This window comes from Gadus morhua, chromosome 7, assembly GCF_902167405.1.
Source record: "Gadus morhua chromosome 7, gadMor3.0, whole genome shotgun sequence".
In the NCBI taxonomy this organism is placed as follows: Eukaryota; Metazoa; Chordata; class Actinopteri; order Gadiformes; family Gadidae; genus Gadus; species Gadus morhua.
Genome location: NC_044054.1, coordinates 1,253,388 through 1,325,476, shown reverse-complemented (window position 1 = coordinate 1,325,476; position 72,089 = coordinate 1,253,388). Strand labels below are relative to the sequence as shown.

The window sequence follows — 72,089 nt, the reverse complement described above, 5'->3', positions numbered from 1 at the left end:
CTAATTTAGTTGATTTTACATCTCTCTTTTATCTTTTCCTTCTTTTCTCTATGTTGGTTCTTTTTTAAAAACTCCAACTCCCAAACCCCCTCCTCTTTTTGTAAGGCCTTTTTTATTTTCATTCCATTTTATCTTCTAACGAAATGGCTAATGATTTTAGAAATAGGTTTAGCCTATTGGGTAGGCCCACTCACCTTACAGACCCACAGCAACACGTAAAATTGACTCCGGTCGGGACGAGTCCTTCAACCGATCTAGACCCGAAATTAATCAAACATTATTTTCAAATATTACAATCAATTCATCATACAGAAATTCTAGAAGAATCCATTAGAACAGGCATCCCACCATTAGGGATGGCTAGGAAAGTAGCTCAACTTACAGCATTCATTAAACCGGCGGCACCTGACGATCTGGTCTTGAACAAAATTAAAGAGAACACAATGGGGGACATGATTATAAATGTAAAGACCTTAATACAACATTATACACATACTATAGCAAAGATCCGTACTAACCTGGGGCCATTTAACAATGAGGCCCTCGACAGAGCCCTCCGGTGGGCCCACCAGCGCTATGGCAGACCCCTTACTCCGTCTTCCATCTCCGCACTACGGCTGCTGCTGTCGGCCCCGGATCCGCCACCGCCTGCCACTCCGCTGCTCCTCTCGGACCTTGGGGCCTTTCCACCGCTTCCCAGACGACCACAGTCCACTATGGCGCCTTTCAAGCATCGAAACACAGTCGCTTTGGTTCATTTCTCAGATCAGAATTGAAATTCTCAAAACTACCTGTTCAATCTTCACATCAGTGTGTCACTTGTGCACATGAAAAAAACAGTTTCTCATTTATTTGAACACGTTGCGAATGCTTTGGTACATCCATGCACATGATTATGTACAATTCTCTGCTCTTTCCTACATTATCAATTGCTTATATCATGTTGATCAAAATGTATTGCAATGGTCTCTATGGAATAGTCTCACCCCCACAACATTTAGGTATTAGTTCATCAAGTCTTTACATGCAAAATGGTTGAACAAGTTGTCATATGTCAAGCCTATTTCTATACATTTCTATACACTGGCATTAGACTCTTTTTTTTGTTCTTTTTTCTATATCTGTCCTGAATTGGTCAATTGCTACCAGGTGAATCTTGACTTTCCCTAAAGAAGGGAAATCTGTGAAGTGTTAGATCAACCAACGATCAACCAGTACTGGAATAGCTCAAAGGTGCATCTCCTGAACCATGAACTGGCAAGCATATAGCTGGAGCACAACACAATGTTACATTGTCTGAGAATTTGTGGCCCAACAGACAGGAACGTCAGGAGTTGTAGGATGACTGCACTGTAATTCCTACAGCAATGCATGCACAGTTTACCCTAAGGAGATTTTCCTATGTTCACATTTCTAGCAATGACATGGTCTGTCAACAAATTACAGCACAGTCAAAGCGTAAATGTGAATCTTGTCCAATCTCTTGCAATCAATCTCCCACATACACTAAGGTGTAACTTACAATTTACAATAATTGTCTTCAAAACTTTAGACATAGTTTACATCAGAACATCCCTCCCGAGTACACTGTTATATTGACAACATGACTAAGCAATTTGACTGTCTTATCTGTAGACAATGACACAAGGACTTGTCATTCTGATGGCACTGACATGTTCATTTACTTTTGCGAGATGAACTAAGGATTTTGAGCAAGAGGCTGGCTTTTGCAGTTAATCCATGGTGTTTTGCCATTTGAACACATTTTTTTGAGAAATGCACTTACTGCTTTGCAAATTTCAATTCTGATCTGAGAAATGTACCAAAGCAACTGAGAAAAACTGTAATGCTACCGTCCAGGCCACTAACTATTCCTTCACTTCTTACCCTTCCAACTCTATGCCCTAACTTAACCCGACGTTTTCCTACATCTGCCCCGCAACCACCGCGACCTAGCCGCGTCCCGCTACCACAAGGCCCACAGCGCTTACCAGTGACCAGGCCACGTCCTCCTCCGGTCGTCCCACCGGTGCGGACCACCTCGGCAGTCATTGACCCTCCTGGCGTCCTGGAGACGAGCCTTGGATCTCCCACGCCGGACCCGGAGCCCCCAGTCACCATTACCGCTTCCTCAGCCCCTAGACCCAACAGTCTCTCCCTCGCAGGTGCCACGACCCGGAAGCGACTCTGTCCGTCGTCCTCCTCGCCGGCGCTGACCACTCCACCACCTGGTCAGGCGGTGTTACCTTCCATGACAAGGAACAAGATAATCATCACTAAGAATGGCTCAATTCAGAACTCTGACTCACTCACAGGTTGCGTGGAGATTCACCCTTGCCCTCTCACGCCTCCTCTGACCACTCCTGCTGTTGTTGCCCTTGTCCCAGTGGGGAAAGGTCAGAGTCGCCAAACCCCGACTTCTCCTTCCCTTTTCTCTTCCCCTATGCTCAGTGCTTCCTACCACCAGCCCTGCATACACCCCCCTACAAACCGCAAAGCCACTATGTGGTCCCTGTCTATTAGAAAACACATGATTATCACGGGCGATTCCAACTTGGCCCGCATCCCAAAAAGAAAAATGGACGACATCCAGATAGATAGCTGTCCAGGAGCCACATTAAGACATCTAACAGCCATCTTGCAGAAACACACATCTCCCAGATCGGACACTAAGCTCATCTTATTGTCTATTGGCATAAACAACTGCCTTAGACAACAGACAGCTATCACAATAATTAAGGACACCCGACGTTTAATTAGGACGGCCATAACGGTATCTATCAGGCTATCCGTGTCGTAGATTAATCGAGATTTAAAACACTTAGACTAATTTAAGAGAGAGAGTAAAAGAAATCGAGGGGTCCGGAGCAAGAATTGAAAAAGACTTTATCGTGAAGAAAAACAACAACGACAACAGCCTGAGTGGGTTTGCAGAGTCACTGGCCCAACATTGGGCTGCCGCCTCACTTTATACACGTATAGGAATTTCTTTGTTACAATGGAGGTTCCCTTTGATCCAATGGGGTTTCCGCCCAGTCAATCTTCGTCTCAGCATGTTATCAACCGCGCCCTGGTCTGAGGTCAGCATGGATTGACCTCGTTAGCCAAGATGACCCAGGGCTGACAGGCTGAGGTCAACATGACTTGACCCCGCAGTTCCCAGGACATTTCTGTTTACCATCTGCTCTGAACAGACTCTGCAAGCATCTTGTGGTTTCCACAATTAAAAATATAAAACCTATTAATAATCATGGTTTACCATAGAATATACTCACTAATTTCTACCACATCCGCCACCCAACTCCGTTGTGTCAAGTCTTTTAATGACTTTGTGAGGGAGAATATCGAGGACGTTGACTCACGTGCTGGTTATCTCAACACACTGTCGACGCTTAAGGTACGAACACACCAAACGCGTAACCCGCGTAAGATTTACGTGCGTAACGCAGCTAAAATGTTGCTTGACCATTTTGTGTCAAAAATGGTCCTACGTACGCAGCTACGCGCCTGTGGCTGCGCTTGATTTAGGAGGAAGGAAACCCAAACACCGCCGTGTTTGGGTGCATGATAGAGCTTGGATCGGGTTAGATTAAATAATCTCAGATATAAATAACAATAATCGGGTTAAATAACTTCACATGGTGTGTCTGGTGTGTTTCCAGCATTCGTAGTGTTGATCAGCAGAGATATAGTCCGCCAAGACGTTGAGGTTGCATAGCAACCAGAGACGCTGTCCATGCAAGTGGATGGAGCGTTCCCTCTTCGTCATAACTATCAAACCAAACATCCTTCACATTCACCGAGTGAACATTATGAAAGTAAAATGCACATTTCTCGCTAAAAATGTTTACATAAACGCATTTAATGGCGTAACTATGTTACTATTTCAGGAGATCCTCGAACGAGGCCTCACCTTCATCACGACACCGTCACTCCCAGACCGTGACCTATTGAGACGAGATCTACATACTTACCACAGACGGTTAAAAATTCTCGATTATTTTAAATATAACACAGATTATTTTTACTTACCTTTTACTACGCCGTCTATCTTGAAACCAGCCTTGAAGTCCGTCTCGAAGCCTATACGCCAGCTCATCGATCAGGACCTCCGCTTCTTCCGTGACCTCCGACCTCGACGTCCTGTAGGTGTTGGGCAAAATAACCTGCTGAGTACATCACATGTACATTATAAATATAGCTAACTCCTACCCTAGCCTAATGAGCACATCACATGGCAGTCATCTTACAATATAGTCAACTTTTAACACATAACACATACATGAGAATATAGTCAGGTCAGGGCCGGAGCCAGGGCCCCATTTCTCCTCCCGGCAGATGGTAGACACTCAGACAATGCACCAGTCATCCTCAAGAACGGGAGGGCCACAACAGGAGATGCTCTGAAGCTCTCCCCCGTGAGGAGGAACACAAGAAGATATACATGCATATACTAGTGCCTGGGAGCCAAGGTCAAGTAAAAACACACAGAACCACACACATCTCAAACGCACACACCTCATCACGAGGAGATACAGCATAAGACTGTATCACACTGAGACTCTTCACCTTCTTCTGAAGCAGACCTTCCACGGAGGCGAAGCTCCGGACGAACCATCAGCGCTGATTAGGGACTTAGACATATTCGATTTCTCACGCTTATGACTTTGTATAACCGTTGCCACTTTACTTAATAAATCCAAGGTCCTCGTGCCGACAGACTTTATTACCTCTCCGTCTCATTTCATCTGGTCCAGTAACTAGACAGACCGTTTTTCCCTTCATAGGGGAGGCCAATATTACTGTCCATCAACAACAGGCCCTCAACAAACTAAAATCTCACCATGAGATTATTATTAAACCGGCGGATAAGGGAGGGCAAATTGTAATACAGGACCGTACTCATTACATTCTGGGGGCGACACGTCAACTTAATGACCCGGTCTACTATCGCCCTCTCACGGATCCTATGTACCTTGAGACTCAGACAATGGTTAGGCTTTTAATTGACCAGATGAGGAAAAAGCATCTCATCAGCGCAAAACAGGCACACTACCTATACGGCCCGGATCTCCCTCGGGCGAGATTATTTTACCTTTTCCCCAAAATACATAAACCCCCAGAGAATTGGACTGTTCCATTCGTGGTTCCTCCAGGACGCCCCATAGTTAGCGACTGTGGCTCCGAATCATACCACCTGGCGGAGTTCATAGACTTTTACATTAACCCCCTATCTCACACTCACCCGAGCTACCTTAAGGACACATACACCTTTGTCAACAAGTTGAAGGATCTCACCGTCCCTGATAACACGTTTATCTTTTCAATCAACGTTGACTCCTTGTACACGAGCATCGACACTGTCCTGGGCCTCGAGGCTGTGAAGAAGGAAGCATTCTTCGTCACCGGATTCATCTCGTCCCGACACATTTATTTTAAAGTTTTTAGAAATGACCCTTACCCGCAACAAGCGATAAATCCTTCTTTCTACAAATATGCGGCTGCGCAATGGGAAGGAAATATTCACCGGCCTACGCGGACATCTATCTGGCAGACTGGGAGGAATCTGCATTCCTTAAATGCCCGTCACGCCCCCTAGTCTATTTCCGTTACTTAGATGATATCTTTGGCCTCTGGGACGAATCAGAAACGGAATTTAACCATTTTATACATATCCTTAACTCACACCACCCCCGTATCAAACTCAAACACACTCTCCATCTCCAGCAGGTCCCCTTCCTAGACACAGTAGTTTTCTTCACAGACACGAAGGATGGACACAAAACATTAGCAACCAAGGTTTATTTTAAAGACACTGACAGGCATTCCTTATTATTTAACACCAGCTACCATCCCCGGCATACTTTCAGCTCCATCATCAAGTCCCAACTAATCCGTTGCCACCGCATCTGCTCTCTACCTCATCACGTAGAGGAGGCCACCAGGACCCTTTTCAAGGCCCTTAGACCCCGCGGCTATTCCAAACGTTTTCTTCTGACTATTAAAGGGGAAGTGACCGCCCTCTTCCAGCCAGACCGGCCCGTTCTCCCTGAAAAAAGAACACAGAACAAAAGTTAATTCCATTAATTACTACATTTCCGCGACAACTAGGCCCCCTCAAGCAAGCTATAAAGCAACATTTTAATTCTGCCATACCTCAAACCGCCCCACTCACTTCTTTTAAAATACTAATGTCCTACCACCGTAATAAAAACCTACAGGACATTTTAGTCCATACGACTCCCCACTCTCCCTTACCCCACTCTTCTCACCCTCTCTAACTCTAAACCCTCCAACGTCCTATCACCCCTCTGCCCTCTGGGTTTGAGATGTGAATAGGATATCAGAGATGCCCAGAAAGGCAGGGGAGAATGTAGGGACAGACATCCCACACCTCCTTACCTCTGACTCCCCACCCTTTCCCCCCACCACTCTTCTCACTCTCTCTAAACCTAAACCCTTCAACATTTAAAATTTAAAAAGTTTGTTTTTAATCCTAAACCTAACCTTTAGCTTTATTCCCTAAACCCACCCCTAAAACCATTTTGTATTTATTTAGAATGATATTGTTACGGATTTTAAGCACATAAACTGCCCCCACATAGCCACTAGGAAGCAGGATCTAACACACAAATTGCATAACCCTCACATAGCCACTAGGAAGCGGGATCAAACACCATTAAACAGGCGAGGAGGGAGGAACCATTACGTCACGTTGGCCACGCCCACTTGACCCTATAAAATTCGACAGAGAGAATCGGGCCTGCATCTCGAGAGAGAGAGAGCCTTCATCTCGAAGTAGCTCTACTATATTTCTCTCACACACGTTAGATACTATTCCCTCCCTTCGACTTCATAGTTATCATGCCAAAATGACCAACGAAGGTGAAGGATAAATCTGGGGCAAGTTTTTCTTGCTTTATTTAAAACTAAACAATATTAAATTACCTGATGCTATGCTATGTATGAGGTGCAGTTTATTTTGTAATTGTTTTAACATTTCCTGGGATTATGCAGTGTATGGAACTATTTTCTTTAGACTTTATCCCTACCACTCTAAATCTAAATCCTAACCTTAACCCTTAGCCTTATTCCCTAACCTTAACCCGAGTGGCTATCCCTACCACTTATCTAAATCCTTACCTTAACCTTTAGCCTTATTCCCTAACCTTAACCCGAGTGGCTATCCCCACCACTTATCTAAATCCTAACCTTAACCTTTAGCCTTATTCCCTAACCTTAACCCGAGTGGCTATCCCTACCACTTATCTAAATCCTAACCTTAACCTTTAGCCTTATTCCCTAACCTTAACCCGAGTGGCTATCCCTACCACTTATCTAAATCCTAACCTTAACCTTTAGCCTTATTCCCTAACCTTAACCCGAGTGGCTATCCCGACCCCTAACCTTAATCTTTAGCCTTATGAGGCACCAAATGAGGAGCACTAACGAGAAAATCTTTCCCATCTTAACACCAAACGAACAACGAGAAATCTATCCTATCTTAAAACTAACCGAGGAGCACGAACGAAAAATCTATGCCCAAAGCTTCTTTGAGTCTTATGCTCCCCAACCTAACCCTAACACGAATAATAAATATATAGAACTGAACTGAACTACTGAACGGTTATGCCGCTTTTCCACTGCATGGTACCAGCTCGACACGACTCGACTCAGCTCGCATTTTTTGCGTTTCCACCGTGAAAACATGGTATCTGGTACCTGAAGTGGCTGCTTTTTTTAGTACCGCCTCGCTCTAGGTTCCAAGCGAGCTGAGCCGATGCTAAAAGGTGACGTCGCCTGGAAACTACCTGTACAATCAATATCCTATATTGCAGAATGGGCCCGCACCTTTCGCCCACTCTCACTCAGCACAGGGGCCCCACAGGGTTGTGTACTGAGCCCTTTACTCTACTCCTTGTACACACATGACTGTGCCCCATCTCACACTACCAACACCATAGTGAAATTCGCAGATGACACAACTGTGGTGGGTCTGATCACCAAAGGTGATGAGGCCAATTACAGAGAGGAGGTTCAAAGGCTGACAGAGCGGTGCTCAGAGAACAACCTGAGCCTCAACATCAAAAAAACAAAAGAACTGATCATTGATTACAGGAAGAAGCAGGACACACACACACACCACTACACATCAACGGGGAGACGGTGGAGAGGGTGTCCAGCTTCAAATTCTTGGGCATACACATCCCAGAGAACTTATCATGGGCAATAAACACAACAGCAATAGTTAAGAAAGCACAGCAGCGGCTATACTTTCTCTGCACACTCAGGAAAGTCAATCTCTCACAACAGCACCTAAGGTCCTTCTATCGCTGCTCCATCGAGAGTGTGCTCACCTATGGAATCCTGCTCCGGTACGGTAGCAGTTCTGCTGCAGACAGGAAGTCACTGCAGAGGATTATTAAAACCGCCCAAAACATCATCAACCAACAGCTACCTACCATGGACACCATCTTCAACTCCCGATGCTTGCAGAAGACACACAACATTATGAAAGACTCATACCACCCTGCCAACTATCTGTTTGAACTGCTGCCCTCAGGGAAACGTTACAGGTCCATCAGAACACGCACCACAAGATTCATAAACAGTTTCTATCCCAAAGCAGTCACCATACTTAACTCTGACTTGAAAATAAATCCACTAGTTCCGACAGTATTAATCCGTGACGTCCACATGTAATGCAATGCTCAGCACTTTACATATTTGTACCACTATTTTAAGGCATACTATATATTTTTACTATTTTTTAGGCATACAATGGCACTAAGTTAACGGTATAGTGTGTGACGACATGAATGTAGTGAGTGAACGAAATGTTGAACGTATTTTCTTTATTTATTTATTATTTATTATGTTACCTTTTTAAATGAGACCAGTACGTGAGTGCACTGAATTTCGTTGTACTTCTGTCCAATGACAAATAAATGTATCCTATCCTATCCTATACTGAGTAAATCTTTCAAGTTGGAGAGTCTGTACTGTCATGCAGTTTTCTTCGGTTTGAACAAATCATAAGTGTTATTTGTAGTTGACCTTGATATAACTACTGTAGCTGTAATACTTAGGCTGAATCACTAACAAAGTGTAAATCATTTAAAACATTTCAGCAGACACTTGTTAACTCTCTGGCCACTTCTACTCATGTAAACTTCAACCTCCAAAACAATCTTTGTTCCTTTTTTTTATTTGGATATTTCTGTTTAAGGGTATGGCACCTGCTTGTTAAAATAATGAAGTTCAGAGTTGTTTTATTTTTTCAGGCCAGAGAGTTAACAAGTGCTAAGAAAGTTGCTCCAAAGTTTCTGGAGGTCGGTGAAGACGCACAGCAGCAGTCCCCGTGCTACCCCAAAGAAAGCCAAGAAAGCCGCTCTTTTGAATCAGGGTTATTCGTTCCATTCCTCAGAGTAGACAACAGGATTCAGCCTCGTTTTGTTTTTACTTTTAATTCATTCCTCGGGAGGACTTTCCAGTCAGACTGCGTACTGTGTTCCCGCTAGACATAGGTTACAATTGTTCTCAAGCCCTGTTACCCAGAGAAGTTGTGTCAGGCAGAGATGAGGAAATGTGCTGTTCATCGCCTAAAGTATGAGTAAGAGATTTGAGAAAGACAAACAGTACCACAGCAAGGATGCAAAGTTCATTCCTTAAGTCTTTCATTATGTTGACCAACTGTACAAAAGAAAATTTATAAAAATCTATTTGACAACTCAAAAAGTATAACTCAATGTGTTATGGTTTGCAAGTGTCAAGAACATTTAAAGTACTATGAAGATTTCTGTGAAGCCATTGCAGTCAGCGGCGAAGGCCGATTTCTGTGAAGCCAGCGGCGAAGGCTGCTGCCCCTAAAGCCAAGAAGGCTGCTGTCAAGAAGCCTGCCGCCACCGTCAAGAAGGCTACCCCAAAGAAAGCCAAGAAGAAGAACAATAAGAAGACCTCCGTGAAGAAAATTACTTAGAAGAAAATTAAGCTCATAGAGCAACGCAAAGATCCACCAATAGTTCAAGAATATGATGTTCCAGTGTTTTTGATATTGCTGTTGTATGTGAAAGATGGATACAGGAAGTCCACTAATACTGTGTGTACTCTGATCGATATCCATGTGATAAATAGCTTTATTCTCATGTTCCATGCTTTGTTAAGGAAGCCTTTTCCTGTTGGATTAAAACAATTATTTCAGCAAGAAATCGACCCCAAAGAAAGCGATCTGATCGTCAAAGCCGTGTCTGCTTCCAAAGAGCGAAGCGGAGTTTCTCTGGTTACGATGTTATAAACATTATGTAGTATGTTGTCTGTCTATTAAAATGGTCAATATCTTTCTGAAGTCAATTCATTCCTGCCATTCAAATATGGCAGGAATGAATACCTGCATGAATACCACTGTTGGTAACGGGGGACGATGGTAACAAATTTGATTCAGGGGTCTAGGGTGACTTTACTCAATGTTTAATTGAATTGTCTGTTAAGAATGAGTACTTTGTCAAATGTAATTATAATTTGTAACCTCAAACTCTTTTTATTAAGTTGATGGAAAATAGTTTTATCAGTGTAATTTAAAGGTACATGTTTTCTGTGCATCCTTGTGTATTTTTATTTTATAGGCTGTTCCTTAATACAGTAGTTATTGTAGCTATATGACGAGGCAGTTTTGTTCTTTCGACAGGTAAATCTCATGTTCCATGCTTTGTTAAGCAAGCCTTTTCCTGTTGGATTATGTTTCCCATCTTCTCTCAGAGCTCTGAGTATCTATATGACTGCAAAACCTGTTATCACTGATGTACAAGAAGGAAGCGGCCAAGAAGGCACCCAAGCCCGTGTTGTGTGCCCTATCTTTGTAGCCAATTCCAAAAGATCATGACTGAAAAAAAAAATCTGGATTTAGCAAAACAAAATGAACACTTTGACTGCAGGCAAACACAACGCAGATTCAGCCGGTCACACTTGGATCTATAAATGCCCGTAAAACAAAGAAAGCCTTGTGTCCGTACCTAACCCTAACCCAGAGAACGAAGATCACGGCCGACCATCGCAATATGGACACCGACAAGGCCACTGTTGATTTGAAACCCAGTGCGCAACCACCAAGCCCTGAAGACTTGATGGAAGCCCATTCGAGTGGATGAAGAAGGGAGCAAGGTGCCTGCTCGGGACAGGCCTGTGGAGGAAACGACGGGGGCCGACATGTGGAATAATAATAATAGATCACGGCCATGGAGTTAATTATTGAACAATATCGGCGCGTCAGCTTCCTAGTTTGTGAGCTTTAATCCATCATTACAAATTCACAAGTTAACCAATTTACGTGATAGTGCCGTCAAATGCCTGTATGTGATCTGATCTTTAATTCATTATAACAAATATATTATTATTATTATAACTTTATTCAAGACACAGGGGGAGCCCGGGGACCGGCTCACGTACACTCGGCGCAAGGGGTCAGCGGCGATGTCGGCTACCCACCCGACCCGTCTTGAAACACGGACCAAGGAGTCTAACGCATGCGCGAGTCAGAGGGTCCTACGAAACCCCGCGGCGTAATGAAAGTGAGGGCCGGCGCGCGCCGTCAAGAAGGCTACCCCAAAGAAAGCCAAGAAGAACAACAAGAAGACCTCCGTGAAGAAAATTACTTAGAAGAAAATTAACGGGGGCCGACCTGAGGAATAATAATTATAGATCACGGCCGAATAATAATAGATCACGGCCGACCATCGCAATATGGGCACAAGAGTTGGCAACTTTTACAAAATCAATGTGAATTGAAAGAATCCAAAGAGCGAAGCGGAGTTTCTCTGGTTACGATGTTATAAACATTATGTAGTATGTTGTCTGTCTATTAAAATGGTCAATATCTTTCTGAAGAAGGCTTTCTCAAGAAGGCTACCCCAAAGAAAGCCAAGAAGAAGAACAACAAGAAGACCTCCGTGAAGAAAATTACTTAGAAGAAAATCAAGCTCATAGAGCAACGCAAAGATCCACCAATAGTTCAAGAATATGATGTTCCAGTGTTTTTGATATTGCTGTTGTATGTGAAAGATGGATACAGGAAGTCCACTAATACTGTGTGTACTAAAGCTGTTACAATGTTGTGGCAATGTTACAAAGACTGAAGTTCAATGGCCACAGTTTAGACCTTTCACATTGCTTTGGGAAATATCAACATTTTTGGGTTAGTTTGAAGGCAACTGTTTGCTTGTTGTTGAAGTGAATGTGTTTAAATAAATCTAGTTTACATTACAAACTGAAGCCCCACTCACCAAGTGTGCCTCAGAAGAAAGTAGGATATTTTTTTTTTTTCAGCTTTACTGATCGATATCCATGTGATCAATAGCTTTATTCTCCATGTTTGCTAAAGGCAAAGACCACTTTATTAAATCCCAATGGGACCTGACCACTCAGCAGATCCTGCTGATTGGTCAGGTCAGGAAAAAGAATAGGAGTACTTTTACCTTGCTCCGTTGAATTGCACATGTTTTTATGTTGTGATTTAGATGTTAGCGACAGTAGGATAGGACGGATGAAGATGTGATGGTTTGATTAGGGAGATGTTTAGTTGCAGTTAAAGGTAAAGTCAACTACTGTTTAACTCGCTGGCAGTTAAATCAACCTATCCGCCTTCTTTCCAAACGAGCCTTAGTATTTTTTTCTTAGTAAACAACTGACTCCGTATTGTCTTGAGGGGAGAATCGACCAACGTGGATACATCATTAATCATTATCATTAATGTCTGATAACTTCTTATCAGATGCTGACCTAATGCTCCTCCTCCATCCTTCTCTTCCTCCTCCTCCTCCTCCTCCTCCTCCTCCTCCTCCTCCGGAGGAGGAGGAAAGACGATTGCCCCTTATCAGTCAAGCAAATCCAGGGACGCTACAAGATCCAAGAGGAACATAGTACCTCCCCAGCGCTTCTCTTCCTACGTCACAGAGCCGAGGAAGATGTACTTTGTTGCTTGCTTCTCTGAGAACATCTTCAATCAGTGTATCTGTGCCACTTTAATTGCCATCTAAGGCTAAATACTGGCACGAGACCGATAGTCGACAAGTACCGTACACACACACACACACACACACACACACACGATAACCGTCTAATGATAATAATAATAACCAGAGATTCAATACATCGCGGAGCACATGGCTGAGGCCTGTGCACATTTACGTAATAATGCAATAATAATAACCGGAGATTCTATCCATAGCAGAAGACATGCATGGGCCTACGGAGAGCACACGTAATAACAGTCTAATCATGAACTGTAAAGATTTCAAGTCATGCATTGTTCACTTACATTTGACTCTTCAAATCAATTCGTAACTTATTTAAGCAGGCAGCAGCCATTTTGCGAATGAGAACTATTTACTCAATCAATATATTTTCCCGGGGAGACGGAGCACTTCCGTTTGTTTTTATAGTAACAATATTTGGCCAAAACATTACTAAGAAACTAAATTATTATTTTGTGGGCACGAATTATTAATGTGTGGCTCGGGCATATGAACATTCAATTGTAACGTAGTTTGAGTAGTAAAAGAAAGACAATGACAATCGTCATGTCGTGTTCAGAGTTCACCTGTAGTGTATTGTGTTGTATTGTATTGTAGCACTTAATAGTATTGTACTGTATTATATCGTAGCACTTAACTGTGTAGCAACTGCAGCAGCTGCTATCATGTCTGTAATACGGGGAATTGATTAGCCTAGCGATTGTGGTACTTGCACTTGGTTCTATGAACATCCTTTCTGTACCGACAGCGATATATTGATGCACTTCTTATGACAAATGTACTTATTGTAAGTCGCTTTGGATAAAAGCGTCTGCTAAATGCCCTAAATGTAAATGTACTGACCTCACGATCATTGTCAACCATAAAACGTTGTTTTCCCCAAGAATCCTGTCTTCTGCCTTTATGTTGGGTAGTCCAAAGGCTGCTGATTTTATGTTTGTTGGACACCGTAACAGTGTGTCACTATCTTATTGCCTGCATGAGAGATCAATGTTGTTATAAGCTGTTACGTCTTTCTTACCGATCGCAGTTAAGAGGCTGACTTAACCCTAACCCTAACACATGTAATATATATATAATAACGAGAGGATTATTTTCTGCAAAGTCCGCGTGGAGATACAGGGCCCGCACCACAGCTGAGGTGCGGTGGTGCGGGCCATGTATCTCCACGCGGACTTTGCAGAAAATAATCCTATTCCAGCTTGTCCGTGCACAAAATGAAGAAATAAACTTCGAAATCTAGGCTTATCACCTTTGGCATAATTTTCCATAACTTTTTCTGTTTAATAACAACGATATAAACGTACCTTTATAACCCAATGTCAAACTTGTCTCTGCATTAGCTTCCAGGTGCTACGTTACTCGTGCCTGAGGTCAGTAGAGAGAGGGGTGTTTTTTCTGTGTGGGCGCGGAAGAGAAGGTTCCGGATAATTATTCATTTGCCAGAACATTCCATTGGATCATTTCATATTCAAATTCAAATTAAAAAAAAACTTAGTGGTGTAGCAGGGGACATCCCATTTTATGTTTTTTGTACGTGTCTGTGTTTATCATTATCTTCCGTGTTTGCAGTCAGAAATTGTTGTAAGCAACATGAAGACATTGACAACGTCTCTCCAAACTATTTGTGAAAAATGTGGACAGTGCAGTGACGCTGCCAGCAGGGAGCATCAGAGAGCTGCCCAGGTTTTGCAACGCTACGTTTCTTCAAAAGATCACGCAAACGATGACGCCCAAGCAGTGTAATGCATTGCGTTCAAACATGTAACTCTGAGTCTGGAATAACGTATTCATTCATTCATTCATTATGGATCTAATCATTGTTTCTGTACAAGTCCCGTCTCATGCCACGGCAGCGCTCTCACTTTATAGGCCTACGTCCTCCTCCTGTATAAAAGCTAATATGGTCCAGACAACTTCTACGCCCCTTCAGTGAGGCAGAGGAATGATATGCTTTTTCAGCGAGTTTTTTTGTCAGATCATCATATTTCGGGGAAGACCCAGGACTAGGTGGAGAGATTATATGTCTCAACACTGGCCTGGGAACGCCTCGGGACCCCCCCCCCCGTCAGAGCTGGTCAATGTGGCCCGGAAACGGGAAGTCTGGGGCCCCCTGCTTGAGCTTCCCCCCCCCCACCGCGAACCAACCCCGGATAAGCGGACGAAAATGAGATGAGATCATATTCAGTCTTGCTGCAAGACTAAATATGTTACAGGCCTACACACGCATCAAATACATTAACTAGTTTACTCAATAATCGCCGTCACAGCACTGGCTGCGTCTCAGCCGCGTATCTCTCTGCGATTTTGATAATAAAAATGATTTAAATTATTGGAATCCTATAACATTTAGACCACAGATCAGTAGAAAAATATCAATAGGCCTGTATAATTTGTTTTAATTATTTGATTTTATCGTAATTCGTTTTTATACCTCAGGTGAGCTATAGGCTACCTGAAGTCAAGTCAGTGTTGCCAGATCTGCGAGTCAAAGGTGACCAAAGCTCAACTCTTTGCGTTGGCGCGGACCTGGCAACCTCGCGGGTTCTTCTGTGGGTATAAAAGGAGCACGTGGATGCTTAAGCTGTCTTTTGCAGTTTGAGCAGGTGGAAGAGATACATTCAGTTGCTTGAGCAGAACATCCCAGTTCCCGAACATTCCATTTCCCGACAATTCCATGTAAGTCTTGCAGCAGCAGGGGGCATCCCATTATATGTTTTTTGTATGCGTCTGTGTTTTTTGGCCAAATGTTTTTGTATGTTTTTCTTGGATTTAGATTGGAATCGGCGGTGGCTTCTTGGCCCCCTGAATAGAGAGTATTCATTTACATACACCGTGTCTGCGCGCATGCGTGGTGCACTCAAAAAAAAAAATCATTGGATCAACGTGATTTTATCATGCCACCTAAATTCCACGTAAACAAATCATGTTATGTCAGCGAATCTTAATCATGTTATTTGAACACATTGTACATGTGTAGGTTGAACATAATGTTAATATTTTCATTCAACTAATTTGCATCTTGTTGAATTTATTTGTTTGTACTTCATTGAACCAACATGATTTTATCATGCCACCTAAACAAATCATATTATGTCAGCGAACCTTAATCATGTTATTTGAACACATTGTACATGTGTAGGTTGAACATAATGTTAATATTTTCATTCAACTAATTTGCATCTTGTTGAATTTATTTGTTTGTACTTCATTGAACCAACATGATTTTATCATGTCACCTAAACAAATCATGTTATTTGAACATAATTTTAATATTTAAATTAAACTAATTTGCAGGTTTTTTTTATCAAATAAATTTAAATGTATTATATTATTGGTCAAACAACTTAGTCCAACATAATTTCACCTTGTTGTAGTAATTCATGTGGGGTTTGTCAGTTTAACTAATGTTGATCTTGCAAGTGTTTCTTTCATTCCTAGTACAAGAATGTATTGTATACGAACAAATGTGCATAATAGATAGCATACAAATTCAAATTTTACAATTTTATTCAACATTTGGTCTGAAAAACCGATGTAATGCAGGTGCACACACACACATACAGACTCGTATTGTTTTTACCCAAATGCATGTACACGCAGGTACACACACGCAGGTACGCACACACGCAGACGCACACAAAAAAAAACCCAGGTACACACACGCAGCTACGCACACGCAGGTACGCACAAGCACGCAGGCACAAAAAAAAACGCAGGTACACACACGCAGGTACGCGCACGCAGACGCAGGCACGCATACGCAGGCATGCAGACGCACACACAAAAAAAAACGCAGGTACACACACGCAGGTACGCACACGCAGGCAGGCACGCATACGCAGGCACGCAGACGCACACACAAAAAAAAAACACAGGTACGCACACGCAGGTACGCACACGCAGGCACGCGCACACACACGCAGATGCAGGCACGCATACGCAGGCACGCATACGCAGGCACACAGACGCACACAAAAAAAACCGCAGGTACGCACACGCAGGTACGCACACACACGCAGGCACGCAGACGCACACACAAAAAAGAATATTTGTACGGTATCACCATAGATTTTTTTACCCAAATGCATTTACACGCAGATATACACGGGCAGGTACACACGCAGGTACACACGCAGGTACGCACACACACGCAGGCAGGCACGCAGACGCAGGCACGCACACAAACACACACCATCATCAAAAAAAGATTCTCTGCTCAACAAACATGCAAGACCCTCTGAACTAGTTTTAAACTTATAAAAATAAAAATAAATCTCCACAGACTGTCCATCTGGAGGGAATTCACTCCATCAGCTTATTTTTTATGAACTGTGCCTTTGAGGACAGCCTCTGCCCATCCAGATTGAGAAGAATTTTCTGTACCACTTCGAATGTACACTTGAGGTCTTCTGGGTAGGTTAAGTTAAGGCAGTAAATCAGTCCAAATAAAAGCACGAAGGCCATCCCGATGTTGCCAAGATCGCTGATCACCTCCTCTCTCTCGATGAGGACGCCAACGTCCTCTAGTTCGTCTCCAGGCTCCGCGCCTTCCCTTTTCATTGCATAGACTCCCAGCACAGTTTGTGCCTTGCAGGCGCTGACCTCGGTGTCTGTGTTCTGTGGGATATAATATGTACATCGTTTACATCGAAGAAATGTATTGATTTTGACTTCACCTTGAAGATAACAGTCTATGATGAGAACATGATTGGGTTGATTGTGGGTGTGAATACTTACAAACATTACTCCCATTATCCGTGCAAGTTAGTGTGTCTCTTCAGAGAAACCAGACGCAGGCATCCCACTGAATAGGCAGCTAACGGGTAGTCATCGAGTAGTTCCCCATGCTCAATCAGAGCCACCCCTCTCACATGTGACGTGTCCAATTCAAAAGCTCGAAAATGCTCTCTATACCAACTAGAGAACTTTTTTACAATAAAATGTATCTTGCCTTGCAAAATACAAATCTGCAGAATTTCAGCTAACTCGGGCAGACCAAATAATTGCCTATGGACAAGAATCATTCCTTTGTTGTAATTCATTCCATTGTATGAAGCAAAGTTTGTAATGTGGACATCAGTCTCATCTGGTAATCTTTGCTTAATAGCAGCTGCAATGTCACCTTGCAAAACATCCACGGGTACTGATGAGACACTTGTTACCGACAAAGGTGTCCTATGGTGAAGACAGTGCAAGTCAGAGGCAATTGCAAGCTGATGTTTTCTTGCAAGAGTGAGAGATATGTTTTTGAAACAGTTGGTATGGCGAGCAATCTGTTTGAAGACACTATGTTTTGCCTCAAATCTCATAGTCCATGCATGGACAAGAGGGCCAAATTGGCGAATCAGAGCAGGATAGTGCTCCAAAAAATGATGTTTAGGGAGAAGACGGTTGTTGGGAAAAAGGTCTTGGTATCTCAGGCGATGTTCATCAATTTTGAACTCGAGGTAAGCTATTGACTCATCAGAGTGGACAGGGGCTACAACAAGCTCCACTATGTCCTTTAGATCCAAAACAACATGCCATACAGGTTCATCCTCCGGAACAAGTGGACCAATGATCAGAGGCAACAATCGAAGCAGAGCCCAATTCTCGTGTGCATTTCCACCAATGCTTTTTTTTACAGAGAAAGTCTGTGGTATTGCAGCAGGACGATTTGTTTTATCTGCCCATTTATATTCAAAAGTTTTGATCAAATTGTTAAGTTTTTCTAAAGTGAAATACTTTTTTGAAATCAAAAGAAACAATGAGCTAGCTCTACAGGTATAATGCCCTCAAAAAGATCATGGGCAAGATCTGGAGGATAACCTGCAGTAAGATGAAAATGTGATAGAGCCTTGCTCAGAACACATTCACGTTTAACACCACAGTATGCACTTGCCTTTTCCAGTGCACACTTTAAGTGTGCATCATGAAGTTCCAGCGTTCTGCGCTCAAAACGACCAGCTGTCAACGACTGAATTTCTGTTTTCTTAGCTGTACAGAATCTACAGATGTATTCACCAGAGAAACTTTCTACAAAACCTGCCAGGCCATGGGCACCTAGGTTATCAGCTATTACGCAACTCACAGTGCCTTTGATACACTTATTCAATTGACTGATGAACAAACCATGCTCCTCCAGAATTACCAGATCTTTCAAAAGTGGATCCAACACTTCTTTGAAACCGAATTTCCTCAAATCGTCACTTTTACAAAGAACAGCTAAATAAATTGATGAGAGAGCAGAATGAGAGCCAGGCGGCAAATTGCCCAAAACCCAATACACCCCACAAAGCTTGTGCTTTTTGCGAGAGGTCCCAAGAGGATTACAAACCTCAAATTCGTCGATGTAAAGTTTTATGGAAATTCTCAACTCATCAACAGCTAGAAAGCTATTTGTTTTGTCATTTTCACCATCTCGAAAAGACCTGTAAACTCGTTGATCACCATGCAAAGCTTCTCTATTTATTTGAGCTGTGTGTTCTTCAATCACTTTATCCAGTATTTTATTGTGACTCAGTACTTCCTGCAATAACTGTAATAATGGGACATATTGAAATGACCTCCTTTGTTCCACAGATAAAATATACTCGGTCGCTTCAACAACTCTAAAATGAACCTTGTAATATTTTTTTCTTTTATAGGATGTGGCAAGAGGGCCAGACCTTTCAAAACTTTTAGAGACAGGGTTAGAGACGCATACAGAATTAGCAAGTTCTTCGACAACTGCCGGACCAATATTGAGGTTATGGCTCTTGAAGATTTCTGTAATTGTATGCTTTGTGACAGGTACACTAGCTGAACTTAGAAAATGCAACTCTTCCAATAACTCATCCACACCTTTTGCAGGAATATGAAATATATGTTCTAATTTTAACAATATTGCTGCTATTTTCCGCTCAATAACTTCTGGCAGATTTTCCACAGCTCCAATTTCCTTTACTGTCACTGTCTCAGCCTCAACTTCATCAAATGACACATCAGCTGGATAGCCAGTCCCAACACCGTCAGAGGCAACCGGTCCTTCAACGGGGTTCACAAACTTAATCACACTGGTTTTAAAATCTTGCAGTGTGTGTGGATGATGCTTTCTCTTTTTGTGAGTGTTAAATGTACTATTAATATTGGTTTGGAAAGAGCATCCAATAAATACACAACCAACCGTCTCACAACTTCGCAGATGTGTCCCAATGTGAACAAAGAAATCCCTCTCAGTAGAGAGGTCACTACGTCCGCATACCTCACATTTAAATGTTACTGAATTCAAAGCAGTCTGTGTAGGTTGGAATGAATGAGCTTTATAGACATGGGTTCGGAGTCCAGTCCACGTCCTGAATGTGCAAGGACAATTTACATATATGCATTGATATTGTTGGCCTCTCCCATAATGATGATGTAGTTTATAATGTTTCAGTAATTTGTACCTGCTAATCTCTCTGGTTACACAATGTCTGCACTGCCACATAGAGGTCAGGTCACTGTAACAAAAAAAATAAAAATAAAGATTAGCAAATAATTCATATACAACATGTCAAGGGAATGTGATCTTGATAAATAAATAAATAAATAAGCAGGATATTTATTATGACGAAAAAGGACAGTACTTTGCATCCCCCCCACACATGCATGCCACACAACACGTTAATGGCGGAGTTTTATTGTTATTTTTTTTGCTAAATAAGTGAGACTCAATATTGTAATTTCAAGCATCATTAAAACATTTAAGATATGATCATAAACAACATGCAAACTACATTTCCTCACATGAAATAGCAAGCTACAGGTCAGCACTTTAACATCTTCTGAGCGAAGAATCTAGGAATTTTGCAAGTGGACTTTTTATTTTAGCTTATATATTGATGCAGGTGATGAGTTTGTATTAACAGCACAATGTAGTATCAAATGTTGAACAGATAAATCTGAAGGAACTCTGTTAACAGCAAGGCCTTATAAAAAAAATTGAGCAAATACTCATAAGGCAACCTCAGGAATGAGTAAATTCAGTTTGCAAAAATTATTTAACAGTGATATCAGCTTAATGTTATGTTTATTTATGTTTGTACAAATGGATAAACAATTTGATACAAATATTAACTTACCATGTGAGGCTAAAGGTATCAGCAGACAAAAATCTGAGCAGGGGGACAGCTACTTTTCTGATGTATTTCTGGTGAAAAAAAAAGAAAGATGAACAGTTTTAAAATGTTATAAACACAAGCAATGTTTATATTGTGAAACGAATGGCGCGGTGATTCGTCTTCAAAACGAGAGCTGGTAAATTGTGAAAAATGAATTAAACTGTAATCAGACAATGTGGTTATATGCTACAGACCCTAGTATCGGACAAATTTCGAATTATAAATAATTATAACTGGTAAATGTTTTTTATTATTATTATTCACGTTATCCCCATATCATTTAGCTATTACTGTGTTGGGAAATAGATAAATACAATGCAATACAATACAAATACAATACAATAGCCCCATTGGTGATGAACTCTCTAACTTTAATATGCATAAAGACTGACGGTCCTCACTGTTCCTCACTGTCCTCCTGTCGAACCCGACAAGCATGATTGGCCGGCCCACGGGAGGCCGCGGCCCCTATCTGCCCGAATGCCAGACCGTCGCTGGCTCTAATATATATATATTATCGCGCTGGAGGCAACGCAACTGAAGATGAGAGATGAGACGCGACTAAAATGTTGGTGGTGTGCTATTTGGACATTCAAAATGCATGATATTTTCCAATCATTACCCTCCCGTAAGGTTCTTATGCAACGGAAACATGAAACAATGTTCACTCCTCCAGTAAATAGGACGGACCTTAGCTACAGAGGCGGGCCATCAGGGCCAGCAAAGCCTTCTCTGCTGGACTAGAACCTTTCAGAACAATACATTATTTTTATTAAATATATAATTGATACCTTTTAACACACACACACATATATATATATATATATATATATATATATATATATATATATATATATATATATATATATATATATATATATATATATTTATTTATTTATTTATTTATTTTTTCATTCTATTTTAATAAGTTTGTTCACATAAGTCTAAATACGTATTTATTTATTTTTCCTTCAGTTGCGTTGCCTCCAGCACGATAATATATATATTAGAGCCAGCGACGGACTGGACGGTCTGGCATTCGGGCAGATGCCATAGGGGCCGCGGCCTCCTGTGGGCCGGCCAATCATGCTTGTCAGGTTCGCACGGCCGCTTCGTCGCAAAATAGATAGAATGAAAAAAAATATATATATTAAAAGGTATCAATTATATGTCTAATAAAAATAATGTATTGTTCTGAAAGGTTCGAGTCCAGCAGAGAAGGCTTTGCTGGCCCTGACGGCCCGCCTCTGTAGCTAAGATCCGTCCTATTTACTGGAGGAGTGAACGTTGTTTCATGTTTCCGTTGCATAAGAACCTTACGGGAGGGTAATGATTGGAAAATATCATGCATTTTGAATGTCCAAATAGCACCACCAACATTTTAGTCGTGTCTCATCTCGTCAACGAAAACTAAACTTACATTTCGTCATAGTTTTTATTATCAAATAACTTTTTTTTAGCTCGTCAACGTGTCATTAACACAACGAAATTAACACTGATGCACACGTGCACTAACACCATGGCTATGACCATGTGCTAGCACTCCCCCACTACCCATGCACACGTGTCTCTCGCATGAGTACTTACAAATCTGGTTGTACACATACATTGCCATTTCTTTCAATACGAAGCACGAAAATCAACTTTGAGAATACTCGGGTGGTCCATGGATGTAAATTATAGAAACCTAGCAAGGCGGAGTTGAGCTACTTACCGCTAACTAGGAAACGAGTGACAGATGTATCATAAGGGCTAATAAGTACAATTTAACACTCACACGGTTAAATAATATACATTCGTGATTATAGATATGAATTACTTACCTCGTAAATTGAAGGATGCTATACGATAAATATGGAGCAAGTGCTAGTCGTCCGTAGGTATCAGTCCGTGTCATCCGGTCGGTCAAGGGCGGGAACGAGCATGCGCAATAGCTCACAGTACAACAGTCATTGTCTTGATTAATCCACTTCACATTGGATTGATATATATGTTTCTAATTGATCTGCATTTTCTTAAAATCAGCTATTATGAACAAGAATGAATCATGTAATGACGAAAAACATGTTTCAATCATTTCATGTTAACATAATTCTAGCTTGCTAATCAATCACATGCCCTAGTTCATTTTTTTGAGTGTGTGTGTGATGGAGGTCAATATAGAACATCCTGTGTGTGTTAGTGGGTGCTACATATTGGTGGTGGTTAGTGAGGTCCCCCCTTCACTTTAGGCGTCTTTGAGTGTTATTAATTATTATTATTCTTCAGTGTTAACCTCTGTTTTCCTCTTATTCCTAGTCTGTTTTACATAGTTTTGAATGATGACTATATGCTCTGTAAGGTGACCTTGGGTGTCTTGAAAGGCGCCTCTAAATTAAATGTATTATTATTATTATTATTATTATCCATGCGCTTATACCGTCTTCTGCGTAGTTTTTTTCGGGTCCTGCATGCGTTGAGACGGATGTAGAACAAAACATCCACGTGCTTGTGACTGCATATATACTTTGAGGAACAAGGAAGGGAAAGATCTTCTGAAAATGACTGATATGTTGTAATAATATGAACGATGGTAATGATGATGATGAGGACGACGTTGACGATGATGATGAAGAATAATGTTGGACCATCACTGTGTTGGACAGTGATGATTCAGTGACTTGTAGTGAGAGTCCCCCAAGCACGTGCAGAGAGACTGAGACTTAAAATTCCTGAGCTACATGATTATAGGATGACGGGACAAAAGAGCATTTAAGTTATAGTTTGTTGAATGTGAGAGCTCTTCATATGCTTACATCTGATTAATGTATTCATTATCTATCCATCTCTCTCCTCTGTTTTGGAAGGGAGCGCCCAGACAGGAGACTCGTCTATTGCCTCCGGTGCAAAAGGGGGTCCGTTGCACTGTCCGTCCACCTGAGGAGGGTCTGCATGAAGGACAACACGGCTGAAGAATGCAATGCAGAATTGCAGCGTGCCAAAGAGTCCCAGAAAGCGTGGGCCAGGGTTGGTAGACGCTGGGAATACCAGGAACTCTCCGCCATGGTTCCGGATGAAGCGTCTCGCCGCTCACTGGTCGACCACCTAGAAAACAAAGGGTTCTTTGTTGTCGGTGAACCGTTGCGCCCCGCGCATTGTGCAGTGCCCAGGTTGGTTGCGCTCAGGATTTGATTAGCATTTGAGGGGACTCTTCTTTTTTTCATGTCTCAAGTGTACATTGCTTTTATGAATCTGTGATGCATGTCAGCTCTCAGGAGACGGGGCACAGGCCTGAGCACCAGCGTCTGCTGGAGATGGCAGAGGGTCGGACGGAGGAAGCTTGCCATGGGCTCCTAACGGGAGAACGGTTGCCGCATCAGCAGATGACGATGTTTCGCTACTTTTGTATGGCCACCCTGACGATCACGCACCGTGTACCGGTAGAGACGGTGGTGGACTTCAAGGTAACTCATTCCAATGTTCCCTCCAGCCGGTTTCTGTTTCCCTCCAACTTTGACTCTGCTCGGTTCGAGTTGTTTGTATCCTCGCCTACAATAATAGTCCCCCTGTAACAGGTGACTGAGTGGAATGACAGGCAGGTGAGCGCCGGTGTCGGGGCGACTATCTACTTCCGAGACGGTGCGGACAGAGCTGTTATCAGCGTGGACGAGGAGAGGGTGTGCAGAGCATGTCTTCCTTTTTGTTTTCATGTTTTTGTTTTGGTGTTCACATTCAAGTGAAGAAAGCGTTTCCGCGGACGGGATTTCACAGCTTGGCCTTTCGTTTCCCACCGACAGTGGTTAGGTGCCTACTTCACGGTCATCAGGCCGCTCTACCTGTCGTGGCAAGGGGAAGCAGCGGACGACAAGGGCTGCTTCTTCCTGGGGACCACAGGACGTCCCGTGGCCAATCCCAGGTCCGATTTGTGCCGTCTCTGGAGGCGGTGAGTGTACTCTTTTATTACTTAAACAGGGGTGTGGCAATCGCCCTCACTAAGCGACCAGAACTAGCGGGTTGCTTGTGTAACTGGTAATTTTTTAGTGCTAGTACTGTTGGTTGGTTTGTGTTCTTCACGCCAGGCGAGGCATATTGCAAACCGCTGAATATATATGCTCTGACTTAAACAGACATTTTTCTCGGTCTCTGTTTTTCTCTTCCCCCTCTCCTCCACGACACAGCTGCCGGAAGATCTGCGAGGCAGCGGGCCCGACTCCGCCGCCCCTTACGGCAGAGGCCGCTGGGACGTTTTCCCGGGACACGAGGTAAAGGCATAAAAGCGCTTTGGATAAAAGCGTCTGCTAAATTCCCTAAACGTAAGCCTCGTGCGTTGCGGCGCCGACTCAAACGCGTCCGACATCACAGCCGCCCGATTGACGCGTGTGCTTTTCTCTTCCTGCAGTTCTGTGTCGGGGAAGGGGTCGCGTGACGACCAATGGGACGCTTTCGTCAGTGAATTCCCCGTGACGATAGGTGCCCTCGCGCCCTCCAAAGAGGACCATGACGGTGCCGGGTTTGGCGATGAACGGACGCACAACTTCAAATGGAGGCGCTTCCAGTTGGAAAAGCGTGTGCTACACGTCGCCGGTAGGCACCGGCTTTGTCTTTGTCAAACAGATACTGTATGCCGTCTGTGAAGAGCTGCCTAGTGTCTCGCTATGACTGCATCTCCTTTCCCCATAGCCAGTGCGTCTCACCGACTCGCATACACAACGCCTCACTCGCTCACTCCCAGTCTCACTAACTCACTGCCTGCCTCACTCACTAACTCACTGCCTCACTAACTCGCTCCCTCTGTTCTTACCAGATTCCGCTGGCAGGCAGCGACCGACGGAGGCCAAGGTGGCAGCCGTTGTAGCCAAGGAGAGATGGAAAACCAATGTCCCCTCCCTCCCGGATGTGCTCGAGGCGTGGGTCTCCGTGGGTCTCCCCTTTAAAAACCTTCAAACCAACCTGAAGCGCCTCAGAAACATCTGTCTACCTATCGTCGCATCAATTGTTTGTGAGTACAGCATAGATTGTTTGTGGCTACAGACTACACAACCTACAAAATGACAACATCACCTGAGGACTCAATCCTCCTGCAAAACGCCCAAAACAAGATAGCTTACCTGACTGATGACATCCGTAGACTTTCTGCTGAGCTGCGAAAGAAAGAAGCGATCCTCTCCAGTTTCAGTGAAACACTCCGGGAGAAGCAACTTTTACTCTCCAGCTTCACTGATATCGCAACAGATCAATCAAAGCAGATCTCCACCCTTAGTGCAGCCCTCCAGGACACGGTCCTCTGGGACCCATCAGGCATCCGAGCACCTGTCTCCTCCACTCCTGGCCCTCAACCCTGGACGGAGGTCATCGTTCGCGACCGAAGAAGAAGGCACACTAGGGCGGTCATACCTGCTCTGCCCCTCGGAAATCGGTATGAGGCCCTCGCCGCAGTCGAAGCTTCAATCGCTCCACCGGCCGGGTCGGACGAACAGCAGGACCTGCCGCGTGCCTCGCCGGCACAGTCATCACCTCCGGCAACTTCCCGCTGGACGCTTGCCAGTGTCCCGGCGATTGGGGCTGCTCCTCCGGTCGTTTCCTCCCTGGGGGCTGAGGTTATATCCAACGGCTGTCCAGGGGTTCCTCCGGTGAAGCATCCGTCCGTCGCCGCATCTACCATCCAGTCCGATCAACCAGGCCAACAGCAAAATCGATATTCCTCATCCCGGCGAAGACTGCTGCAGGAGGCAGTCTCCAGGCGATCGGCACCTGAGGCGGAGCTTCCTGAGGCGGAGCCCGACGGTGCCTCTCCTCTCCAGCCCTCGGTGGAACAGCCGCTGCAGGGAGCCTCTGGAACCACTGCCACCACACACTGTATCCCCGTCCCCAAGATCCCAGTCATTCAGCCACTGTTCCCACCATCCACTCTGATTATCGGCGACTCCATCACTAGACATTTGCGCTTCTTCAACGTTATCACGCGTTGTATGCCAGGCGCCTTGGTTGCTGATGTCCTGGCTGAGCTCCGGGATATGCTACCAACTCTCCCATCCACAATTCGGAGGATTATCGTCCATGTCGGGTCAGATGACTCTGCCCGTTGTCAGTCAGAGCTCACAAAAACTGACTTCAGTGTTCTCATTAGCTACCTTAAGCAGTGTGATAAATCTGTATTTGTCTCGGGTCCAATTCCTACCATTGGACGCGGGAACGAGCGTTTCAGTAGACTTTTGAGCCTTAACACTTGGCTTCGGGACACTTGCGGGGAAACCAACGTGGGCTTTATTGAAAATTTCGATGTTTTCTGGAACAGACAATCACTCTACTTGAGGGATGGATTACACCCAAACACGAAAGGCTCACGCCTACTGGCTGCAAATATCCACTATACCATGACATGCATAGACACATCCAGATGCAGTCACCATGCACAGAAATGACTTCCTGCCTCTGACTTCCGCTCCTCTCCTGTGGAAACTACGATCCCCCTGCAGCTTACAGCATCTAGCGCCCTCTGCTGGCCCATTCCGGCATTGACAACAAATAGAAAAATACCCAAGACTAGGCAAAGTGGAAAATATGGAGGTCATCGCCGCGTATTAAGGAGCTTGCAGAGACTTCTACCCTCAGCTCTGTCTCCTATCACCATGGAGCTGTTTAATGCACAATCCCTCACAAATAAATCCCTCCTCATAAATGACCTTATTATAGAGAAAAGGCTTGACTTCATGTGCCTAACTGAAACCTGGCATAAACCAGCGGACTACTACGTGCTCAATGAAGCATGCCCACCTGGATACAACTACATGGAGAAAGCCCGCAGCTCTGGTCGTGGTGGTGGACTGGCCATCATACACCGGGCGGAACTAAAACTATCTCCTCTGCAAATGCCTGACCTTTCCTCTATGGAATGTCTGGCCTTCAAATGCAAACATCCATACCCCATGACAGTGCTTCTCATTTACCGTCCTCCAAAGCCAAACTCATCGTTAATACCAGAGATAAGTGATCTGCTGACTTCACTCTGCAGTATCTCAACAAACATTGTCATTGTTGGTGATCTTAATATCCATGTCGACAACCCCTCCTGTCTGTTTGCAGCAGATTTCCTGAATGTGCTTGAGTGTCTTGGCCTGCAGCAGCATGTTGAGGTCCCTACTCACACCAAGGGGCACACTCTGGATCTGGTCATTACTGACACTGCCCTAATAAATAACATACAGGTCTACGATCTTGGTGTATCTGACCACAAGGTGGTCTCAATGGCCTTTACTTTTATGCTGCCAACCACTACACTTAGGCGTCAAATGTCTTTTCGCAACTGGAAAAAAAATTTACGCAGCCACTATGAGCATGGATCTCCAGCTCATCACCTGCCCAGCATCTGCCTCAGCGGATGAATTAGTGGAGATCTATAATACCTCACTGAGCAGTGTTTTTGATCTCCATGCCCCGGTCAAATCACGCATTGTTAATTTCTCACGGTCTGCTCCATGGTTCACTCATGAACTGAGGAAAATCAAAACAGCTGGGCGTGTCTTGGAACGGCGATGCAGGCACTCTGGGCTCACAGTCCATAAGCTGGCCTTCTGTGAGCATCAAAAGGCATACTCAAATTCGCTTAAAGATGCTCGCTCACAGTTCTACTCCAGCCTAATAAATGAAAACCCTGGAAACTCTAAACAGCTTTTTTCCACCATAAAGCATCTCCTGAAACCACAACCATCCTCCTCAACTGAAGCTACAGAAGAGCAATGTAACAGCTTCATCGACTTTTTTAGATCAAAGGTCGACAGCATTCGCTCTGAGATGTCCAGCTCTCCATCTCTGCTTCCCTCTGACGCCAACACCCTATCTGCAAGTGTGTTGTCTCCCCTGCATCTTACTGAGGTTCAGGAGAGCCATGTTGAGGAAATCATCAGGAAAATGAAACCCTGTACCTGTACCCTGGACCCCATTCCCACTGCTCTGCTCAAGTCACACATCCCCATTCTCAGTCCTCTCATCACCAAAATTGTCAACCTTTCCCTTCAGTCAGGCTGTGTCTCGCCGGCTCTCAAGGTCGCTGTCATCCGTCCCCTTCTCAAGAAGCCCACCCTGGACCCGGAGGTCCTAGCCAACTACCGGCCTATCTCCAACCTTGCCTTCCTGTCCAAAGTGCTAGAGAAGGTAGTTGCTTCTCAACTTCAGGACCACCTCAAACACAACAACCTGTTTGAAAAATTCCAGTCAGGATTCCGTTTAGCCCACAGCACTGAAACCGCCTTGCTCAGGGTGACGAATGACCTGCTGATGACAGCCGATGCAGGATCACCCTCACTCCTCATCCTCCTGGATCTGACTGCTGCATTCGACACAGTGGATCACACAATCCTCCTAGAGCGCCTCCACACCACCATTGGACTGTCAGGCTCTGCACTCAAGTGGTTCCAGTCATATCTATCTGGCAGAACTGAGTATGTCTCACTGGGAAGATGCAATTCCAGACAGCTCCCTGTCTCCTGTGGTGTTCCACAAGGGTCTGTCCTCGGCCCCATCCTCTTCATTATCTACATGCTCCCCCTCGGCTGTGTTGTCAGCAGACATGGGATGTCCTTTCACTGCTATGCCGATGACACACAGCTGTACATCAAAACTGCCCCAAACCCCTCTGCTGCCATGTCATGTCTCACTGCCTGTCTTGGGGAGATAAAGGCATGGATGAGAAACAACTTTCTCCAGCTAAACAGCAGCAAAACCGAGGCCCTTCTTGTTGGCACTCCACACCAAGTTCAGTCATCCTCCATAACTCATCTCGCTTTCGACAGTCAGGTCATACCCCTCTCCACCACAGTAACAAATCTAGGAGTTAGGTTTGACCCTCACCTCACCTTCAACGATCATATAAAGCATCTGTGCAAAATCTCCTTCTACCATCTCAAAAACATCGCCAAGCTCCGCCCCACTTTAACCCTGCCAGATGCTGAGAAGCTCGTCCACGCCTTCATCTCCTCAAGACTGGACTACTGCAATTCACTGTTCACTGGGATCACTGGCAGGAACATCCAAAAGCTGCAGTACATCCAGAACAGCGCTGCCAGGATCCTGATGAGAGTCAGGAAATACAACCATATAACCCCCATTTTACACTCACTGCACTGGCTCCCTGTCTCATCCCGCGTCAACTACAAAGTCCTCCTACTCACCTACCAATGCATAAACGGTCATGCCCCCCCTTACCTGCAAGAACTCATCACTCCCCAAACATCAACCCGCCCCCTCAGATCCAATAACAGTCTGTCCCTGCAGATCCCAAACACCAGGCTACGCACCATGGGCGACCGGGCCTTCGCCGCTGCAGCCCCTCGACTGTGGAACAGCCTCCCGGACCACTTAAGGGCAACACAAACACTAGCCTGTTTTAAGACTGGCCTAAAAACCTTTTTATTCATAAAGGCATTTCCTACTTTTTAAAAATTGTATACTAGCACTCTGAGATTCTGCTAGAATGAAGAGTGCTCAACAAATAAAATGAATTATTATTATTATTATTATTATTATAAAGGCAGCCATTGAGGACGACGAAGGCGTCCTCAAGTCAGTGGTGGAGCAACGGTGGAAGGGGATAGATTTCAAGGACTTTGGAGAACACAAGGGCAGAGGTGAGGGAAGACGGGGAAAGCACAGTGCAAACTTTACTGTGATGACTTTGCCTTGGCAGCAAAATAACAGCTGTTTACGTGTTTGTGTTTCTCTCTCGCCCTTCTGTGCAGGCGTCATTGCCACCATGCCGTTCTCCAAGGGGGACGTGATATGCGACTATCACGGAAAGCTCATCTCTGAATCCGAGGGGAAGAGGCTGATGGATGCAGTGCAGGAGGGAGAGATGTGCTACCTCTTTTTCGTCAGGGGCAGGCTAGGCACCAAGCTGTGCGTCGACTCCCAGAACTTCCCCTGCGAGTGCCACCCTGGAAAGGACACATTTGGTAGGCGCATGAACCACTCGGGCAAGGCGGCCAATGTGAAGCCTGTGGTGTTCCAGTTGAGCTTTCCAGACGGAGCCAAAGACACTGTCCTGTTCTTGGCCCAGAGAAACATAGCGGTCAACGAAGAGCTCCTTTGGGACTATGGTGTGAGACGGAGGTCTTTCGGAGAGGAGGGCATGGACCTGACATGGCTGGATGACTGAAACGATTCGCGTTGGTTCATACCATCGCGTTCGTCCCCTTACGGCAGAGGCCGCTGGGACGTCTTCCCGGGACACGAGGTAAAGGCATAAAATCGCTTTGGATAAAAGCGTCTGCTAAATTCCCTAAACGTAAGCCTCGTGCGTTGCGGCGCCGACTCAAACGCGTCCGACATCACAGCCGCCCGATTGACACGTGTGCTTTTCTCTTCCTGCAGTTCTGTGTCGGGGAAGGGGTCGCGTGACGACCAATGGGACGCTTTCGTCAGTGAATTCCCCGTGACGATGGGTGCCCTCGCGCCCTCCAAAGAGGACCTCGTCGGTGCCGTGTTTGGCGATGAACGGACGCCCTACTTCAAATGGAGGCGCATCCAGTTGGAAAAGCGTGTGCTACACGTGTCCGGTAGGCAACGGCTTTGTCTTTGTCAGACTCTGAGGAGAAGCAGGGCTTATCTTCTTATCATCTTCCTCGTCACAGAGCCGAGGAAGATGTACTTTGTTGCTTGCTTCTCTGAGAACATCTTCAATCAGTGTATCTGTGCCACTTTAATTGCCATCTAAGGCTAAATACTGGCACGAGACCGATAGTCGACAAGTACCGTAAGGGAAAGTTGAAAAGAACTTTGAAGAGAGAGTTCAACAGGGCGTGAAACCGTTAAGAGGAAGGGTTTGGGGGTGAAGGTGGCCGGTGGCTTCGGCCTCTGGCTTTACAGCACCCTCTGTAAAGCCAGAGAGTACACAAGCGTTTCTCTGGCTACGATGTGGAGAGGACCCGCAATCAAGGTCCTTGTGTCACTCTGAGAGTCCACACACGATACACCTGAAGCTCATAGAGCAACGGAAAGATCCACCAATAGTGAAAGAATATGATGTTCCAGTGTTTGCTAAAGATAAAAAAGACCACTTTGTCAAATCCCAATGGGACCTGACCACTCAGCAGATCCTGCCCTATATTGACGGGTTTCGACACATCCAGAAAATCTCAAACCATATAAATCGTTTTGTAGCTAAAGTCCCAGTGCTGCAGACGATATTACGGGATTGGACCTACGCTTTCTTGGCTGTTTTTTGGCTTTGAGCTAAAAAAATAAATACAATATATGAAGATTGCCTATCCACCTTGGAGCTTTTACATTCACGTGAACTTCTAAAAGGATGTATCACTGCTAATATTTTACAGAAGAATTGGAAAGTTTTCCACCAAAATGGAAGGGACTATTCCATGGATAATCTTTTCATTTGTGTTGTTAATTTGTCATTGTGAAGGTAAGTCCACGCTGTGAATGACTAAAAACGGTTAGTCTTTTCAGGGCAATGACTGCCCTCTTGCTCTTTCTGGGAGAAATCCCCACTCTCTCCTTTACCTCTCTGGCCAACCGTTGGGCCACAGAGGGCCTCTTCTTCAAGGAGCCAGCACAAGGAAATTCCAAATCTATGTTACAACTTCCAAATCTAAATATGTTGAATGGTGAGACTAATTATTTGTTAAACGAATAAACTAAACCAGGGGTCTTCAACGTCTTCCCAGCCAAGGACCCCCAAACTGATGGAGAGATGGAGCAGGGACCCCCTACTTATATATTGTATAAAATTGTGTTTCATATTAAACTATCCTTCTTCTTAATTGAAGGAGCAGGCAGAGAAAAGCTCTCTCCATCGGATCAAAAGTGTCCATGTAAACGCGGCTAATGTGTTGGATTCATGTTAATGTGTGGTTAAAGACATTTCGATTTGTGGAAACAATTGCGGGGGGAATATAAAAAAAATGTCTAAACAACATAACTTTCGCGACCCCCCTGCAGTACCTCCGCAGACCCCCTAGGGGTCGCGGACCCCCTGTTGAAGAGCCCTGCTCTAAAGGTGCGGCCACACCAAACGCGTTAGGGGCGTCCAAACTCTGCATTTTTGCATAGGGAACCATTGGTACATGCGTTGAAGCGTCGCGTTAGGCGCGGCAGACGCACGTAATTACGCAGTAACGCGCCCAACGCCCGGAGTTCAGAAATCTGAACTTTCAACCCTCCAACGCGTGGCGCTTAGCCGCGATAGCCAATCAGCGTGGAGCTTGACCCGACGTCACTGGGAGACAGAACAGAAGCAGAAAGAAGCAATGGAGGACGCACTTATAGTGGCGGTGTGCGGTCAATCTGTCCTGTACGACACCACGCTGGTGTCGTACAGGGACAGAATTAAAAAGGAGCAGGCGTGGGTCGTCGTGGGCCAGGAGACGGGGATTCCTGGTAAGTTGAGTGAATAATTTGTATATTGCTTGGCTTCAGCTATCGGTTGTGTTTACTATGATACAAGTTCGCGCCGGTTAGCGGTAGCACCAGTTAGCACTAATATAAAGTGATACTACTACAACAGACTATCCCGCTTGTCAGGCTACACAACTTAATATGTTTATTACTTTCTTGTCAGTGGACGTATGTCGCAGGAAATGGAAGTCCCTCAGGGACAGGTACATGAGGGAGAAAAGGAGGGAGAAAGAGGAGGGGAAAAGGAGCGGGTCAGCGGCAAGGACAGGGAAGAAATGGAAGTTCTTTGCGGTCCTGTCCTTCCTCGACCCCTTTGTCACACCGAGGGAGACCAGCAGCAACCTTCCTCGGTGTGCAGAGATGGAGGTAGAGATAGAGGATGACGGGGCTGCAGAGACTTCAGGGGTAGGAGAAGCAGACGAGGAGCGTGATGAGGCAGCAGCAGCAGCAGGGCCATCGCACAATACAGGTTTGTTGAAGTGAACGTATACGTATACAGCTTCTGCATTATGGCCACATTCTGTATTGAGGAAAGGTTTATAGTGCTGCACGATTCTGTCTCCATCTTTAATGTGCTGTAATATAGATCACTCGTATATCTTCCAAGCCAAAAAAAACCCAAGACTTCTTACTCAATAACAGATCAGCTGTCAGGAAATGAATCGGACCCTGTCGATGTTCCTGCTGCTGCTGCTACTGCTGCTACTCCTGCCCCTGCCGCTGGCCCTGTCCCTGCCGCTGGCCCTGGCCCTGCCCCTGCCCCAAGTCCACCGAGCGGTATGTACAGGACAAAGATGTATAGCTTTAATTTCAGGTGTCAACTATGTTTATTGCTAACCGTTTAAGCTTTAACTGATATGAATACTGTTAACGGATTACTACTATAATTGACGCTTCCAACCAACCACACATGCAGGTTAAACAGGTGTTTTGATAACTACAAATTATGGTGTTTTACATTTCATACAGGGAGGAAGAGAGCAAGCGGGGTACCATGTGGGAACACCCCGATACAGGAGGCCATCCTCCAGGCCCTGCAGAGGGATGGAGAGTTGTGCGCGGACGCAGAGTTTTTAAACGGCCTACTTCCTTCCCTGAAGAGATTGCCACCAGACGCAAAGGAGTATGTGAAATTCCAAATTCACAAAGTCATATTTGACGCCACCCAATTCACCCTTAATTTGGAACCCGTCTAATCATGCTCCTGCTCATTAGCAAGAGTGGTGGTGACAATCTCTCCAGGGAAAGAACTGGGCTGCTGTGACTAAAAAAGAAGCTGTTTGTGAGAAAGATAGTTAGTTAGGTAAATCCTTTCTCACAAACAGCTTCTTTTTTAGGAAGATGTTAATGTTCTTGTTCTTGTGTTCTGTTTTACATTTATAATATATTGTTCTATGTTGTTTTGTTAGTCGTTTTGTAAATAAAATATTTTTAATAACTCTTCTCTGAGTGATTTTAAGATCTAGCATGCACGGACACAAATACACATACATTTTGCTACTTAATATAACAATTTTAATAACAACTTAATAATAATGAAGGAATTGCTGCTTATGTTTTGTGTGGGTGGCTCTTAAAAGAGCCGTTTTGGGGTTGCTTGTGCACTGCACTAGATGTCGCCCTGCCACGAGACGGTTCCTTCTTCAGAGAAGTAGGAGGTGAAGGTCTCGCGGATCCGAATGGCCTCTCTCCCGGCGTTGTTTGCAGCCACTCTCCCCAGCCTTGGCAGAGGCTCCACCGCACCACCCGGGATGCACTCCCTCACTGCTGCTGTTGGTGCTGTTATGCGGAGGAAATTGTGGAGCACACAGGTGGCCTTGATGCATCTCTCTGCCAGCTCAGGTAGACCTCGATGACTCTCCGGTAGATCCGCCACTGAGAGGAGAGGATGCCAAATGCGTCCTCCACCACCAACCGAGCCCGGGACAGACGGTAGTTAAAGACGTGCCGCTCTGGTGGGAGGACGCGTCCGGGGAATGGCCTCATGAGGTTGGTCCGTAGCGGAAAGGCCTCGTCCGCTACAAACACATGAGGCAGGGGTCCTCTGTGCTCAGCCCCCGGCAGTGCTCTGTCAGCAGGGAGCTTGAGATCGCCAGCGTGGAGGGCCTGACCAAATGCAGAGTTGGCCAGAATTCCTCCATCACTGGTTCTCCCGTAGCCCCCCACATCGATGACCCGGAAGCAGTAGTCTGCGTCGACAACTGCCAAGAGAACGATTGAAAACGTTCCCTTGTAGTTGAAGAACTGCGAACCGCAGGGGCCTTCAGAACTACATGCTTCCCATCTATGGCGCCACAGCAGAGAGGGAAGTTCCACCGCTCCTCGAACCGCTCTGCAACCACTCTCCACTCCTCTGCAGTGGGCACAGCCATGAACTCCTCCACCAGGCAGTCCCAAATAGCCGTGACCACATCCGAGACGATGGAAGCCACGGTGGAGGCCCCGACCCGGAAGCTGTTGGCGATCGTTCGAAACGAATCACCACTAGCCAGGAATCTGCATCACATGAATAATTTATTTTAGCCTTATTGATAATTTCAGTTGTATAGCAAATCTGTAGGCCAATTATCTCACTGCACAGGTAAATGTCTTTGACTAGTGTTTACAGTGGATTTGCATCAGCTTATTTTACTTTCAAAAGCATGACAAGGAGGTCAATGTGGAATTTACTCACATAGTATAATATGAATTAATATTTTGAGCCATGATGCATTTCTTAATTTTGTTTGTATAAAACTCTGGTGACATGCATGTATGAAGATTTGCGTTTAGGTTGAAATACTGGGTGGAGCATTGACAGGAAAAATGAATAGCAGGTAGGCGCAATGGGGAAAGCAACTCATCACCACCATGTCATGTCAGCACGCTTTCGTTTGCCTTGTGTTGAATTTAACTCAATGAATATTGCCTTTCATGTTACAATGGCCTATGCCATGGGTGAGCCTAGTGCACGATGCTTGAATAAATGGGTCACTACTCAAATATAAACAACACATTGGAAATAGATGAATGCACTTTCCGATAGTATATGACTACAGAATGTGCTGATTTTAATAGAGTAATTAGCCTATGAAACCGCAACTTACCGGAGACAGATGGACAGGCGCTCCGCCGCTGATATGGAGCGCCTGTAGTTGGTGTCCTGACGGGAGATCATGGCACCAACCCGGGCTAGCAGGTCATCGAACATGGCGACAGTCAAGCGCAAATACCGCTTGAACCGGCCGTCATCCAGGCGGAGTTCCTGGAGGAGGTGGTGAAACTCACCCAGCTCTGAGCACCTACGCATGATCTCATGCACCCAAACACGACGGCGTTTGGGTTTATTTCTCTCTTCCAACTTCCTCAACTCATACAGCGCAGCGATGGTGGTGACGTTCATATTTGTGGAGTTTTGGAAAGAGAATGAGCGGGAGAAAATGGGCGGGCTCATCTAGCTGCGTTGACGCGTTGGAAGCGTTGAACCACCACACAATGATCAAGCGTCAGGTTAGGCGCGTTACTCGCGTTATCCAACGCGAGTAACGCGTTTGGTGTGGCCGCGGCATAAGTATTTGAAGCTGATTGGTGCTAGCTGAGCTCCCCTCACTCTCCCCTCCCACCGTCTCTGCAGAGAGCCCCCGGCTGTCCGCCCAGTCCCCCGCCGCCCAAGAAGGGCCGGAAGGTGAGCCTCATGTGGGATTCTGATCCGTGTTGAGGACCCTGTTTGGCAATAAGGTTCTGTGTGGAGATGCTTCACCCCAAAGAGTTTTATTGAACGAGGAATAGAATACAGAATATAGAATAGGCTGAATATCAAAGAAGTGTGCCGAGGACTGAGACTTCTTTTTGGAGACTCCTGATGAAAGCTTCTGCTAATCGACCAGACGATGCATGTGACGATTGTGTCTAATTTGTTTTCAGAAGTGGACGCCCTTCATGGACGAGGGTCTGCTGAAAGCTTCTGCTTTTATGTGCTGATGGTATTTTGTTTTCAGAAGTGGACACCCTTCTTGGACGAGGTTCTGACCAAGGCCGTGAGGAAGCACGGCGAGGGCAACTGGAAGCGCATGCTGCTGGACCACGACTACAACGGCCGCACGGGCGTCATGCTGAAGGACCGCTGGAGGATCCTGAAGAGGGACACCGTGGCCTGACCCGGCCCCCCTACCCCCCCCCCCCCCCCACCCCCAAAGCCATGTATATTGATAATTATTTTTTTTAAACAGTGTGTGAGCATATGTTGTAAGAATGCCTTTGTAATACAAAAGGGACCCTTTTTTTTTTTCAATGTTCTCATAATCGTTTGCATAATTTTCTAATTTATGTTTCATTTTCACGTTTTATGTTTGCGCTCCTTGTGTTTTCACTCGATTCCCCCGATGGATGCTGACGTGTTCAAGCGCCAATTGCGCTCAAATGCTACTAGAGGACTAGCGTTCAAGCGCCACTAGAGGGCCCTCTAAACAGCAGTAGAAAGTTCTGTGCTGCATTTGTATTAAAAAATATTTGACATTTTCTTTGTCAAATATTCCACCAGAATAAACGGCTGGCTGCCAATGGTTCCATCGTGGTCTCAATCACACAACGCAACGAGAGAGTACGCAACCGCTACACGTGCAAGGTTCACAGTGGGCAGCCGCAGCCATGAGTTTCACCCTACTCTCGGCCCAAAGATCACCTATCAGGTGCCGGAGGAGTACATCTCTCGCGAGCTGTTCGACACTGTGCAGTGTCCAAGCCAGAACTACAAAACAAACTCATCACTGTCACACCAACTTACTACGTGCAAGGTTCACAGTGGGCAGCCGCAGCCATTAGCAGCACATTCTCATCCTCACATCTTTGATGTGAAATCTCCGGATGGTGCAATCTGTCCCACTGAGTCAGTAGAATGGGTCTCATTTTGTAACGTGTATATTAACACTGTAAAGCTCTGGGTCTGGTGTTATTTTTTCACTCCCTCTGCGGGTGAGGTCTAAGTTATTGTGTTATTTGAAATTACTTGAATATCTTATGGGAGTTTGGTTTGTTCTAGTTTTGAATCAGATTGGTGAATCAAGAGGAAGCATTGGGAGGCATTGGAGGAATAGGCTATTTGAATGGCAGGTATTCATTCCTTGGTGCCTCTTAACTGTTGGTTACGGGGGACGATGGAAACGACGACGATAGTCTTCAGCTCTAGGCTCCTGTATAAGAGGGGTGAATAGGCTATTTGAATGGCAGGTATTCATTCCTGCCATTCAAATATGGCAGGAATGAATACCTGCATGAATACCACTGTTGGTTACGGGGGACGATGGTAACAAATTTGATTCAGGGGTCTAGGGTGACTTTACTCAATGTTTAATTGAATTGTCTGTTAAGAATGAGTACTTTGTCAAATGTAATTATAATTTGTAACCTCAAACTCTTTTTATTAAGTTGATGGAAAATAGTTTTATCAGTGCAATTTAAAGGTACATGTTTTCTGTGCATCCTTGTGTATTTTTATTTTATAGGCTGTTCCTTAATACAGTAGTTATTCTAGCTATATGACGAGGCAGTTTTGTTCTTTCGACAGGTAAATCTCATTTTCCATGCTTTGTTAAGCAAGCCTTTTCCTGTTGGATTATGTTTCCCATCTTCTCTCGGAGCTCTGAATATCTATATGACTGCAAAACCTGTTATTACTGATGTACAAGAAGGAAGCGGCCAAGAAGAGCCCCCAAGAAGGCACCCAAGCCCGTGTTGTGTGCCCTATCTTTGCAGCCAATTCCAAAAGATCATGACTGAAAAAAAAATCTGGATTTAGCAAAACAAAATGAACACTTTGACTGCAGGCAAACACAACGCAGATTCAGCCGGTCACACTTTGATCTATAAATGCCCGTAAAACCAAGAAAGCCTTGTGTCCGTACCTAACCCTAACCCAGAGAACGAAGATCACGGCCGACCATCGCAATATGGACACCAACAAGGCCACTCCTGATTTGAAACCCAGTGCGCAACCACCAAGCCCTGAAGACTTGATGGAAGCCCGTCGAGTGGATGAAGAAGGGAGCAAGGTGCCTGCTCGGGACAGGCCTGTGGAGGAAACGACGGGGGCCGACATGAGGAATAATAAAAATAGATCACGGCCGAATAATAATAATAGGTCACGGCTGACCATCGCAATATGGACACAAGAGTTGGCAACTTTTACAAAATCAATGTGAATTGAAAGAATCTTTACATTAGTGAAAATTAATATGTGTGGTTTTATAAACATTTTATCTCAAGCACTTTATAACCTCTTTTTGTCTAACCAGCTGATGTCCGTGTCCATCCACAGCTATCTATGGAACTAGATGTTTTGTACTTGGATGTGTTTGTTTAAAATAGAAAAAGTGTAACACATTTGTCATTGAGAAAGTTAATATTTTAAACATCTTTGAGCATTTCTACATTGTCGTGTTAGGAAACGACGGGGGCCGACATGAGGAATAATAATAATAGATCACGGCCGACCATCGCAATATGGACACCAACAAGGCCACTCCTGATTTGAAACCCAGTGCGCAACCACCAAGCCCTGAAGACTTGATGGAAGCCCGTCGAGTGGATGAAGAAGGGAGCAAGGTGCCTGCTCGGGACAAACCTGTGGAGGAAACGACGGGGGCCGACATGAGGAATAATAATAGATAGATAGACAGTCTTCTCAATTTCATTCACAGAGAATTCATAGGAAAATGAATGACATAGCTAGACCTACATAGTGGTTATGGCCATAGCCACTTTTGTAACGCGTTACTCCCAACACGATGGATAGATAGATACATAGATAGACAGATAGATAGCCACTTTTGTAACGCGTTACTCCCAACACGATAGATAGATAGATAGATAGATAGATAGCCACTTTTGTAACGCGTAACTCCCAACACGATAGATAGATACGTAGATAGATAGATAGCCACTTTTGTAACGCGTTACTCCCAACACGATAGATAGGTAGATAGATTGTAACGCGTTACTCTCAACACGATAGATAGATAGATAGGTAGATAGATAGATAGCCACTTTTGTAATGCGTTACTCCCAATGTGTCAAAGTAATTTTATAAAATGATAGCCTATATTTTCTATTGTCTAGGTCTATACGTTTTATCACGGTTTTCAAAAACAGACAAATGTAGAACTTTAGTCCTTTATAAATATATAGTGACGATAATAAACAATAAAAACATCCTACTCGTCGTGCTCATGTTCAACACTCCATCTTCGGAATTTAATGGTCGACTATTAAAGCGTCTTAGAGTACCATATTAAGCGCTATATAAATGTCATTTCTATCTATGGGTTAGGGTCAACCCCTGGACTATTTGGTCTGGCCCATGGAAGCCCCACTGCATATTTGCGGTGGTGCTCCAAGGGGCACGCAAGCCCTCACGCCACGTCATGTAATCTTGGAAGGCCTTCTTACAGTCTGGCTCGTTCCAGTCAGCCATTCGGAGCTCCTCTTCGCTCCACGCGCGACGGCTGCTGGCTGGTATGGCCCTCAAAAGTGTCCGTGGTTGGACTGGCTGCTCCTCTTCCTGATCCACCTCCTGGACGTCTTCCAGCACCTCTTCTTCCTTCTCCTCATCCTCCTCCTCCCTCTTCCTCTTTGGTGCAATCTGTGGCCGGTGGACCAGGCCCTGGTGCTTCGTGCTGATGTCTGGGTCCAGACGAAAAATGGTAGCATTCCGGATCTGAGTAACCTGGAACCCAACCTGAAACCTCATCTTCACCATCTTCGACTGGGGGATCGGCAGTTCAGCCAAGAGGGATTTGAGGTGTTCGTAAACGACATACTCCCCCCTCATCAACATCCCCACGCATGACAGGAACGTGAGGACAATGATCCTCTCTTTATCCGCCATACGCGGGGAGAGCCGCTGTAGGAGCTGCCGCATCCATGGGAAGCCATTTTCCCTGAACACCTCGATGTTCTTCGGGAATGAGAGAGACCTGGCCTCGATCTCCCTACAGACCGCCTCCGTCAAGCCTGCTGCCCAGCTCTCGGCCAGGGCTCCAGACTAACTTTTTCCTTGGGTGCACTGGTGCGCCTACATTTTTAATTTGGGTGCACCAGCACGTATTTATGGTGCACCCAAGTTTTGAGTTGTTGACGGGGGGGGGGGGGGGGGGGGGGGCAACCGGGCAGCTGCACCGGTTGCACCGTCGATGTTTACGCCATTGATTAATAATATTTTGACCATTAAATAAATGCCTTAAATAAATGCCGAATCTGTATCTCTCATAAAGAATATCGTCAGACAATGCCAAGGGATCGGTTCTGTCCCGAAAAACCCTCTGTCTCCGGAGAGACGCCTGTACGATAAGTGCGCCGGGGTCCATGGGAACACCCACAAATGGTGACGCCATTATCGGAGGAGGGGCTAGGAAGCTGCGCACGCCGATATAAGTAGCCGATCTCCGGGTAGACTCGCTGGAAAGCTGCTCCCGACCATGTTTGGTTGTATCTGTATCACCACCAATGGTGATACAGTGACGCTTTAAGAGATCGACTTTCATGGTACTGCTAACCCATGCTTTCAGCTCAACATACCTCGCTAACCCTCTAATCGAGCGTCGTAGTACAGGCCCCTGGATTGGGCTTTGCGGGTTTGTTTACCGGCGTTGCTATTGTTACCGGTCTTGCGTGTTCCAACGGTTTATTAGGTATCTAATAAATCGCTGTCTAATCAATACTTCATTCACTGCCGTGGTTATTACAATATTATGAATAGACTGCTCTGTAAAAAAAAAAAATAATAATAATTATACCAGATAAATTTTCAGTCGCACCGGTGCGCCCAAATAAAATATTTGGTCGCACTACCCCGAATTCTAGGCGCATGTGCGCCCAAATTAGGCGCACTCTGGAGCCCTGCTCTCGGCACAGGGCTTTTGCCCGGGCCTCAGCACCTCCACAAACCTGCCGTCTTCCCACGAAAGCACTTTCTTCTTTCTGATGTCCCTGAGGGTGTAATGGGGCAGGAACTTCAGGTCGAGCTGGTCCAGGCCTTGGGTCAGCAGGTCCTTAATGTCATGTCCTTTGGCCTTGGCAATTTCCCTTGCCCGACCAAATGCACTGGGGTGGCGGAAGGAGTCCGTGTGGCAAGGTCCTCTGTCACCTTTTCCACCTCCAACGACTTGGCAACCTTGCCCGGTGGTTGCGGTCCCTGCAGCGCCCCACGGCGGGTTCGAGAACGTCTTCAAGTAGCAGTCCTCGAGGAAGACCATCCACAGTGCACCCCCCAGCACCGGAACGGTCCCCTCGATGGACTCACAAAATCTGAAAAGTCTCTATCCACTCTGCTTGCTCCCTGTCCCCGGTCCAGTTTCTCAGGGGTGGCGGCTCGATCCCAGCTGCTGCAGCAGAAGGGAGGGCCTGGGCAGGGAAGCCTCTGTAGTGGGTGAGGGAGTTGGCGTCAATGCTCGCGGCCCCCAGGCTGACGGAATAGACTGTCTTCCTGGCACAGCGGGTGGCCCCAGAACACCTCCTCCAGAGCCAGCTCAGCCTGGTAGGCGGACCAGGTTGAGAGGAACCCCCCGAGTCCCTTGCTGTTCCTCAACAGGCCGGTTAGGTTCACCACATAGTGGCTGGTGACCGCCCTCAATGCGGTCATCACCCCACTCCCGTCAGCAGTGTCCTTGAAGGGGACCACCAGCAGCCTGGTCCTCAAAAGGCACCGAAGCTCCTTCAGGCCGAAAAGGCTCTGCGGTTCCAAGGACGCAGGCACCCCCTCCACGCCAGCCCTGTATTTACAGACCTGCTCCAGCCTCATGGACATCCGGTTACCTGTTGCATGTGCCCGCACACAGCAATACAAGGCCCTTGAAAGCTTCCTGTGAGGGCCCTTGAAAGCTTCCTGTGAGGGCTGTCAGTGTACAGCTGCAGGAACAGCACGTTCGGGGCCTTCAACACGCTGCTCAGCTCAGCAGACCAATCAGCATCCAGGCTGGAGGCAAAATTGGCAGCCTGAAACATGGACATGCAGCTGAACAGCTGCCCTCGCTGCCCCACCAGTTCCTGCAGCCCCCCCCCCGAGACCACATGAGGTGTGTGCCCTCATCTGCACTAGAAATAGTGAGGCCAGCATGGATAGAAACTGCCTCCACTGCTTCCCCGGCGGCCATTACCTCGCAATACCAGGGCTCCTCCGACTTTTGGCCAAATCTGCTGAGGATTTTCAAGATTTGGAAGTCCAGGTTCTCCGTCTCCCCAGCAATGGCCTCATCGAGGATCCCCAAGAGGAACCTCTGGTCCTGGGGCAGGACATCCCACTTGGAAAAATCATAAATATTGTTTTTCCTCACTGTGGCCCTACCTTTGTCCTTCGGGCCAAGTGCCTTCACTCTGTCCTTTAAGGACAGGAACACTCGTCGCTCCGGAAGTCATCCGTGACCACGTTCAATGGCATGACTGTGAGGTTCATAAAGAACCCCCCGTCTGTAATGGCTATGTAGGTGCCATGTACATGCCTGAGCATTCGCTTCTCCTTTCCGCTGAGCCCCGCAGAGTCAATGTGTTTTTTGATGAAGTGGTAGTGGGGAACCACCACTGGGGGCCACTTCATCGTCAAAAAATTGACCCCGGTATTGAGGGCGCTGAGCTCCCTCACTTCCAACACAATCCCATCAATGTCGAAAGTGAATTCGAGGGATGCCATCTCGCCATCAGAGCATGCCGCTGATAGGGGACAAACAACCTCCTCGTCTCGTAGAAATTCTGAGGCCAACTTGGCCTTCAGAAAAGGTTCCAGCACACTGCTGGTGTTGTCCGCAGCAACCTCAAGAAAAGCCGGGACTTCCGGCTCTGGGTCCTCCCAGAGCATCTTTTACCTGCAACCAAATCTACCCTCGGGTACAAATAAAGTATACTTACCTTACCTTTCTTTTACCTGCAACCAAATCTACCCTCGGGTACAAATAAAGTATACTTACCTTACCTTACCTTATGCCGCGTTTCCACTGCAGGGTGCGGAACGGATCGGATCGCAAAGGGGCGGTAGGGAGGGGGCGGTATAGCCCAGCTCAGTTCCGAGGTCGCGTTTCCACCGCCGACAGTACCCTTTGTGGTAGGCCGGATGTCGATCGCCGTGGCAGCTACGTAAACATCGTAAACAACGTCTTCCTCCGCAAGAATGCAGACGAACATCTCCACCTCCTTGTTCGCCCAAGCAAGCTTTTTTCACGCCCACTTTTGGCGGTGGAAACGTGATCCGACCCGCACCTTTGCGATCCGATCCGTTCCGCACCCTGCAGTGGAAATGCGCCATTACCTTACCTTACCTTAATTATTATAGCACTCAAAAAATTAGAGATATAGTGATGAAGGACGTCAATCTCAGAGCAGAGCAAAAAGCAGCTTGTCTCTAGCCGGTCTGTAGACTGAATGAGCCTGCCTGCCTGCCTGCCCGCCCGCCCACCCACCCGCCTTTATCCTTGTATTTTGGATTTTAAAGCCGTCAAGCAGACGGTCCTTCCCCCTCTCTCCGCACACCGTCACCTCCAGCTTCCCGAGGGCCAGCACCCAGCCACCTGCTCTTGCCCGCCTCCAGCCGCCTTGCCGTTTCCATCTCCCCCGCTCTCTCCTTCTCTCCTTTCTCCTCCCGACTCCCCCGCAATACTCCTTCCTCCTCTCAACCCGCCAGCTTCTCCCTTTTTCTTCCGTCCTCCTCCACCTCACGTCCTGCTCCATTCTCCGTCCCTCCAGCTCGCTGCCTGCCGGCACTCATTTCTCCCGGTGGCTTCACCGAAGCTAGGCCCCGGATCATTCTAGCCTCCACAGTAGCAAAAGAACAAAAATACTGGAAAAATATATATATATTAACTCAGGGCGATCCCCCAACAGTCTACGACTGCGGGGGACGAAAAAAACACAAAATAACTGGGTTGTAAAACCAGATAACAACACTCCAAACAACTCTCTCTACCCCGGAACAAACAATTCACCATGCGGCTATCCAAAAAAAACACTACGTACTCCGACACTGTAGGGGGCGCCAGGGTGGTATGGCCGTAAGCAATTATAAACTTGATTAGCTTTTATACAGGAGGAGGACGTAAGGAGTGAGAGCGCTGCCGTGGCCAGAGACGGGACTTGTACAGAAACAATGATTAGATCCATAATGAATGAATGAATACGTTATTCCAGACTCAGAGTTACATATTTGAACGCAATGCATTACACTGCTTGGGCGTCATCGTTTGCGTGATCTTTTGAAGAAACGTAGCGTTGCAAATCCTGGGATGGACTAAGGTGGACCGCCGTCATTGCAGCTCTCTGCTACGTCACTACACTGTCCACATGTTTCACAAATAGAGTTTGAGGAGACGTCGTCAGAGTCTGTATGTTGCTTAAATTCTCCAAAACAGTGGGCGCTAAAGATCAGCGCACGGTAGGCCATTGCATCCAATGAGCTCGAGTTGACAAAGTATAATGCTTACAGCACCTGGTATTCCCAGGCGGTCACCCATCCAAGTACTAACCAGGCCCTACCCTGCTTAGCTTCCGAGATCAGACGAGATCGGGTGTGCCTAACGTGGTATGGCCGTAAGCAATTATTGTCTGGACCATATTAGCTTTTATACAAGAGGAGGACGTAAGGAGTGAGACGTTATTCCAGACTCAGAGTTACATATTTGAACGCAATGCATTACACTGCTTGGGCGTCATCGTTTGCGTGATCTTTTAAAGAAACGTAGCGTTGCAAAACCTGGGATGGACTAAGGTGGACCGCCGTCATTGCAGCTCTCTGCTACGTCACTACACTGTCCACATGTTTCACAAATAGAGTTTGAGGAGACGTCGTCAGAGTCTGTATGTTGCTTAAATTCTCCAAAACAGTGGGCGCTAAAGATCAGCGCACGGTAGGCCATTGCAGCCAATGAGCTCGAGTTGAAAAAGTATAATGCTTACAGCACCTGGTATTCCCAGGCGTTTTTTTATTAAAAAAAACTACATATCATTTCACACACCGTCCCATGTACACATAATTAACACAAATATATACATATAACATCAAACAGAGACAACAAGAAAAGGGGTACTGTGGCTTAGCTGGTGAAAGCGCCTGTCTTGTAAACAGGAGATCCTGGGTTCAACTCCCAGCAGTACCTACACTTTTTGCAACAGCATCATCTGGTGTAGATGTGATAAAAGTGTTTCTTGCAGTTAAAAAAAACGGAATTGTCCTAACTGGCAATCTTGCTTGTGGTTGTAAACTTGCAATCCATCAATGCAATAGACTTTCCATCAATGACAACGGCGGCAGGCAAGCAAAATTCTCTATAAAATGTATGACACCCCAGTGCCAACTGATGACCTATTTGTCCCTTCTATCGTTAAGCAAAGCTTCAGGAAACGGTTTTACATATGTACAATTGAAGTAACACAGGGGACTTCTCTCAACGGCAAAGCGTATGCTTCTCATGTAGAAGGCCTGAGGTTCAATGCCTGCCGTCTCCAAGATGTGATCAAAGCTAGCTTCAGTCAATTTGAAGACTATTTCAAAATTAGATCAAGCAAGGCTTAACCTACCCTAAGTGTTCCAGACTCTTCCTGTTCCAAAATGCCAGAGAATTGGAACCCTAATAGTGTGTTGTCGGGCAGGGGCGTTGCTAGGTTTCTGAAACATCCGGGGCTTAGCCCAAGAGGGAATAGGACAGGCAAATTTTGTTGTATACTTTATTGCGCATGCACATTTATTTTCATAATGCTTTACCTAAATAAAAAAAATAGGCAGGTAATTGCATTGAATAGCTACCTGACTGCTGCTTATCCCCAGACATCTAAAGTTCCATTCAAGTTATTTAAGAGTAAAATGAATACAAGTGAGACAGACCTTACATTACCTATATCAGGGGTGTCAAACTCATTTTCACAAAGGGCCACTAATCACACTAAGGGCCGACATGGAGTTTACTGACATGCCTTCTTTTTAATCCAAAAAGTAAAAATAACATATTTATGAATATATTGTATACAACCTGCGTAGAGGGTCATAAAGGCTAGCAGGGCTGTCACTTTTTATTCGAAGTTCGAATATTCGTTCGAAGGTGGGGTGAAAAGTTTGAATTCGAAGTGTAATTCTCCATTCGAACTGCGTGTGCTGCCGTCTCATAAGAACTTCAGACCATTTTAAGTAGTCTGCTTTCGATCCAGCAGAGGGCGCGCTAAAATTGTATATCAGTTTGACCTGTTGCCGACCCTCTTGGCCTGGCTATCTGTATCGAATAGGGATGTCCGATATTGGCTTTTTTGCCGATATCCGATATGCGATATTGTCCAACTCTAAATTTTCGATTCCGATATCAGCCGATACCGATGTCGATATTTGGGTTATTTTTCCTCAAACCTAATTTAGGTAACATTACATATCTCCTGTTGTGGAATTAACACAACATGCTTAATGTTATTGTGATGCCCCACTGGATGCATTCTTGAATGCAACAAGGCTTTCCAAATGTTAACATTGTCTGTGCAAAATAAGAAAAATACTTCAACTTAATTTAAGGGAAAAGTGCCATGTTTATTTTTATTTTTTTAATGGTCTCAGACAACAGTTTGGATTACACTCTCCCTGAGATAATCTTGACAATGCCCACAACAAATAGGGCAAACTTGACTTCACAAATGATAAAGCATTGTACCTGAACAACTATATGCAACATAGCAGTATGTTTCTTTAACTAAAACTCAATAACCTTAATTGAATAAATGCACAAATATGAGTCAATTACAATGTGCACTGTACTGCACAATTTTGAAAACATTTATTTGAGCTATAAAAAAATAAAAAAATAAAATAAAATCGGTTTTAAGGCAAAGAAAATCCGATACCGATATTGACAGATATTACATTTTTATGCTAATATCGGGCCGATAATATCGGTGGGCCGATAATATCGGACACCTCTAGTATCGAATGTTGAATCAACATTCGATACAGATAGGCCAAGAGGGCTTTGAAACAAAACGTAACTGAAGAGAACGCGAACCGAGATCGAATGTATTCGAATGTATTCGAATTAATTATGGACATTCGAAATTCGTTCGAATTTCATTTTTGGAAAAAATGACAGCCCTATAGGCTAGGTTTCATTTCAACATTTTAGGGGACAAATTATAGGTGGGGGGTATGGGGGTGCTCCCCTAGAAACTTTTAAGCGTCAAACACTTAATTTCCTGCATTCTGGTGGATTTTTATTCATCTATCTGTGCCTGCAGATAGTCTGCATCATTTTATAGTGGAAATATTTTTTTTTCTGTGAAGGAAAAGACAACATTCAGGTTCCTAAAGAAACAACTATTATGGAGTATAATGCAGTAAGGCTCTCAGGCATCCTGGATTTTTCAAAACTTTCTGCAAATTGAAAACACATCACATGTTTTGGGTATTTCTTTTTTAGGAATCATGACTCAGCACCAGTGTTAACTATTTATGACACTTAACATTGGTGATGAAATGACAGCCACCATTGGAATTGAAAAGGGTGGGCAGCTAGCTAGTTAGCTAAATTGTAACTTAAGGTCAAAGTTGGAAACAAATCATGTTAGCATTCATCCTTCGACATGTGACACAATCAGTCATCAATATTGGCATGCTATTTAGCCTCATAGATTGGCCTATTTACAGCCCACAGAAAACTGACATATTTTCTTCAATGCAAGTTCATCAATTCATGGCTTAAAATCTTGAGCAGTAGAACAGAAATTCCTAGCAGTTAGCTACGCAAGAGTCCTAACAAATGGGAGCATGTGCGACGTGCGGATATGGCACAGGCTCTGCATGCAGCAAAAAAAAAAAAAAAAAAAATTATAATATTTTTTTTCTTTCTTTTTTTAACAAAAAAGATTCGGGGCTAATCAAATTAGATCCGGGGCTTTAGCCCCGAATAAAACAGCCTAGCGACGCCACTGTTGTCGGGGCCGAGTGGTTAAGGCGATGGACTAGAAATCCATTGGGGTCTCCCCGCGCAGGTTGGAATCCTGGCCAAACGGTTCTATTTGAATACGATCTTTCATTCCCGTGTTCAGCCAACACATACACATATTACGGTGAAACTACATGAAATCAGTGCAAATATGTTAATCTAAGCATGTAGAAGGCACCATATTTAAAATCTGGCATTATCTGGAAAGGCACTTAGCAATCGATATTTTCTGACAACATGTTCTCCAAACATAAAATGTCAATATTTAAAGGTCTGATAGATCCGAAGACTAGTGTTGTCAGGTCCAGGTGCAGAATGCCATGGACGAGAAAACCCTTGGTGTGTTCCGAAGCAGGTTTAAAATGTAAATTCTTGAGCAGAAAGGGGATGTAGCTCAGTGGTAGAGCGCATGCTTTGCATGTATGAGGCCCCGGGTTCAATCCCCGGCATCTCCATTTGATTGCCCTAGAATAGTCAGGTGAGTGCTATTTTAATCAAATGAGGTCACGCAATGCTTAACCTACCAAAGATGTTGCCGAATGCTAATGTTCGAAACAAGTGAGAGAATTGAAACTGTGTTGTCGTCAACGACACAGGTTCGTGCGATTTCAAAAGTGCACGCTTTTGTGCGCTCAAAAGCTAGTGTGCGCTCAAAAGCTAGTGCCGGTCAACACAGTGATATGAGTACGGTACGTTTATGCACTAAGTGTTGACAGCCACAGAAGAGAAAAACATTGTTGCGTCACGACGAAGATTCAGGCCTGCCGACAAGCGTTGGCCAGTTCTGCTGTCTGTACGCAGACTACTTCTCTGAGAAATGTATGATACGGTACTGCCAGTCGATAACCGATTTCCCCTCTTGTATCGTTAAGCAAACTTTCATGTATCGGTTGCCACATGTACAATTGAAGTAATCTGTTTTCGGCTCATCTGTAAAGCTTCTCATGTAGGAGTGCTGAGGTCCGATCACTAAGATGTGATCAAAGCAAGCTGTGGTCAAGGGTTTAGGACTATTTCACAATTTGATCACACAGCCTCAAGAGTTGCAGTCTGTTACTGTTCGAACAACTGATAGACTTGAGGTCGATAAGCACCATTGTCCTGGCCAAGCGGTTAAGCTGATGCACTAGAAATCCATTGGATCCCCCGCTCCATGATTGAAATCTGCCACACCAGTTTACCACCTCTGCTTTTAGCAGGCAGGCCAAATATCTTCATCTCTTAGGATGGCCTAGTGCAAGTCAACCTATTGATTGGCTGTATCATTAAGCAAAGCTTCAGGTATTGATAGTAGAGATGTACTGATTATTACAAAAAGGGGGTGTAGCTCAGTGGTAGAGCGCATGCTTCGCATGTGTGAGGTCCCGGGTTCAATCCCCGGCATCTCCAAATTGTAGTGAAGGTGATGCGATGATTATGAATGAATCCCTTATATAAGGTAGAAGTCAAAAATAATCAGATCACGAAACATTGCTGAAAGTTACTGTGTAATGAATCTTTAAACAAATGAGGTCACGCAATGCTTTACCTACCAAATATGTTGCAGAATGCTAATGTTTGAACATGATAGAGTAATGAAATGTCGAAACTGTGTGGTTAAGGTGATGGACTAGAAATCCATTGTGGTCTCCCCGCGCAGGTTCGAATCCTGCCGTCAACTGTACAGGTTAATCAGTGTATGTTTAAGGGACTGTTTAAAGGATCAACACAAATATGTCATGGTACTGCAGACGTCTTTCGTTGTCTTCCCAATCATTTGCTGAAGCATTTCTCCTGAACTGAGAGGGGTGCTGTGGCTGGGACTGTCATAGTGACTGTCTAGTTCACAGAAGAGGCAGTGTTCTAATCACATCAGTAAGTTGTATAATGTAAGTAACCTACTCAATTGGAATTCCTTTAGCCGCCAGTTTTGAGAGCTTAACACATGATCGGGTCACGCTACATGAGACCTTTTTCATTGGTGTCTCAAGTAAAGAATACAATAGGGGTACTGTGGCTTAGCTGGTGAAAGCGCCTGTCTTGTAAACAGGAGACCCTGGGTTCAACTCCCAGCAGTACCAAGCAAAGGCAAGCAAAATTCTCTATAAAATGTATGACACCCTAGTGCCAACTGATGACCTATTTGTCCCTTCTATCGTTAAGCAAAGCTTCAGGAATCGGTTTTACATATGTACAATTGAAGTAACACAGGGGACTTCTCTCAACGGCAAAGCGTATGCTTCTCATGTAGAAGGCCTGAGGTTCAATGCCTGCCGTCTCCAAGATGTGATCAAAGCTAGCTTCAGTCAATTTGAAGACTATTTCAAAATTAGATCAAGCAAGGCTTAACCTACCCTAAGTGTTCCAGACTCTTCCTGTTCCAAAATGCCAGAGAATTGGAACTCTAAAAGTGTGTTGAGTACCTGTCACTGAATGGACTGCCTAACAGTTCCTAACAAAGTCCTAACAAGTCCTAACAGTTCCTAACAAAGTCCTAACAAGTCCTAACAAAGTCCTAACAGTTCCTAACAAAGTCCTAACAGTTCCTAACAAAGTCCTAACAAGTCCTAACAGTTCCTAACAAAGTCCTAACAGTTCCTAACAAAGTCCTAACAAGTCCTAACAAAGTCCTAACAAGTCCTAACACAGGCTCCAAACCAGTGGGGCAAAAGAGCCAATCAGATCCCGAGAAATCTCTGGGTCGACGGACGTGACAGGTCCCATTCAACACCGTCGGATGACTACAGTGTTATCTTTCTCCGAAACCTTTGACGCTAATTTATCAGGTATACTTTTAGCGATTTACAGGAAGCTTGATGAAAAAGACATCATAAGTAAGTATACATGCGATCAGTCCGTACGCGTTACAAATGCTTTAAAAATGTTTCCCAAACAATGCTAATGGAAGCGATCTCTGCTGTTATCTATCCCGTATATATGCTATGATTAAACAGGGAAATCGGGAAATCGCTGCTTTTACTATACTGTAGTACATGCGTTATGTCAGGGGTAGGCCTATGCATATCCTATTTCTGAAATCTTGATCGGACTATAAACCGTGCCTTTTTTCCCCATTTTTCGAATCTGCGGTTTATATAACGGTGCGGCTAATCTATGGATTTTTACAGCTAACGGCCACTCGGAAAACTAGTATTCGAAGTTTAAATCAGTAAGCCTACACATCATTCCATTTAGCTGCTGCGGTTTATACTCCGGTGCGCCTTATAGTGCGGAAAATACGGTATATAGTTTTACTTACAAGGTACACATCTTGCTACTGGAAACATTGGACCCGACGCTTGTATGTGTTTTAATTATGTGTGTATTATAATTGATAATGCCTAATTTGCATTCCGTCTTAAATGTTTTATATTGTTTTATATATGTGTGTGTGTGTGTGTGTGTGTGTGTGTGTGTGTGTGTGTGTGTGTGTGTGTATTTATATGCGTATATATATGTGTATGTATATGTAGTGTGCTGTCTATGTGGACCTTCCTGTGTCTTGAATAAAGTTATAATAATAATAATACTTGAATGATCCGTGATGAAGTAGTCTAAGCCAGGATATTTACAGCTTTTGCCTTATAACAGCTGTTTTTCATGTCCTTATCTTTAGAAATGACGAAGACTGGGAAACCAGACTCACACTGGGCAGGTGTGATGACCCTCTATGCTCAGGGGAAATATACATTTTCCACAGGCCAGAGACCGGGAGGCAGGAGATGGAGGGCGGTAATACAGCGTATTAATGCTTGTCCCTTGACCCCCTTGTTCAATCAAACTCCCCGCAAATATGATATTTTTGGGAAAAAGATCAACTGTGAGTGCGGATATCATGAGGTAGGTGGTATTATACAACAATTGAGTTGTATATATGGAATGTTTCATTTGTTTCAGATTTGACAATAGACATCCCATGAATTGTAATATCCCAGGACATTCCCAGTCTGACTTTTCAATACAATAATCTGGTGTTTTAAGGTTAATTAGTTGACAGTAGAATTGTTGTATAAAAGGAATATATGCTTATGTACTCGGCCTCCGGCCTTGTGGCTACGGCCAAACAACACGCGGTGGTATATCCATTACAAACACCACTCATGCTATATTGCTTAAACATTTTTATCTGTGATACAAATGTACTGGAAAAAGGTTGTATTTGATGTCAGTGTCTAACAGTGTGAGTACATAATTATTTGGATGCAGACTACTGTCTGGCTTAAGGGAAATGTACTGTAAATGTAAACCCAGTTTTGTTCTCCCCAGCCACCAGAGAAGGCTGGCGCAGCATCAGCCAGTTCAGGTCAGCTGAGTGCCCCGGGGGCAAGTGCTGCAGCGGGAAGAGCTCCTGAGGAACCAGCCAGTGCAGCGGCAGAGGGGAGGGCTCCTGGTGAACTGGCCAGCACAAGTGCAGCAGCTGTAGGTCAGGAAAACCCCGCTTTTGTCACGTGCTCGCTGTGTACTAAAGAGGTGATGGGTGAGGACTACACGCAGCACCTGTCAGACTACCACGTCCAGGAGCGATGTGAGCAGTGTGGCACAACGGCCTGGGGACTCGTTGGATTGTCGGAGCACATTGAGAGTGCTCACCATTTGAGCTGTCCAACAGAACCAATAGATGTTCCGGCTCCAACAGAACTATACACAACACCGGCGCCACAGCAACACAGCAACCCACCAGTTGTTCCCGTCCCTGCTCCTGTCCCTCCCATAGCCCAAGAGACGTCACCGGCGGCACCACAACAACAAACACTATCTCTGCGGCCTCCTCAAGTGAACTGGCTGAGTTTTCTGCCGAAGCAGTTCTTAAAAGTCATAAATCAGGCTGACCGGGAGTGGATCGCACAGATCCTATATGACCGAACAGGACAGCTAAAACAAAAGCACACTCAGAACTGGTACCATCCTCCAAGCCCCACTAGATCCACCTCACCTCCAGATCCACTGCACTACTTTAGGCAGCGGATGTTCCTGTGGGCTCCAATGAGGATGTGGAGCATCCCTCTTAAATGCACGTCGTGTAAAAGGAAGATGCACCACTCTGGCATTTACACCAAAGTGAGAGAGGTGATAGATGTGGACTCCAGGTATTATCTGATAGGTGGAGACTACCCAAGGTGCAGCAAATGCATGATCCCTGTCTGCCCTTGGAGTAGTGAGATCTTGCAGCAGCTGGATCCCTCCCACCGTAACAAGTTTCCTGCTGTCCTAACGACACAGCAGGCACTGGACAGGAAGTGTGTCACAATGTTGCGACCACGCACGGTAGGGAACAGCTCCAGCTACTCGCAACAGGTCTTGCAGGAGGTGCACAGCGAGGAGTGGGCGAGGCGTACTATCGACTACCTCACTGATTGTGAGGTCCATAAAAAGTTGCGCGTCCTCACCCAGTCCGAACCTGTATATCAACAGCCACCCACCTTCAGTCGTCTGCCCCTGGCTCAGTGGTTTGAAACCGTCCACACGAATGAGGTTCTTGGCCACCTGGAGGAGTTGAAAGGTGTTATAACATCAACTTATGGCAGAATCCTAAAGCTGGACTCCACCAAGAAGGCAAAAGTTAACTGATGTAAATTTGTTCTCATTCGTGTTTATTAGTATGTCCAATGATTTGCTAATTTCTTCTGTAGATCACTAAAAAGCTGGCAGGTGGCATTGAGAACACGGCCACGTGGATGAGCAACATCGGCAATGAACTTGGCCAAGTTCTCAACTCAGTGCTGACCACTGGTGAGGGGGCTGGCCTTGATGACCTGTGCCAAGGCGTTGTCCGGAGGTACAGGGATGCTGGTGAGCCAGAGCCAGATGCCATATATGTGGACAGGGACTGCTGCAGTGAGTCAGGTGTGTTGCCTTCAATTTGTGCTGGGATGTTTCTTATGAATTTGTTGTTTGATGAATAGTTTTAGCAGTATATTAATGAAATTGGTAATGTGTTGACTGGAAACAATCTGAATTACATGTATTTATGGCGTGTTGTTTATTATAGGGGAGAGCCCAGTTCTCACTTGGTTTCGTCCATGGACCTTCACAGTGAGACTGGATATGTTTCATTTCATGAGGCGTTTTACCAATGGCCTGACCACTGAGCACCATCCACTATATGGCACATTCTGCTCAAAACTTTCCAGCTGCATTTTCAAATGGGACAAAGCAGACATTGAAAAGTTGCAGCAGGCCAAGAGGGCAGAGCTGGTGAAAAAACACCCGGGTCACAATCCTACCCACAGCCAGGTGTTAGCGAGCATCACCACCAGCGAACTCGCTAAGCACTGCCGCAGGAAAACGCGAGGGGTTGAGGAGACTCACGCCCTCATCCAACAACTGTTGGACTCCATGTGGGACCTCACAGACACCACAGGGTTATCGCTCATCAACCAGGAGAGCATGTCTCGTGTGTGGGAGGTGCAGCAGAAGCACTTGCCCTGCATCCAAGATCCAACTGGTGTACAGTTGTACATCAACACCGGATCAAAGATGGAGAAGGGGGATAAAGCACTTGACGTCCTGAGATGTGCCAGAGGGTCATCCTCTCTCGAGAGCTTTCATAAGCATCAATGCTGTTTCATCCCAGGCAAGTTGAAACACTTAACATTTAAAATCCTTTGTTAATGTATTAAGATATGATCAAGCTGTGTCTTAAGTATTAAAATCTGCATTTATTATTACACTAATGTCCATGTTGCAATGTATTTTGAATGTTATATCTCCCTTGTGAGTCGCTTTGGATAAAAGCGTCTGTTGAATGACTAAGGCCCAATCCCATTTCTACCCCTTACCCCTTATCCTTACCCCTCCCCCTTGTTTTGAAGGGGTAAGGGGGAGGGGGAAGGGGAGGGGGTAAGGGGTAGAAATGGGATTGGGCCTTAATGTAAATGCAAGTTGTTTTAACATTCTTTTTTTTCGTTTTCATTAACACCTTTTTCTTGCCAGGGTGGAGATGTAATGCTCTGCACACGCAAATGTACATGCTAGAGGGGTTGTCCAGATGGAACATCAATCGGGCCCAGCAGGCTCTGAATATGAGTGTCACGTCACAAACTCGAATTTATGATGTTCGTCTGATGTCCAGTGTGAACGCCCTCAGCAACAGAGTCCTGGGAAGTGCACTTCTTCAAGAGTTTACACCCCCGGGTAAACCTACCGGTAAGATTCTCATGGCAACAAAAGAACAGATGCTGAACAATATTCTATTAATGCCAAACTGCCAGATCATGATGGTTACACTCACTCTTTCTACTTCAATCTTATTTTTCCTGGTGACTACTTATGGCAGGTGAGCTTATTGCGGTGGAGTATTTGCTGGCCCACTCCAACAGAGGAGATCTGCTGAGTGCGCCTGACGCAATTGGCGCCAACCTGCCAGAGGGGCCGGAGGAAGTTCAGGAGGATGAGTTTCCTGATGAGACAATACCTCAGGCCACTGATATTCTTTTCCCGTCTTCTTCTCCGGTAATGATGTGATAGCCCTTTGATAATCTATCAGAACATCCTCCTCATCGTTACCCGCTTATCCGGGGTCGGGTCGCGACCTATCTATCAGAACATTTTCACTGTAAATCTAATTTCACTGTAAATCTAATTTGATAAGGGTAATTCCTTTGTGTTACATGGGCACAACAAAGTTCACCTCACTGTACTCTCATTCACTTCTTTCAAATAATTCCCTTTAGGAACCTACGGCTGAAAGTGAAGGTGCATCTCGGAGTCCTGTCAGCTCCCCATTTGAGGACAGTGGGCCTATCACTTCAACTCCGGTAAAGTAGCTAATGTCTGACCATTAGAAATGCTTATTCCTTCAGTGTTTCTCTTAATTTAGCTATACAAACTGTTTTTGTTTTCATTTCATATGACAGGATAGTCGGTGTGATCCCAGAGGCATTCCCGGATGGGAGGCAGTCGATGCCTTGGCAGGGTACCTTGTCAGCCTCAACCGGACGATAACTGCTCTTTCGAACCAAGAAATAGCAGATATACTGAGGTTGTACTCCAGCCTGGATGGAATCGACAAGTCCCCAACAAAGTACTCCCTAAAAAATAAGAAGACGACCTTGCCAGGGCCATGGAGAGCTTCTCGGAAACGCAGTGGCTCTGCTCCAGGCCAACAAGCAGCCGAGAGGTACCTGCAAACAATCAGCTTCAAGTATATGTGTGTAGCTGTGTGTTCATGTGTAATTAACTGCATACACATACACTTTAATGGTGTGTGTATGTATACATTTAATATACTTGTAATATATGTGTGTAAAAGTGTGTTTGTACATTTGTATGTAACATACAGGGGTATATATATATTTATATATATACACACACGCACCCACAAAACAAACACACACATTGTGTGTTTACAGTACACACACAATGTTGGTTATATCATCTTGTCTTTTCGCAGATTGTTCATGGTTCATGGCCAGGCTGCCCATAGACCCGATTACACCAGGGTCTCTGAGTGTGTTGCACTGAAGCTTTTCAAGGAGTTCAAGGAAGGCAGAAATAGACCAAAAGACCCTAAGGGGAGGACATTTCCAATTCCTCAGGCTATTGTTATGACGTATGGTCATATTAAACAATTAATTGAGGATTGCCAACAAATCCTGCAAAGCACCAACCTGGTACTGGTGACCATAAATAATACAACAGTCTCTTTTTGGTGAGTTCATTTTTACTGCTTCATATATTCCCTTCAAAAGGACTTATATTAAATTCATAGGCACATGCATTCAAAACGTATAATGACTAAAAAACAATGTGAAAAACTCTGATCCCCCCCACAAATAGGCTGCAGGATCGGCAGAAGAGGGCCGACCGCGATTCTCTGCTTCAAGGGGTGGAGCTTCCTCAGCAGGTCCACGTGGCCGAGGAATCCCTCCTGGAGGCCCTGGACCTACCATCTGAGCCTGGCATGCAGATCTGGAGTTCGAGGAACCTGACAACCGTGAGGGTGAGGCGGTGATTCGGCGACGCCGACGCAAAACTCAGGTTTCCAGCGAAGACGCTGGAGGAGATGATGCTTGGACTGTTCCTTTCCCCTCTTCATCTGACCTAGCCTATTGTGAGCAGCGTCAACACCCAGCTCCTGTGTCTCAATCACAGAGCTGGTACCCATACCAACCACCTTCAGCTCCAGCGTCTCAATCTCGTGGCTGGTCCCCATACCAGCTGCCTCCAACACCGGAGTCTCAGTATCAGGCCTGGGCCTCTTACCAACGGCCTCCAGCCTCTCACTCTCAGGGCTGGTCGGGGCCCTCATACCAGCCGCCGCCACCACCACCAGCAGCCCACTTTCAGAGCTGGTCCTCAAACCTGCCGCCACCACCACCTCCAGCAGCTCACTCTCAGGGCTCTTACCAGCTGCCACCAGTGCCAGATTCTCCACCTTAGGACGGACCTTCTATCCAGCCAGATCCAGCGTCTCACAATCGCTACCGGGAATGGAGGTTACAAAAGGCAGCCTTTGAGGATCAGGAGCGAGCGATGAGGGGTGAGCCCCCGAAGAAGCATCAAAGTAAGGAAAGCTACCACTACCAATGCAAAATGTGTGGTAAGGCGAAAAGCAAACTTACTGGCCACACACAGCTACGGGGGAAATGGTACTGTCCAGCATCTGGAAAGACCATTGAAGAGTGGAAAAGCTCCTTGTAAAAATGTAAGCAATGTGTACATTTGTTTTTAAGATATTTCTATTGGTGTTAAATCATTTTTTTTAAGTGTTAAATCATTTGTACAAAAAAGTTCAAACAGTTGCAAGTTCACAACATTTGTATAGATTGTTAAATTCTGCAACTCTAATAAAACAACAAAAAAAACAACTCTTGTGGTGTAACAGCAACACAGCCATCCTTTGGGTGGAAGATTCCAGGTGCGAATCCTGGCAAGAGTGTGCGATTTGTTGTATATTAATTAAAAAATGATAGTAGAGTGTCAATAATAATGGAATAATAATATAATAAATAAATACCTAATATAACAATAATAGGAAAACAAGTAATGATTTTTGTGATATAACATCTGACAGCTTAAGACTTTAAGCTGAATTGTTCTGATATTTCTATGTATTTTCTCCTTTTCCCCCTTTCATTTTTTTTCTTTCCCCCTTTCTCCTCTTTCATTTCATTTCTTTGCCCCACCTCTAGCAGTCCCATTTGCCCCATCTTTGGCCGAGTGGTTAAGGCGATGGACTAGAAATCCATTGGGGTCTCCCTGCGTAGGTTCGAATCCTGCCGACAACGGTTCTATCTGAATACAATCATTCATTCCCTTGTTCAGCCAACACATACACATATTACGGTGAAACTGCATGAAATCAGTGCAAATATGTTAATCTAAGCATGTAGAAGGTACCATATTTAAAATCTGGCATTATCTGGAAAGGCACTAAGCAATCGAAATTTTCTGACAACATGTTCTCAAAACATAAAATGTTAATATTTAAAGGTCTGATAGATCCGAAGACTAGTGTTGTCAGGTCCAGGTGCTGATTGCCACGAGAAAACCCTTGGTGTGTTCCGAAGCAGGTTTAAAATGTAAATTCTTGAGCAGTAAGGGGATGTAGCTCAGTGGTAGAGCGCATGCTTTGCATGTATGAGGCCCCGGGTTCAAACCCCGGTATCTCCATTTGATTGCCCTAGAAAAGTCATGTGAGTGCAATTTTAATCAAATGAGGTCACGCAATGCTTAACCTACCAAAGATGTTGCCGAATGCTAATGTTCGAAACAAGTGAGAGAATTGAAACTGTGTTGTCGTCAACGATACAGGTTATTCAGTCCGTGCGATTTCAAAAGCGTACGCTTTTGTGCGCTCCAAAGCTAGTGTGCGCTCAAAAGCTAGTGCCGGTCAACACATTGATATGAGTACGGTACGTTTATGCACTAAGTGTTGACAGCCACAGAAGAGAAAAACATTGTTGCGTCACGACGAAGATTCAGGCCTGCCGACAAGCGTTGGCCAGTTCTGCTATCTGTACGCAGACTACTTCTCTAAGAAATCTATGATACCGTACTGCCAGTCGATAACCGATTTCCCCTCTTGTATCGTTAAGCAAACTTTCATGTATCGGTTGCCACATGTACAATTGAAGTAATCTGTTTTCGGCTCATCTGTAAAGCTTCTCATGTAGGAGTGCTGAGGTCCGATCACTAAGATGTGATCAAAGCAAGCTGTGGTCAAGGGTGTAGGACTATTTCACAATTTGATCACACAGCCTCAAGCGTTGCAGTCTGTTACTGTTCGAACAACTGATAGACTTGAGGTCGATAAGCACCATTGTCCTGGCCAAGCGGTTAAGCTGATGCACTAGAAATCCATTGGATCCCCCGCTCCATGATTGAAATCTGCCACACCAGTTTAGCACCTCTGCTTTTAGCAGGCAGGCCAAATATCTGCATCTCTTAGGATGGCCTAGTGCTAGTCAACCTATTGATTGGCTGTATCATTAAGCAAAGCTTCAGGTATTGATAGTAGAGATGTACTGTTTACTACAAAAAGGGGATGTAGCTCAGTGGTAGAGCGCATGCTTTGCATGTATGAGGTCCCGGGTTCAATCCCCGTGTTGTAAGATGAGGAGAAGAATTCACGTGAGACGAGTTTCTTGTGCTTGTAGGCTATTTATTTCCCTATGTTTTACAATTCATAAATTGTGCGGGGAAAGGGGACTGGGACAAAGGCAGCATGGAGTCCTGTCGTCAGCGCCCCCGCGTTGCACGTCCGTGGTTCCTTTTAACAAGGGAATCCCCGATTGGCCACGCCCCCTTCGATAGATAGGTTCCGTGCGTCACACGAATTGGCTGGCGTGACGTCACTTTTGGTGGATCAAATTGAGCTGGAAATACAATCGTTAGTGACATGCAATATGGCCACAACATACTCCGGCCCGATGAACTTGTTAGTCAATGTTCATCCACTTCCAACGGGTAAAGTAATTGGATGGGTCTTCTAATAACAAATCCAGACGGCACTCGGACAGCACATGCTCGGATCTTACCGTCTCTTCCCATAAATGTATCTGCAATCCGTCCCATCTTCCACATATGTTTTGGTTGCTTATCCTCATGGATAAGAACAACATCTCCAGCCTTGAATATTGATTGGTTAGATGGGTTACTCACATGTGTACTCACATGTGTGCAGACCGAAGTTCCATTAAATAATCCTTCTTCCAGCGATTCCAGAAGTTTGTACTCAACCTTTGCCGATATTGTAATCTCTTGTTGAGCTGGGTGGCAGTCGTTTTCTCCGAACTGGAATTGCGTAGGCCTAACGGATAGGGAGGAAGGGTAGTAATCCTTTGTCCGGTCAGAAAATGAGCCGGTGTGAGGGGCGAGGGTTCACTGCTCTCCGTGTGCAGGTAGGACAGAGGGCGGGAATTGATCACAGCCTCCACTTTGCAGATCAGTGGTTGGAGTTCCTCAAACTTGAGATAGGATCTCCCCATTATTTTCCTTAGGCACGTCTTAACTGATCTCACCAAGCGTTCCCACATGCCACCCCACCAGGCGGCTCGCTCCACGATGTACTTCCATACAATCCTCTTGTCTGCAAACAATTCCTGTATTTCTTTTCCCTTCATTAATGTCCACAGGAATTTCAGATCCTTTTCAGCTTTCTTAAAGGTCTTGGCGTTATGAGAATAAATGACACTACAGATGCCGCGTCTGGCAATAAACCTCTTAAGGGCAAGCAGGAATGCGTCAGTAGTCAAATCAGAAACAAGTTCTAAGTGCACAGCTCGAGTTACGGCGCATGTAAATAAAGCAATATAGGCCTTCTTGTTGTCTGGTTTCACATAAATTGGACCAGCAAAGTCAACGCCAGTAATTTCAAATGCTTGGGCCTCGTTAATGCGGTCTTTTGGTAACGGTGCACTGATCTGTTGACCTGCTTTTACGCATGCGCGTCTGCAGATTAACCAACGCTTGACACAACTCTTCGTCATCTGCCTGGATTTCAGTATCCAGTATGTTTCTCTCAATTGGTTCAGAGTGGCTTGTAGGCCTGAATGCATCACATCCTCATGTGCTTTTCGGATCAAAAGTTCAGACAATGCGTCATTACCTGGCAAGATGTACGGATGCTTCTGGGTAAAAGACCAGTTTGTTTCCTGCAATCTCCCTCCTATGCGCAGAAGTCCACATTCATCCAGGAATGGTTTCAGTGAAATGATCTTCCAATGTCTATCCACATTGGCATTTTTCAACAGCCCGTTCATTTCCTTTGGGAAACTATCACTTTGAGTTCGTTTGATCCAGTACTGTTCTGCCTGCTGAATCTCCTCTGTTCACAGTTGTCCATTGCGTTTTTCCTTTGTCCGTGCGTTATGCACAAAACGCTGTATCCATGCCGTGATTCTCAAAACTCTGTTGAGTCCGCTGTACCTGTTCAATTCAAACAGCGGTGAAACTGTACATTCTGATTCAGTCTTGACGATTGTGTTCTGAACGACATACTCCATCACATCATCATTTTTGTTCATCAATTGAGGCTCGGTTTCGTGCGTCTGTGCGCCGTCTTTCAGCCACTCCGGCCCGTGCCACCAGAGCGTATCCTCCTGGAGCGCTTGGGCACTCTTTCCGCGCGTGCCGTGGTCCGCTGGATTCTCCTTTCCAGAGCAGTGTTTCCAGTTTTTTGGTAACGCCAGAGTCTGAATTTCACTTACTCGATTCTCCACAAACGGTTTCCACTGTTTGGAACTACTCTTAATCCAATGAAAGGTTATCATCGAGTCAGTCCAGAATTGTATTTCAGTGTCCTTCATATTCAGATTGTTCGCTATGAATTTTCCAAGTCTTGCTCCAATAAGCGCTCCCATTAATTCTAATCTGGGTAGTGTCATTTTCTTTAGTGGAGCGACTTTAGTTTTAGACGCGATCAGACTGGTTGTGCACTCTCCATTTCGTTTTACGCATCGCAGATAGGCCGCGGCGCAGTAGGCTTTCTCACTGGCATCTGTAAATACATGAATCTCACGCTCAACTGTTGTATTTACACTTTTCACATTTCTTTTCGATAGCATTATCATCATCATAACGACGTGTGATAGTTATCTTTTTCAAGTAGGGTATCTCTGAGCACCATTGATGCCAGGTTTGCGCGAGATCAATTGGAAGATCTTCATCCCAAGAAATTCCTCTCTCCCACATTTCTTGAAATAGACATTTGACTCGAATGGTAAAAGGAGACAAAAATCCAATGGGATCGAAAATGCGCGCAGCTGCCTGTAGAACTCCTCGTTTAGTGTCTTTTTTGTTCTGCAGAAAGTTAATCAATTCGTTAGTTTCAAACAGGAATTCGTCAGTGTCTCTGTTCCATGTTAGACCAAGAACTTTGAGTGGATTTGGGCCTTTGATTTCCACTATTTCTTCATTATTTCGTTGCTTCCATTCGTTTTGCAACTCAGAGGAATTTGTGTTCCATTTGCATAGTTTCATTCCTGCACTTGACATTATTTCTTTGGCTCTCTGATACAATTTGAGTGCATTTTCCTCATTATCTGCTCCTGTTATTAAATCATCCACATACAGACATTCGTCCAGCACTTTGACTTCTTCGGGATATTTCTCTTCATATTTCTTCAGGTGGTGTCTGATAGTTGCAGCCAGTAGAAAGGGGCTTGCTGTTGCACCAAATGGCACACGCGTCATTCTCATAATCACTCATTTAAGATCCTCAAAAGGGGCGGGTCTCTCTTTGAACCACAAGAATCTAAGCACATCCCTGTCTCTTTCATTCAGGCCAATTTGTAGAAAGGCTTTCGTTATGTCTGCCATCATAGCAACTCTGTGCTGCCTGAATTTTATCAATATGCTTAGCAAGTCGGGGTTCAGATTGGGTCCCGTAAAGAGACATTCGTTAAGTGAGCGGCTTTCTCTCTCATGGGATGACGCATCAAACACAATTCGCAACTTCGTTGTAATCCTACTTTCTTTGATTATTGGATGATGAGGCATATAATACACTGGATTTTCTGTCTCAACATTAGTCACATCTTCGATAATTCCCTCAGCCTGATATTCTTGGATGACTTGATCATATTGCTCATACAACTCGTCGTTATTATTGAAACGTTTTAAAAGGCCATTCAAACGATTTCTAGCAGTACTGTAATTAGTAGCCAAATTCATATTCTCTTCTCGCCAAGGCAAACTGACTTCATATCTACCTTGTTGGTATTTTACTGACTGCTCGAACTTCCATAGCGCGTCTGTCTCTGGGTTATGTTTGATGTCCATGATCCCCAACGATTCGGTTTCCCAGAAACTGCGCAGTTGTTCAGTCAGTGCTTGTTCTTCTCCGACGCTGATATGTAGAGCATTTACGTCCACTGTTTCAGTTGTTACGTTCATTACAGGGATGGACACAGTTCCTTGGATCAACCATCCGAATTTGCTCTCTACAGCCACAAGTCCATTGTCCAGTCTTTCTGTGCGTCCTGACACAATGTTCCAATAGTAGTCCCCTAGAGAATTCCAAGGCCTTCCTGTTCCATGCCTCTCACAGGGTGATCCGCGACTTGCAGGCCCTTTTCTTCAAGAGAGCGTCTGATTTCTTCGGTGGCCGTTTTAATGTTAGATGAACTTACATTTGGGGTTTCTAATAATTCAACTTCAACAGACACATTCGTTTTAAGATTTCTCAGACTAGCCTTAACCTTTCTGGCTATCATTCTTTTGGCATTTACTGAACCAAATACGTGTAGCTTAATTATTTCTGTACCTACTACTGGTAGGTTCAAAGCTTGAGAAATATCTTCACGTATAAAGCTACGTTGACTTCCCCCATCTAATAAACATTTAGCAATTTGGCTTTGTCCTGGCGCATCTACCCAAATGGTTGCAGTTTGTAAAAGGACTGCTTTACCATTACAATCACCTGGTGAAACTGAACATTGTGTTTGAGCAGTGTCTACCTCTGTATTAGTCGTGGTCTCTCTTTTCTGGGTTGACTGTTGGTTACAAATTGCTTTATGATGTCGTCTGCCACACTGTGCACATTCAATACCGTGCGCCCTACAGTTACGCGCAATGTGTCTGGGGCCTAGACATACAAAACACCTGCCTAATCGTCTCAGCTTTTCTCTCCTAATATCCACTGCGAATTCGTTACAGTCAGGAGATCTGTGATCAGGTTTACCACAAAATAAGCAGTCACTGTCATTCGGACTCCACGTGTGGAATGCTGCGGCTGAGGAGGCCATGGTTCCGAAGTTGGGCCTTCTCGTCCTGCGCTCTGGCGTGCGTTCCTTGTCCGTGCCAGCATTCCTCCATTCGTTCTGAGACGCTTCTTTCTTCTGAGTGAGATTCATAGTTCTTTCTCTGCTCTCCACCTCTAATTTCAGAAAGTCCATCAACTCTTTTGCTTTGAGAACATTATCAGCTTCTGATCTTGTGAATTCGAGAGCAATGTCCTCTGGGATCATTTTCAACAAGATTGGACATAATAAACTTCCATATGTGTCCGCTACAACACCTAGTGCGTCAAGGCTACGCACCTGTATCTCACAATCATCATAAAGTTTGCGCAAAACGCTTACATCACTGGATCGTTTTACGGGAGTCATGTTCAGTCATTTATTCATATGGGAATTAATCACTAAATCTTTACGGCCAAATCGTTTCTTGAGTACATCAATAGCCATGTCGTAATTAATACCAGACAACGCCAGGCCTGCTACTGCACCCGCTGCGGTACCAGTCAGAAACGACGTTAAATAACTGAATTTGTCGGTTTTGCTCAAACGTTCATTATCATATATGGTCGTTTCATATTGACTCCAAAATCCCCAGAAAACTTCTGAATTACTAATTTGGGAAGTTTGACTGTGTTCATTCTTGGAGGTCCAGATCCAGACCTATTTTCACTCTGTCTGGACTGGCCGTCTTCTTCTTCCGTGCGTAACGCACGTTTTATTCTTGTTCTCCGCACACTAATTGCATCCATATATTCCATTGCTGTCGTCATCTCATCTTCCAAATCCTCTTCTTCCGTTTCTACTTCCACATCTCTATCATATTCTTTGAGGATCAGTTCCCTTTCCATCAGCTGTTCAAGCAATTCCTCCAGCTTCTTAAGGCATGGTTCTTCTTCACCTAATGCATCGTCTATCTTACGGGTGAGTTTGGTAGTTGAGGTTCGGACTACTCCCCGCTTTATCTTCAATCGCTTGAGATCCATGACTTACGTTCGGTTTTCCCACGCAGCTTCTTGCAAACAATTCTTCTATCGGGTCAGTCTTCTCCTTCTTTGATCTTCATGGATTTCATCTAAATGTCCCTGGTTTCGGCACCATGTTGTAAGATGAGGAGAAGAATTCACGTGAGACGAGATTCTTGTGCTTGTAGGCTATTTATTTCCCTACGTTTTACAATTCATAAATTGTGCGGGGAAAGGGGACTGGGACAAAGGCAGCATGGAGTCCTGTCGTGCGCGCCCTCGCGTTGCGCGTCCGTGGTTCCGTGGGCCAATCGAATCCCCGATTGGCCCCGCCCCCTTCGATAGATTGGTTCCGTGCGTCACACGAATTGGCTGCCGTGACGTCACTTTTGGTGGATGAAATTGAGCTGGAAATACAATCGTTAGTGACATGCAATATGGCCACAACACCTCCTCCTCTACCAGAGTGGTGTGCACAAGGCCTTACAGAGTGAGAATGAACACCTGGACTCGTTCCTCCGGACCTCCTGAGCCTGACTGAAGTCCAGTTCTCCGTGGTTTCCCCGATAAAGAGACTAAAAATGTACGAACCCAACAAATCGGAGACTGCATATTGTAGAAGACAATTGGGATCGCGTTTCTCTTTCACGGCGCAGAAGAGAAGAGAGAGGAGAGGAGAAGGAGAGAGAGGGGAGAAGGGGAGGGAGAGCAACAGACAGACAGACAGACAGAGAGAGAGAGTTTAAATCGGTTTAAATATCAGAACAAGTGAATGATTAATCATCCTGTGGATTAATTGTTCGAGTTTGAGATTGTACACATTTTCACATCAAAAGGAAAGACAGCAAAACCAAGCACTGCTTCGGGACCACTATAGTTCTAGTTCTAGTTCTAGATATAGTTCGGACCGAGACGCTCTGAAGGGTCCTTCCTGCAGACCCCCCGGAGAGGAGCCCCAGCAGCAGCAGCAGTACCACCCCCCCCCATGCTGAGTGTGGAGGGGGGTCGTCTGGTCTCCTGAAGGTCTGAACCGGCGGGACTCGAGGGGAGGGAGGAGGCGGAGCCGCTCGACCAATGAGAATTCAGAAAGGCGGTGGCGTCATTAGTTACCAGGTGGACCTCAACAGTTGAAGTAGAAATAAGTGAAGCAACCGAACGGACAGAAGAGCACCTTGAGGCTTGGTGGACCTCGGTGTGAACAGATTAAACACAGACACGCACACACACACACACACACACACACACACACACACACATTGATTAATTTGACTATTAATTCAGCACTAAAGCATCCAGGACCACCACTCGACTTTGAGACGAGCTGACGTGTGTCGGGTCCCAATGACCGTCCTTAGCGTCCTAACCCTAACCCTAACCCTAACCCTCACCCTGACCCTCACCCTCACCCTCACCCTGACCCTGACCCTCCCCCTAACCCTCCCCCTCCCCCTGACCCTCCCCCTCACCCTCCCCCTGACCCTCCCCCTAACCCTCACCCTCCCACTGCTACAGCCTACCTCTCCACATGGACAAAGAACATTAGTATTTTTTCTCCTCTGTTACAGTATCTGTGTCATTACTTTTATTTTATGATTTACAACCCCCCTTTGTATTATATTTCCCCCTATTCCCACCATAATGATTTTACTGGTTATTATTTTCAGTATCTGGTGTCCAATGGCAATATATAACTAAACCCGATTATAGTTTGTTTTGCATTGCATCTCTCTTCTGTTGTCATCTTTCTTTATCCTCCATCACCACACTAAACTCCCTGTTAACCACCTCGGCCCCCTCCCCTGCCCACCCCCCCGCTACTCAGGGGGAGTAGGGCGTCCCACCGCTCCCTACACCACCACAGGTCCCCCTAGCCCCTCTTAGACACCCCAACACACTCACTTTACCGTTTAAACATCCCGTTATCCCCTGTGTGGGTGTGGGTGTGACCATCATGATCAACTCAGGGGGAGTAGGGCGTCCCACCGCTCCCTACACCACCACAGGTCCCCCTGTGGTGGGAACCCCAATTTTGGGGTTCCTTTATTTTTCACCCATGACTTCTACTGAGATTGCAGTGTGCTCCTTTTTATTCCTATATTTTGTATAAATGCGCATGATTAACTATTAATGAGAGGATGTGTATGGATGGGTCTGGATGCGTGGGTGTGTGTGTGCTTGTGCGTGTGCATGTGTGTGTGTCTCTCTTGTTTTGCCCTCTACCCCCAGCGCCTTGCCAGGGTTGACAGATGGTATAAACTCCTCTCCATCAAACCACGCAGACGAAAAGTTGCAGTTCACCCTTTATGGTGAGGTGAAGTAGGGTAAAACTGAGGAATGGAAGTACAGCATTTCAGTATGAGAATAACAGAATGCTGTAAAATTAGCTTGGCTACTAAGTTAGCTTGCTAACGTAAGAATATCCATCCATCTAATTTGTTTACAAAGTTTCCTTAATCTCATTATACATCAAACCCCCTTAACATATCAATACAGATAACGTACCAACGATGCTTACAAAGGCCAACTTGAAACCAGAGGAGACGCAATTATGAAGACGAGTGTGAGTACCATGCTTTCCGATCAAGTGAATGTAGTGTAATGGAGTGCAAGGCATGCATATCAGAACGTGTTCCAGAAAAATACCAAAGTTCGCCAGTAGATGGCATCACAGGACCATCAATAAACATAAAAGACTGAATTACACAGGAGAAAACATACATGTAACAGAACACATATGTTTATATATATATTTATACCACGGTCTGCGGGAATACTCGATTCTGATTGGATGCAGGGTGTGCATTAACTCCTGATATACGGACACCTGGACAAGTAGTTCCGTCAAATTGTCTGTTTACCGTTCTCAATTAATGCGCTTGCTGGCTTGCTTGTATCGTCTCTAAAATAGTAGTAACCATAGCAACGGGAAACAAAACAAAGCTGAGCGGACTATAATACCTCCCGCTACCTCCCGTTCTAAAGTCGTAGCTATGGTCCGTCCTAATTACTGGAGGAGTGAACAACGTTTCAGTTGCATGAGAACCCAACGGGCGTGTAATGGTGGTTCCGGGTATTAGTCGGACCCTCAGGCGTAACCAGGGAAACAAATGTATGTTTTGTGGAAAACTTTATATTCAGATTGTAAAACCCAGGAAAATATAAATTAATGGTCTTAATTTGGTCACTGTTGGTAAGTGACCGTGGTATAAGCGGGATAATGCCCTTCGAGGTGTCCATTATCAGGAATTAATGGACTTCGCGTCGGACGGTTCACGCCTCCACGTCTTCCATTAATTCCTGATAATGGACACCTCATCGGGCATTATCCCTTACATATATGTAAGGGATAATGCCCTTCGAGGACTTCGCGGAGGCAACCGTCCTCCGCTTCGCATCGGACGGTTCACGCCTCCACGTCGTCCATTAATTCCTGATTCCCGGTTAGGGATTGATCATGCGCCCCAAGGGGCGGTTCGGCGGAAGGAGGAGGCGTGTTTTGGCGCAAACGGTATTTTGCCGTTTCTGAATACCATTGCGCTACTGACCAGGAAATACCTGGTTTAAAGTCAGTGGCGCGTTGTTCAGATGCTATTTTAAGGGCGCATGCATACATGCGCATGCGATGCATACGGATTGCTTGTGCACCTCGCGCATACACTTTGCCTCTCCCATCTACCTAGCCGCACATTCTTGGTAAATTATTTGGGAAGAACAGCTGATGCAGCGGTAATAAGTTGTACTTTTAAATCCATGCATCTGCAAACACCGTACAGCAAACACATATTTTCTTGACAGAGACATCGTGTAGGCCTACATGCCCATAACTTTTAGGATTGATGAGTATTTGATCGTGAAAAACATTGTTTTACCGCGAGTGAGTGTTAAAAAGAATGAATGAATGCGGGCGCGCGTGTGTTCTCTGTTTAAACACACGCAAACTAAACACGTAACGCATAATACAATCAATGGCAATGTCTATTACCGCGGGGACACATGCATATTAGGATAGCATACAATACCGATAAGAAACAATGTTTATAATGTATTGCGTATATCATTAAATAGAACCACAGTTACCGCATATCATATGTTATATCATATACGTATTCTTTGCCGACATTTATTTGAGGACTCAGTATTTCTGAAGTTTTGGAAGAAAACCCCTTATTCCATGTGTGAATTAGGCCATATTATTTGGCAATAAACTGAGCCATTTGCAGTTTGAAATTCATGTGCATCTGTCTCATCGGAGACTGCAGACGCGCTGTCAAAATATCAACTCGTCCGATTCAAATGCGCTCATGGCTCTTAAAGGGGATGGGAGCTGGCACTCTCATTGGTTTGTTGGACGTTACGCCCAAACCACACCTACGGGTAACTAGGCTGCTTCAGACCAACCCTTTTGACACTTGCGCCGCGACGCAAGTATCATTTATCCGCCTGTAAAATAGCGATAGCGCCGTAGAACCGCCCACGAAGCTACTTGCGCTTTGCGCTTCACACTTGCGTTTCAGACCGTTAAAATAGGGCCCAATGTTTTTAAAAATATTTAAAAACCATAGGTAGTACGTTTTTATTTAAAAGAAACATGTCAACAATTAATTGTCAATTAATTAATAACCTGGAAATCACATAGGCCTAAATAGAAAAAACGTAGGCCTAATTAACGGGGGCTTAATCAACTTTAAACTATGTGTTACAGCTGTTTTATTTAAAATTAAATTTGGCGTTTCCATTTATGGGGAAATTTGATAGCGTTATAGGCAAGTCCGGCATAGCGGCCTGTGAAGGAGGGTGTTTGACAGCATGGGCACTGTTTCTCGGGACATTTGATGACAAGTCGTGGCTCCATTCTCGTCTCTCCTGCACTGATGGAGCCCAGTAAGCACGCAGGCTGCTCTCGCATCGATGGCCTGTCATCGACATTATTTGACGACTCTCCAGGCCGGCGTTGTGGGAGAAATTAACCATTACTTTTATATTAACTATGAGTATAATCAGGCCTATATACATCAGGCATAAACATTAATGGTGGAATGTAGAGAAACCACACCTGGACCCAGAGTAATGGCCTGATATGGCGCCAAAGACTTTGGGGCCCAGGCTACTGACATCCTCCCAGTTTTAGATTAACTACAGGAGATGAACACATACATAAGGGAATGCAAGGCCATTTTGAACTTATACCAGGGCGGTCATATCACATGCATGACACCTCAGTTGGTGTGGATAAGAGGGACTGGGATCGGAGCCCTAGTCAGTGTGTGTTTGGCCAAACCACATGCTCGGCTCTGTTGTACCTATTTTGTGGGTAACAATAAAGTCTCTGTCATTACTTTTTCCGGACTCCCCGACTTCTATTGCTAATAGCTAGTTGAAGTAAATTAGATAAGTCGTTAACAAAAATTGCAACTACAACTGTTATTTTGTTATTCACGGTTTATTTCCTATAATACTGGCCCCAACCCTTTGGTTTGGTGAGAAAAGGGATGGACAGCCAAGGAGC

The 72,089-nt window shown here is 45.1% G+C and overlaps 1 long non-coding RNA gene and 6 other non-coding genes across 7 annotated transcripts; 6 read left to right on the top strand and 1 right to left on the bottom strand.

The window, feature by feature from the left end:
- Nucleotides 1–45,962: 45,962 nt before the first annotated feature.
- Nucleotides 45,963–46,081, bottom strand: LOC115548072 (5S ribosomal RNA). Its single transcript, XR_003977508.1, has one exon. It is a non-coding gene; the product is annotated as a 5S ribosomal RNA (ribosomal RNA).
- A 486-nt stretch (nt 46,082–46,567) lies between these two features.
- trnat-ugu (transfer RNA threonine (anticodon UGU)) lies at nt 46,568–46,641 on the top strand. The gene has a single exon. It is a non-coding gene; the product is annotated as a tRNA-Thr (tRNA).
- A 3,200-nt stretch (nt 46,642–49,841) lies between these two features.
- trnaa-ugc (transfer RNA alanine (anticodon UGC)) lies at nt 49,842–49,913 on the top strand. The gene has a single exon. It is a non-coding gene; the product is annotated as a tRNA-Ala (tRNA).
- An 862-nt stretch (nt 49,914–50,775) lies between these two features.
- trnaa-cgc (transfer RNA alanine (anticodon CGC)) lies at nt 50,776–50,847 on the top strand. The gene has a single exon. It is a non-coding gene; the product is annotated as a tRNA-Ala (tRNA).
- A 597-nt stretch (nt 50,848–51,444) lies between these two features.
- trnat-ugu (transfer RNA threonine (anticodon UGU)) lies at nt 51,445–51,518 on the top strand. Its single transcript has one exon. It is a non-coding gene; the product is annotated as a tRNA-Thr (tRNA).
- Nucleotides 51,519–56,750: 5,232 nt separating this feature from the next.
- LOC115546786 (uncharacterized) lies at nt 56,751–58,063 on the top strand. Its single transcript, XR_003977272.1, has 4 exons — nt 56,751–56,889; nt 57,111–57,194; nt 57,294–57,556; nt 57,830–58,063. It is a non-coding gene; the product is annotated as an uncharacterized LOC115546786 (long non-coding RNA).
- Nucleotides 58,064–59,979: 1,916 nt separating this feature from the next.
- On the top strand, nt 59,980–60,051 carry trnaa-ugc (transfer RNA alanine (anticodon UGC)). The gene has a single exon. It is a non-coding gene; the product is annotated as a tRNA-Ala (tRNA).
- Nucleotides 60,052–72,089: the final 12,038 nt, after the last annotated feature.